Genomic DNA, 72,089 nt, shown 5'->3' on the forward strand with positions numbered 1-72,089 from the left:
CACACACATACACCTGTGCACACACAGACACACATACACTTGCACACATGCACACATACACACACACACAAACAGAAACAAGTGGCCTGACACACAGACACACACACATGCGCGCCCACACCCTTTGATGTGTTGGGGTCAAGCCATGGTCAAGACAACAAAAAATATAAGGAAAAATCAATCAGGTCTTTTCTCACAGATTTCGGGGCATTTTACATTTTACTCTGAGAGAGACAGGCAGCAAAATGAGGAGGCAGAAGTGGTATACGGCACAGGAGGTTCATGAGCTAATTTTTAATGAAGTTGTGAAGACAAATGATCGGGAGGAAAATGCTGAGGAGGAGGATTCAGGCTCAGAAGAAGAGGAAAATAATGATGAGGTGATGGATCCAACATACAGACCACATGCTTATTCTTCCTCTAAAGAAGCCCCCACATCGCCCACTGTTGAAATGGAAGAAAATTATGGACAAGATGATGAGGTAGGATCTGAAGCTGAAATGGAAGAAGTGTCAGTAGAGGACTGCACTGATTATGAGGAAGATGAAGAATCAAAAGATGAAGAGGAAGAATCTGAGGAAGAGGACCCAGCTGAGACTAAAGAAAATTGAGCTGCCCCTCATCCAGCTCCCCCTCACCCAGCTGCCCCTTACCCAGCTCCTGGCCCATCACCCAAAAGGGGTAGGTGCACATTCTGCCCTCGTCGGGGTGATGTCAAAACTCGTAAGATGTGTCAAAAATGCAATGCATACATCTGCATAAACCACACTGTTACTACCTGCCCCGCATGCATCTGAGGGCACATTCAGACTGTTTCTGAATGAACAATGATTCTGAAAAGTTAGTTCTGAAAGACTGAATGTATGTTGTTAAATGTTTTAGAAATGAATGTTGATATGTTTTATCTGTCAGGTAATGAATAAGAATAAAGTTAAATAAAAAGATGAAACAAAAATGTGTGATAATGTTATGTTTTGTGCTTTTTGACATCAATCCAGTTGGGGTCCAAATTGACCCCAGAGGACAATGAATGTTACTCTGTCGGGAGGACAAACACACACACACCTGTGTGTTTTTAAGATTGCAACAGTTACAGGGTGAGCATCACCCTCACAGAGACGCCCTGGGAGTGCTGTGTTTTACTGCGGTGGTTGTGACATTATTTTTCCTGACATTACTGTTCATTCTATAAATGTCTTTTCTGCTCATCAGAACAGAGACACTGACAGTGATCTGGGGCCAGACAGCAGCGATCCTGATCCTGAACTCAATCTGGGCTGAATTCATCAGAATATTTTTTAAACTAAGGTTTAGGCCTTGTCCACTCTCAGGCATCTGAGAAACCTCATATATTTTTCATACGCGTAGTCCTGTCACCCACTCTAAACCACAGCCTTACGTCACTAAAAACAATGTTTTCTGAAAACTTCAGCCAAAGTGAAGATTTTGAAAAAACCCCGGTTTCATGGTTTTGTGTAGTTACAGGGAAACAGAGTTTTTGGTTCTCAGCATCACAGCTGAATGACAGAGGTTCATTCTGATTGGCTGGCACAGGTTTTATGTCTGAATAAGACTACCAAATATGGGTTTGGCATGATTCAGGCCACACTTATCAGCATACAAAAGTATTTTCCAAAAGCAAATGAGGGGGAGATATTAGTTTGTGAAAATACCCGGCTACGTGTTTATTGCCATAAAGTTCCACTGGGTGAGATTCCTGCTCTGGGGACTTTTCCAGGGCTTGGGCTAAGGCGCTGGGGACCTCACAAGACCTGAATTCAATTAAAAAAGACTTCACTTGGACTCAGATTTTTTCTTTGGTGACAGACTCGACCCAAACTCGAATACTGAGAACTTGAGACTCATCAGGCTTTAGCGAGACAGCAGACCTCCTTATGTACCAGGACGGAGCTCCTGAAACAAAGTCCATCTCCTCTTCTTTAGAGAAAGCTCATCATGTGGTGCAGATCTACTGACAGGTCTGCTCAGGTCTCTGCACCGGTGATGGTCCTGGTCTTATCTCAGAAAGTCTGCAGACCGTTTTTCCTCTGATTGCTTCCACGTGTTCCACATGAATGTGTGACACAGAGGCATGTACACACCATCAGCATGCCTCCCATCATCCTCCACTCCCCCTCCGAGCTCCACACTCATGAGCAGGAAGAAAAACTTCAGCAGACATTTTTAACAATGAAGCTGCTCTCCTAAAATAGTTCCTCCACACCCCACACACACACCCCACACACCCCCTCCTCCTGCTTCAAAGAGCCAGACGGCATAATGAGGGTACCAAAACCCAGTCCTGAGAGAGAGACGGTTCTACATGATGAAACAAATCCTCCCAAATCAGACAGACAGCAGACCTAAAGGGAAGACTCCAACCATAGTCATCTGTTTTACGGCTGGTGTGTTCGGGTGGGGGTCTTTGTGGTGGGAGTTAATCAGCTCCTGGTTCTCAAGTGTAAAAGTGGAGATTTTCACAGAGTGAAAATAAAAGAAGAACTGAGATGTGCAGCTGAAAGACTGAGCTTTGAATTGGTGAAAAAGTTTATAAAGAAGAGAAAATCTGAGCGAGTTTGTGTCTGATAACCAGCGCACACATGGAGTCCTCTGATTGGCTCATTGAGGCTCCATTACACCTTCTGTTAAAACAATCAAAGAGAGAACAAGCCCTGCTCATCAGGCTCCAGGAGATGAGCTCTGAGTGCATTTCACCCTGTGCAGACAGACCTTTAAAGAGGGATTAGATTAATGAACCGTAACTGGGATTACAGAGAAAAAGTCAAAGTGATCCCAGAATATGGACCAATCAGGGCCACATTTCTGGTCCTGGGTTAGACCCCCTTTTTTTCCTTCAGATCCATCTTAATCCTTGGTGTCTTAGATCCCCCAAGCTGCTGAAACCTTCCTCAGAGGTGTTTTACTCCACACCGCCCTGACAGCTTCGCACAGCTGCTGCAGATTTGTGGATGAACATCCACGGTGAGACGGTGCAGATGTCATGGACTCAGGAACCATCAGAACCATCAGAACCATTAGGTCTGAGTTCTCAGCTGCAGACAGTGAAGTTCTGCCGCTGATTGGTGTCATCTCTCTGCTGTGTTTAATTACAGGCTTCATGCTCAGTGATTCACAGCTTCATGGCACTGCAGGGGAAAACACGTGAGAAACATCAGATCCCAACAGTACAGCAGTGATGAGAGGGTAAGTATGATGTTTCAATCTGTGGCTGTGTTGGTCTCTCAGAGCTGTCAGTCAGAGGAGGGGAGGACACTGATCAGAGGAAGAAACAGGCCGTGGCTCAGAGCCGGAAACACACTCATAAACCACATCACACTGATTATATACACATATATAACTCTAGATCTACAGCTAGGCACTGTTGGAAATGAGGTGAGGTGTACGACATACATCTAAGTGTCAATTCTACTGTTTTCCCACACTTCAATATCTGTTAGAAGGAACAGGGTACAATGCAACTGTAAACTCAGCTACTTTTCCCACACTGCTATCCTGACAGGGTTCTCTTCACTGTAGGTTCAGCCATTTTTCCCACGCTGCTACCTTGCAAACCATGAAGGTTACCTCACAGATATAGTTTTTCACTCAAAATGATGTCTTAGTTCTGAATTTCCCAATTACTTAAATTAGTTCTTGTTTGAAATATGATGCCATCTATCTGACCAAAATACCTTCAAATTATTAATCTGACTCCATTCTCCTCTCACCACTTTCCGCACAGTTCGTTGATGGGGAAGGATCAGGAAGCGTCCTGGTTCTCAGTTAAACACAAATTTATTAACAATAGGTCTTCCTTCCTTCCTTCCTTCCTTTATTTACCTCCGTTGTTTCGACTGAAACACCTCAACTCTAAAAAAGTAATTATTGGCTTGCATTATTAGTGTCATAGTCACTCCTTTTTATTATTGGGTACATTACTTCACTTGTGGTCATTCTCTACTCTGGGTGCTCCATAAAATCCCAGGAGCCCCCAGCCCCCTCAAGTGTCCTGTAATTCAGACCACCACAATGAGCACATGTGTACAACCAAGTTAGTAAAAGCACATCTGTATAGTATTGTTAATAAAAAATGTGTCTACATATGCTATATATTCTTTCAGCATTGCCCTGTGTTTTTCTCTTTATCTGTTTAAATCTTTATCCCCCCCATCCAACTCTAGAGTCAACCTCAGATTTTAAATCATGAAGAACATGAAGCAGCTCATTTTGAACTGGAGTCATAGCTTAAAGTGATAATCCGGGATGGAACAAGTTGGGTCCTCTCACGAGATTCAGGGCAGAAATGACCCCTACAGCAGTGTTTTTGTGCAGCAGAAGCCCAGAGCGCTCACACCAAACACCCCCTCCCTGCTCCTCTGCAGGTTTCCTCTGCACTCAGACGGAGCCATTTTTTACTTGACCAAAAAGACAAATAAACTGACTCCCACCGAAAAAATCTGATATCGGTCTGCATTCAGGCTTTATGTAGAGAATTTTCAGCGCATTGTTTTCACACAAAATCACTGCTAAATAATGCTCTAGTTCTCATCGTGTGGTAAAACGGCGCTACCTCCGCTGCAGAGCCACAGCTGGCTACGAGGCGCTCGTCGCTTAGTGTATCAGTCCGCGCTCACAGCGTGCCAGATATAAACAAACGACCGTAGTCTGCCAGGACGGAGAGAAAGTGAAAAGAAAGTGTAAAAAGCTCCATAAGAAAATAGATGCTGACAGCTTGTCCATCATTGTCCAGTTCAGCCAGCCTCCACCTCCACCTTTATGCTCCATCTCTGTCTGCTGGATCCTGTCTGCTCACAGCAGGTGAAGCTCTTCCAATGTGATGACCCACTCCAAATACAAAGATGACAAAAAAGACACAAAAAAAATAAAATTAAAAAAAAAATCATCAAAAGAAACAGACAAAGAAGACAAAGCTGCTGCAACAGGCAGCCACAGCCAACAGGGCGGCGCCTAGCAAAGTGAGCCTGAGAGTTAGCCTGTCTGATGGGGACAGACCGGAGTCTAAAGAAATGGATTGAGGAATTTGTGCAGTTCAGTCAGGAACACTCTCGTCATAGATTAACCATTTATTGCCAAATGGATACAGTTAGAATTGGCGTTAAAGCTCTACTTTTCAGAGCACTCCCTGGGTTAGCCGAGCAGCTTGCTCGAGCTTTCCAGGGAGTGCATAGCAAACCCCCGTATACATACAGATCAAATGGATGCATACAGATCAATAAGATACACACATGAGGCTAAATAGGAGAAGGCTGGGGTGGGGGTGGGATGATTGTGACAGCAGCAGCTGAGCAACAATGAGGTAGCAGGAATAACTGAGAATGAAGACGTGATTTAAATACACCGCCTTGTTGTTAGACACACGCTGTGATTGGTTGAGAGGGGTAGGTTAGAACATCAGTCTGTCAGCTGTCATTTAAGTCAGGAACACTCTCGTCATAGATTAACCATTTATTGCCAAAAGGATACAGTTAGAATTGGCGTTAAAGCTCTACTTTTCAGAGTACTCCCTGGGTTAGCCGAGCAGCTTGCTCGAGCTTTCCAGGGAGTGCATAGCAAACCCCCAAAACAACAGAGCCAAACACCAATTCGGGTGATATACTGCTATGAATAAACTAATAACCTGAAAGGAAGCATGCTGATTGAGAGATATTAAACTTATTACAGTCAGTGTACTGAAAACCCCCCAAACCCTATGATGCAGCATGCATCCTAAATGGGTCATACTAAAGTTACCTGAAATAAGACTAAAATTATGTGTTTACAGCAAGCATACTGTAGACCTCTGGAAGACCTGAGATGCCAAAGAAAGTTAATGATGCAAGCTTGCATCCTAAAGAGGTCATACTAAAATAATCTGATATGTAAATGTTCTAAATTTATACAGCAACAATGTGTAAATCAAGAAATAAATAACAGTGATTTAAAATAAACTATGTGAAACAGCAAAGCAAGCTGATGACCTGAAGAGGAAAATGATGCACCATGCATCCTTGTCAGGTCATACTAAATTTAAGTGATATGTGTATAAACTCTTATGTGAAACAGCAGCATGCTGTTGACCCAGGGAATCAAATGATGCAAGCATGCATCCTAACCAGTTATAACTGATGTTAAATTGAATGAGAATAAAAGGGTCTCTTGAGTAAGGAAAATTAAAATAGCTTCTGTTACATAGCCTGAGCAGGTGTAATGTAGACCCTTAATGTGATACACAAACATCCTGTGACTTGTTAAACTACTAAGCAACCCCAGCCACCTCTTCTGATTAAAGATTTTATTTAACATGCATCATGGCTTACATGTACTTTTACTCATGGCTTTTTGGGCTGACATGATCTCCTTCACCCTCGGGCGAACGTAACGTTCATAAACTGATGATGACCAGCGTCCCATGATTTTCAAAGTAGAAGCTGGAACCAGTTCAGCTGCAGTGGTAGCTGCTCCAATGCGGAAAGAGTGTGGGGTGTAAAGTTGAGGAGGGAGACCACATCTTTGGCAGAGGAGACGGAGTCGTGAGGTGAACCAAGATCTTGTCATGACTTTTCCTTTGTGGGTTAGGAAAAGGGGCTCATCTGGTTTTGCGGAGGGACGGCTTTGCAGGTACCGGGTCATAGATAATAAAGGACAAAATAGAGTGTTAGTTTCTGAGATGACAATAGTTGAGCCTTTAAGATCTCTATCTGATTTGGAATGTTTAAGGTAGACTGAGTAAGAATGAAGATCTAAAGAAATATCTGACACAGTGAGGTCATGCAATGGGGAAAAACATTCAGAGCTAGATGTGAATTCGCCACACCTGAGAAACCCATTAAAAGCAGTGAGGAAAACTGATTCAAGCAAAAGATCCACATATGCCCCAAAACACCCCTGTCTTAAGTGAGACACCAGCTTGTGAACTACAGACTAAGTAAATGGAAGGCACTTATCTTTGCTTTCCGGATGCTCCTTTTTAAGACCATTGAACAGCAGTCGAATAGAAGGATTCCCAAACAAGCTACTCACTGCTGGATCTAAACATCTTAAATGGAATTGAATACCTGCTAAACATGCTTTAATGGACGATGGCTGCATTTTTCTGATTTCGAAACAGTGAACCATAAAGGCACAAATCATGGGAATTTTAATTGGATTTACAGCAACCGAGAATGAAGAACAGAAAGAAGAAAAGTGAAACCATGCAGAATCATACATTTTTAAAGTTGGTATTGCCAGTCCTTGACGCATGTCATGCGTTGCAGAGTTCAAATAAGACTGCAGGGGGCCCTCTAATCTAGAACAGTTTGGCTGAACGGTGGGCACTGCAAGCCTTCGGGTGCTGCGCAGGGGCAGAGGTCCCTGAACTCCTGCTAGTATTTGATTCCTCAGGTGAGGGGAGACAGCTGCTGTTGGAGGGAAGAAAGGCACTCCAGTCGAAACTGCCGGGACTGCGGTTCCCAGGGACCTTTGCGGCGTTAAGATGATTGGTTGCGACAAGGTTGCCATGGTGTCTGGGGACGCCAAAGACGGGCCGGGTGCAGGATCCTGGGAGAGGCCGGCGGAGCGATTTTCCAGAGTCTGAAGGCGTGCGTCCATCTCAGCAAGGGAAGACTGGATGTTGACCAGAGCAGACAAAACGGGATCTTGATCCTGGAGAGCAGCGTTGGACTGCAGCCTAGCTCTCTTCGCGGGCACGCTAAAGCTAGCGTCGCTGGGGACAGGGAATGAGCAGTTTTTCTTCTTACTCAAACTTTTCCTCGGGCCTGAAGAAGGGGCAGAAGAGGGAGTAGAGGCCTCTTTCTTGAAGACATTGGACAGGAAGAACTGGAAGAACTCTTCGAGACTGGCTCCCGGAGGAGCTGCGATATTCCGAACAAACAGAGCTTCTAGAATCGATGATGGCACCGGCCATCCTTTGATCGATGGCTGATTTTTACTTGCCAGTCTAGAGCTACAGCAAACACTGCCGCTTGCTTCGGGCCTTTCTCCTTCCTCGACTGAAGAATCAGTAACACACCCATCTTCAAACTGAAGCTCCAGATGAGACATCGCCGCAGAAGAGAAGGTAGGCAAGCAGACGAGCAAACACGAAACAAACGTTTTCATACCTTTAGAAGCACGACAGCAGCAGCTGAGCAACAATGAGGTAGCAGGAATAACTGAGAATGAAGACGTGATTTAAATACACCGCCTTGTTGTTAGACACACGCTGTGATTGGTTGAGAGGGGTAGGTTAGAACATCAGTCTGTCAGCTGATCACAGCTGGGTGTATGACTTCCGTGTCCTGCATGAACTTACGTTAACTCCATTTAGTGAGAAAAGACATCATTCAAACCAGCAGGGTTTCAGGAGTAACATTAAGCGGCGTGATACAAAGTGTCATTTCAGAGGGCGAATGCACCTCTTACTGTTGTGTGTGTCCAGAGGATGATGGGAATTTTGATTTAAAGAATCAAACTCTACAGACAGTTTTGTAAATCGTGTTTAATGCAAGAAATATTATCCATCATTCATGCTGATCATTACATGTGTAGTAAGCAAGTCATAACGTATGGAAGACCGTGTTCTGAGTTTCTGTTGCCATGGTTACAGACACCCTGCAGCCAATCAGAATCAAGTATTCACCCAGGCCATGGTATACAGTGTATGAATGCAGTGCTAACCTCAGCCGACTAGCTTCAAGGTCCCTGGATCTGCAGGGAATCTGACAGAAATCGCAACACAGATTGGAGCAAACTCAGAGAAGGATGGAAAGAAGCTCATCACAGGTCGTCCAATGGGACGCAAGAATCTGGGACATCATCACAATCCCTGAATACAGCTGAAAGAGTCCACGAAGCAGACCTTCAGGGGGTGAATGAGGGTTTGTGGGAACAGAGGGTGTCTCTAAAATACAGCCCATGATATTCAGAGATTGTTCAGGGATCTGCAGAGCCACAAACAATGGTGTTACACTAACAAGGATCCTCAGAGGGACCTCAGAGCCCAGACCCAGAGAAAGGTCAGCCTGGTTTCAGAGAAGAGCTGCTGATTGGTGGGTTCACAGGAAGCTGCACAGACCAAAGATCTGCATGATGTGGTCTCAGAGATCCCAGAGCTCCAGGCTGTTGACAGCACATCCTCCTGGTCCATTTAAAACCTGGACTCCTCTCTCTGTTTATCACACACGCTCAGCCCTGTGGGACGCTGGGGGCTGCCTCTGTCCCCCACTTCCTGGAGACAATAGCAGGGCCATTATATTATGTAAATCCAGGTCCGTCTGTGGGACGGATGATTAATCACCACCTCAGCACGGGCTCAGAGATGCTCAGAGATGCTCAGAGATGCTCAGAGATGCTCAGAGATGCTCAGAGATGCTCAGAGATTCTCAGAGATGCTCAGAGATGCTCAGAGATGCTCAGAGGGACGAGGGGACAGGGAGCCTCTACGTCTCTTTGTTGTCCTGGCTGAGGAGGATGGAGTGACAAAGACAGGATAAACACCTCTCCAGGAAAAATAAATCAAAAACCTGATCTGAAATGGTTCAGGTGCTCAGACCTGTGAGAATTAAAAAGTCAAGCTTTGATAGGCCCATCTGCCAGGGAAAACCTTCCCATGCTTATCTGTGATTGGACACCCATAGGCTCTTTCTACCTCATCATTGTGAGTTTGTCCCAAATTAAAACTCACAGATAGAAAAAGTTAAGGGGCAGTATCGTGACCACTTCTAAGCATAGACTGTATATAGAATGGACATAATGGACATAATGGACTAATCCAAAAAAAAAAAAAAAGTGCAGAATGTCAGCTGTCAATTCCCGTTAAACGTGAAGTCAAACCCTGTTTTTAACATCTAATAACTTATTATAATAATTAAAAAAAAAAAAAAAGAAAACTTCTCTAAAAAAAGAGGACTGGAACACAACACAGCTCAATAATATCTTCATATCCCCACAGGAAACAAATGAGAGAAACATTTCCACCAGGTGTTTTTATTTGTTAAAGTTTGACCACAGTTCATGATCTGAGGATGATCTGGGAAGACGTTTTTGACCTATACTGTAGCCAGCCACCAGGGGAAGCAGTTTTTGCGTCAACATCACTTTAGAGTCAGTGTCCTCATGAAAATGTGTGCACACTCAGACGAGTTATCCTTCCCCAAACTTAAGATGCATAAAAGGTCTGGTTAGTAGTCAGAATTGAAACTCCACTGTGGAATCTGACAGGACCAAGACTGTGACAGAGCAACCGGTGTTCTGGGCATAAGAGTGCCCGTGCTGACTGATAACCATATGCCAGAGTGTGAGCTGTGAAAACATGAAGATTCATCAGTAAAGCAGCCTGCTTCATTTTTTTCTTTGTTCTGAAGTAAAATTGTTGCACATCCCACAGGCCACCATGTTCTACACCTTCACTAAAAGGAATCATGTTTTTAAATGTTTATCAGATTATATTGAGTATAAGACACTGGTAGTTTGGGGAGTTCTGCTGTCTGTTGTGTGACGCCTACCACTGAGGGTATGTGCTCTGCTGTCATATCTGCACATAGACCTGTATCATACAAGAAGTCAGAGCAGACAAAGCATGGTGGAGGTATGTTAGATCTGCAGAGGTGATGCTTCATTAGTGATCAGTCTCTGCTTTAGAGAGGAACACATCTGTTCTTCCAAAGGGATCGACAGACTTCACTTCCTGTCAATGCTGAGCTGATTGCTTTACTCAGATTATTGTTTGAGTGTGTTTCAGCTGTACTGACTACAGTTCAGAGCCAACATGCCCTGCTGTCCCCTGTCCCTCTCAGCTGTCTCCTCTGTCTCACCTGTCTCACCCATCTAACCAGTCTCACACATCTCACCTGTCTCGCCAGTCCCAGCTGTTTCACCTGTCTCAGCCATCTCAGCTGTCTCACCTGTCACAACTCTCTCATCTGTCCCAGTTGCCTTACCTGTCTCACTTGTGTCAGCTTCCATACCTGTCTCAGCTGTCTCACCTGTCCCAACTGTCTCACTTGTTTCACCTGTTTCACCAGTCTGTCCCATCCCAGCTGTCTCATCTGTCTCAGCCATCCCAGCTGTCTCATCTGTCTCAACTGTCACACAGTTCATAACCGTCTCAGTGGTCTCACCTGTCCCAGCTGTCCCAGCTGTCTCATCTCTCACCCAATGAACAGGAGCTCTAGTCCTTGACCCGCTGCTGACAGGTCTGATTCCTGAACCTGACCCTCTTTGATCCACACCACTTCTGGTCTCTGTCTAATGCTTAACTGCCCCGCTCTGAGCTGTGGGGATGCTCCTCTCTCTATGCCACTAACCATATTCATCACATCAGTCAGTGTTTCTTTCTGAGACGAGCAGACCTCATTCACAACCTGTGTACATGCTCAGTGTGGCTCAGACGAGTAGACCTGATCACAACCTGTGTACCTGCTCAGTGTGGCTCAGACGAGTAGACCTGATCACAACCTGTGTACCTGCTCAGTGTGGCTCAGACGAGTAGACCTGATCACAACCTGTGTACCTGCTCAGTGTGCCTCAGACGAGTAGACCTGATCACAACCTGTGTACCTGCTCAGTGTGACTCAGACTGGGTGACTGCAGTCATCTGATACACACCTACAGTTTTCATCCACTGAAAGTCTGTGTTTTTATTACTCTTATAGTTTATCTTCCGTAATTCTCATATTTACACAGATTGTACTTTTCATTCCAGTTTAATTACTGACTCTTGTTCTATCTTTGTCATTTTAATGAGCCGTAGAGTTCATGTGACAGGAGGAGGTTTGCCCTCACAATTCTGAGTCAAATCCAAGCCAAAACATTGTGACAGAGGACTGTTAAACTATACTGATATTTGTTTTTGAGAAAGTTCCGATATCACAACAAGAACATGCTGAATATGGCCCCAACCACTCCACTTTTTATATCTATATACCCCCCTCCTCCTCTCCCAACATGAACGCTATGAATACGACATGCAGCACTGACAGAGAGACAAACACCGTCTATAGCCTGAACAGGGCCACTTTATGCTCTGAAAACTGTGAGCCACTTTGGAAAATGTCAGGCTGCCATGGGGCTTCATTTATTACACAGTTTGTAGAAGAACCCTTTCTAAAAAATATATGTGCAGCTTTATTTCAAAAGATACGGCAACAGGCTCAGTTCATCTGTGGTAAAACCAGGAGCCATTTACTGCCTCATTCCAGACAAAAGGCCTACCTCAGTGTCATAAACCCAAACATAGGAAGTTTCATTTGACTACTTAGTTGAGCAATTGTTACCTGTAATTAGCTATGGTCAAACATGTTTTGCAAGCAGCATACTCCATGTTAACGCCATCACTCTCCACTCTCATGGAGCTCAGCAGTATTCCTGATTTCAGTTCTGTCAGCTCAGTAGATCAGTCCTTACTTCTTACTGTGGGTTGCAGATCAGTTTTTAGCACAGTGGATTCGACACCGGCTCTACCTCCCTCTGCTGTTCTTTTTTCTATTCCTGTGGAAGACAGCAGCCAGGAACACTGTTGTCTTCTGGGAAGTGTAGTTCTTTTCACTTGTGTTCCAGTGGAAATTAAGTATGAAATGGTGGAGCAAGTCACATTTATATTTGACCTTCCTGACTGGTTTCCAACATGCAGCATGGAGAGAAGATCTCTGCAAAGTGTCCTCTGCAGATGGAAAAGTTGTTTTGGCTTAAATACTTTCAGATTTAAAGTAATAAATTACCTCAGGACATCTCTCTGCAACTTATTGAACCGTAACAAGTCAACTGTTCAGATCAATGTGGCAGTGGCAGCTTTCCTGGCTCACAAAACTCTAAATAAGTTTTACAAAAATGAAGTAGCAGGCAAGACTTAAACAGCTGATCAAATCCCCCACAAACGTAGGCTATGAGGTAATTTAATTCACCAGTGCAAACGTAGCCTCCTCTCAGGTGCAGCAGCGTACTGTAACGTCACACACAACAAACAGTGTTATCCATGGAACTGAAACAAGCTCCAATATCAAGCAAGGCTCATGAAAAATCAATTTCATCTCAGTTTGGAAACAGGCACATTACAAATCTGAAAATTTACTGAGCTCCCCCTGAATGTGTCAGCTAACACTGCTCCCCCATAATTCAAACCCTGACTAAAGTCATTTCTATTCTCCTTTAAACTTTGCTCAGCACCTGTCCAAGGTTTTAAAAACACAATCAAAAGAAAAAAAAAACCCACACAAAAATACCCAAAGGCCAGCAGTTTGATGATACATCAACCTTAAATATCAAAAAGTATGGGTATCAGTTTCGGTATCGGTGAAACTGGCCCTGCATTTACTTGGTATCAGCCTCTACAGCAAACTCCACCTCTGCCACGCCCAAGATCAACCATAAACAGTCAATGCAAAGCTGCTCATCAATGGAAATGAAGCACGATCTCATCAGAGTCAGCACAATGAGACACAGAGAGCACTGCTACAACTGTAGAGACTTTTGGACTTATATTAAGTCATTTTCTACCGACACAGCCCTCTAACAGCCCTCTAACACCCCCGCTTTGTTTAAAATGATTGTCGAGAGATGGGCTTGCAGTGATTATACGTAATGGATCGCACGCGCTGTCTGCGTGCTTGTGCTCGTGCATGAAGTAAACCATGCAGAAGCCCAGCTCTTCGGAGCACGGAAGGGAATCGTGCTTGAGCACGGCACAGTTGTGGTCACACTGGCCTTTCCAAACGTGCTTTACGGCTGAAGCGTGCTTAGGCACAGCACGATTGGCCAGTGTGACCGCGTCCAAAGACGAGGAAAGGAAACCCTCTGACCCAGAAGCAGAGCACTTAGTAAATGAAGTGAGGGATCAAATGGACTTAAAGTGATACTCTGGGATGGAACAAGTTGGGTTCTATCACAAGGTTTAGGGCAGAAATGACCCCTACAGCAGTGATTTTGTGCAGCAGAAGCCCAGAGTGCTCGCACCAAACACCCCCTCCCTGCTCCTCTGCCGGTTTCCTCTGCACTCAGACGGGGCCATATTTTACTTGACCAAAAAGACAAATAAACGAACTCCCACCAAAAAACTCTGATATCTGTCTGCATTCAGGCTTTATTTAGAGAATTTTCAGCGCGTTACTTTCACACAAAAACATCGCTAAATAAGGCTCTAGTTCTCATCGTGTCGTAAAACAGCGCTACCTCCGCTGCAGAGCCACAGCTGGCTATGTGGTGCTCGCCGCTTAGTGTATCAGTCCACGTGCGCAGCGTGCCAGATATAAACAAACGCAGGTAGTCTGCCAGGACAAGAGACACGATGAGAACTAGAGCCTTATTCAGCGGTGTTTTTGTGTGTAAGTAACGCGCTGAAAATTCTCTAAATAAAGCGTGAATGCAGACCGATATCAGATTTTTTTTGGTGGGAGTCCGTTTATTTGTGTTTTTGGTCAAGTAAAAAATGGCCGCGGTGTTTTGTAGTGAATCAGAAGCTCAGACTCTGTCTTCATTTCCTCCAGTTTAAGCCAGAGTGAATGACTCTGACTCAACACCCAGGTGAATACATTGGTGTTCAGTCAGAGTTTCAACACACTGGATGAGAACACTGCAGTCTCCACACTGTACACACTCCTGGGTCAAAGTTGGCCTACAGTGTGCACATTTAGCGTCTGCTTTGAATTAGAGATCAGTCACTTTGTGTGGAAAAAGGCGTACGCCACTTTCAGGCCCTGTTTTGTGAGAATACAGCGATAATGATAATAAATGGGGCCCCGGGACTTTTCCAGACCCCTCCTGGGGTGTGTGTGAAAAATGCTCCAAAAGTCTGAGAGACGTGTTGATTGACAGGCGGTGAGTTACTGAAGCAGTGAATCCACAGACGCTCATCAGACCACAGAAACTATGACTGAGTGGGTGAGTGGGTGTAGGTCTGCAGGAACAATGACAATCATGACTCCCCATCAAGGATTACTACCAATAATCCTGCATCATGGTCTCTTCCATATATGGTCGTAGTCTCTATGACAACACTAAGTCAGGATGAGGTAAAGTCCTGTCTTTATCCTCCTCACTGACTGCTACAGGATCCTCACCTGTCAGTCAGTAAGCCACGCCCCTTATTAGGCCATTCATCAGATTAATGACTTGATAAATGAGTGGTTATAGTAACTGGTGCCGTGTTCGGTCCCTCCCCTCTGTGGTACCCTCTCCTCCTGGCGCTCAGTCCTCCCTGAACAGGCAGCTCCTGAAACAAGCTAATGACTCTAATTATTCCACACCATTTGCACTAACATTGCTCAAAGCACCAATCATAATGTGATCTTTGATTCTGTGCTGGCTGTTTATTTCCCCACCATGACAGAAGAGGAAGACGACCATGCCTCTGCTGTGGCTGAGCGCTGTGGGCTGCAGATGGTGGATGAAGGCAGAAGTGTTCGCTGCAGAAATGGGAAAATAATTCATGAGTGGAGGAATCACAGCCACACGCTGAGCATGATGTCACCCAGAGCTCTCTGATTGGCTGTTCCCTCTCAGAATGACTCTAACTGATTTCACTCAGATTCTGGTGCCATCGTGTTAAGGCTGCCACTGCTCCATCAGCGGACCCAGGGCGAAGATACTAAGAGGGAAGCTGTGTGTGTGTGTGTGTGTGTGTGTGTGTGTGTGTGTGTGTGTGTGTGTGTGTGTGTGTGTGTGTGTGTGTGTGTGTGTGTGTGTGTGTGTGTGTGTGTGTACTGATGTATACCGGCAGGAGGCCAGGAATGATGAGGGAGCTGTCAGCGTGCAGGATGCTTTGGGTTTATTGGATGTGGTCTCTGTGGAGCCGGTCTGAATGGATGTCTGAGGTCTGAGTCTGTGAATCATCCTCTTCAGCTTTATGGTCCTGTAATGAAAACTGGAGACGTGTTCTCCAGGCCCCAAGCCAAAACCTGGATCCTGTGTGGGCTCCTGTGTCTGCATCAGTGAGAGAAGACTAAAGATGGTGGTGTTTGATGCCACCGTTAGCTGCTGCGTCCGTCAGGAATAAACTCCTCCTGTGACAGTCGAGCCAACGGTGTTAGAAGGTGAAACACACACTCTGATGGAGCTCCACCAATCAGGGACAGCCAATGCTGCAGACAGTTGCTGCACTTCTAAAAACCTCAAGGACAGGCCATCCCAGGTGTTGGGTCAATTTCCCCAAAAACTAAAGGTAGAGTCCGTTCCTCCAGTTGAGGAGCCCCTTTATCCCGTGTGATCGTCAAACTGTCCCAGTCCTTCTTCAGACGAGGACAACAGAGGAATAGAAGTTTCTGGGCAGCCATCAGGGGATGAACCCCTGTCAGCTGGAAGCCTGTGAACACCAAGTCTGACTACAAACAGCCACAGCTGCTGGTAACACTGAAAACCTGATCAGAGGAGCAGGTCTGGTCTTCTCTGAGTGGACAGAGGAAGATGTAACCCAGGTGATTAAACTGTATCTGTGCCTTCTGTATGGAGCCCCTGTCTGAAATCTCGCGTTGTTTCCCGGTGTTCTCGCGGGCGCGGCCAATCGGGTCTTAATAGTAGGTGACGCACACCCGTTGAACAGAATCAGGGCAGGGGAGAGCATCTACAAACGGAGCTACAGGTCGGTTTATAAACTCATTTCTTCCGTATTATCATTTAACTTAGACATGACACTAAACCCATTGTATTGACTGACTTATAGGAGCCTTCTACCTTGGCCTATTTTGGAGAAATCGAGTCGCGGTAGCGTTTATGGACGACTGGTGAGTCGAATTGTTTGTTGGTGGTAGTGTTAGCTTAGCCGCCTCCATTCATTTTAAAGGGACGCGCTTAAACTCCACGTGTGTGATTACTATGCCTGCTGCTCTAAAATAACTGACTTACATAACATATATGAAGTGTCTTAATAGACTGAACGTCCTTTGATTAATTGTTTGCATCGAAACATTAATCATTATTGATGTTATTTGTATATTTAAAGCTGCCTTAATGAAAAAAGTGTATTTATGCTGTCAATGTATTTATGCCTCCAAAGCTAATTTATTAAGTCTTCTTTGTGTACTTTAACATTGAATTGAATTTATTCATTATATTTATTATTATTTATTATATATATTCTATGCCTTTTGTATGATGGATTGTGTAACCATGTTTATTTGGGTATGACTATGAAGTGTATTTATGTTTCTTATTATAAGATATATATATATATATATATATATGTATATATATATATATATATATATATATATATATATATATATATATATATATATATATATATATATAGATAGATAGATAGATATATATATATATATAGATAGATATATATATAGATACATAGATGTGAATTTATAATGCCGCTGGTGTTATTTATGAATTTATGTGCACCCTTGGATATAGATATAGATATAAATTAATGTACATTAAGGATCTTGAACTCTGGTGCTGTTTTTTAGGCCAGAGTTTTGTCTCCACTGATGGCGAGCTGAAAGGAGCCTGTTGAACCCGAAGGATAAAAGACTGACCGGTGGAGAGCTGCTCCTCCTCCTGCCAGGCTGGTAGGGGGCTCTTTTGTAGCCCAAGGAAAAAAACTCATTCCCCATTCACGGCCCCTGTAACACACATTTCCTCTTTATCCAGCATCATCATTACTTGCCCTCAACTCAATTAAAACCCAGACGTGGGTTTCAGTTACATTCTCTCTGGACTGTGGGAGGGCTGTGGGGTTTTGGGAGAATTTTGGGAGACTTTGATGACTTAAGTCAATCTGTTTGTGTTTTTTGTTATTCTTTTTCTTTGCCTGAATTGAGATTAAGGATTTGTGGGTTGTCTAAATAGAATGGCCATTCATTGCTTTTCACTGGAAATAATATGCACCGTTCACTGTATATAAACTTTGTCAATACATGGTACCATTAATGCAAACCTCTCAGTCTCTTGTCTACTCCCTCCATGAGCAATTCCTACATCTTCTGATTTAGCTCAGTTAACATACCTATGTTGTGTTTTACATAAACATACCTCATAGAGTAAATTAACACTTGGTAGTTAAACTTATTATTTTGACCCAGGTGCTACAAAGAGCTCAGCTTTAAAACTCCAAACCAGGTGGAAACAGGTGTAATGTTTGAGAAACAGCTGCCACAGGCTGATCCTGGTCATGTAACCATGATCCTGCCTCAGAAATGGTGCGTCACACGTGCTGCTGCGTCGTAATAACGTGGAGCTTTGGGTTGCTGCATTGATCACCTTCATGTCCCCTCCATAGAATTTCAATGAGCCTGCTCCCTGCTGGGGCTGGACTGGAATCGATGCTGTGAGTGAACAAACACAAACTATTCCCTCTTAATTAATGGACTCAGCATCAGAGAACAAAGGTTAGCGAGCTGCACGCAGCAGCAACAGAATATCCACAGGGGGGGATCTGTTGAAAACATTAATACATTAATGTGATTCACCTTCAGAGCAGAATGTAAGAGGAGGAAGCTCTGCTCGCAGCAGCTCCAGGTTATAATCCTCCTCTTTAACCCTGAAGTTTGCCTCTCAGGCCACAAAGGGTGGACAGCCTCTCAGTTTGGGTGGTGGGGGGATCTCAGGATGTCAACCAAACCATGCAAATGGCAGTAGTCTTCATCTTCTACAAGTGGTACATCTGTTCATCCGGACAGGGTCTCCAACACTTTCCCCTTTGAGGTAAAAACGCTGTCACTTGGTGTGAGACCAGGGGCAGGGTGCAAAGTCTTACCAGAGAGGCACCCACCGAGCACAGAGTGTGAAAAAAAAAAAATACACAAGAACGGCAGCAGTCAATTATCATTAAACCTCATTTTTAACCTCTTGGGCTCTGATTTCATGGCTCAGCACAGGAGGCTCAAGCCTGGCGCACCCTGCGCAGTGTTAATTCTGTGCGGTGCACTGCTGTGCGCTGCCAATTTGACAATTTGGTAGGCTGTTTGCACAGAGATGGGTGTGGCGGAGCGCCAGGGGGAGTTGACGGTGCACCAGGGGGAGGTGTCAGCAGATTCATGTTGGCGCAGTGACAATTTCGTGCCAAAAGCAGCACAGAAAGTGCGCTGAAATCTCGCCAGCTCCAACCTGGTCTATTCTTGGTGCAAAGCAGAGCGCACCCTCCACAGCTGTAATTTGGTGACAGGCGCACATGTGCGCACATGTCATCAAAGCCTCAGAGGCAGGTTTCCAGAGTGTCAGGCACATTTTAATGCAATAAACAATCACAGCAATCACTATTTAATATAACCGTCTGAACCAGCATATACATTTATATCTATATTAACTGTCCCGTCACATCTGATGTCAGATTAAAGCCGTTTGTCATAATGGAAAGTTAACCTGACGGCAGCTGGAAGTTTGATGCACATCTTACAATTAAACAATAAACAGCCTTAACATCTGATACTGAGTATATATCTGGTTCTCTCATTTCATTTAATTCAAAGAAAAGAGGGAGAGAAAAGACGAAGAAAAAAGAGACAAAATAAATGTATGTCACTCAGGATTTACCCGTGATTTCCCATATTTCTCTGTTTAAGTCTTTATTTTTAACATGATCTAAAAAGATGGAGTACATTATTGTAAGGAGGATGAGGTGGAGACACTGGGAGAGTATACAGTATATCACCAAAGGTTCTGCTATTTGGCGATGACAAACCAGGAGTGCAGGTGGATCAAAAGTATTCTGAATGGATAAGCCAGCTGTGTAACTGTCTCTTCATTTTGTTCTCCTATTAATGACAAAGGAACAGATTAAATCTGTCCCGGGAGCTGGCCCACACGGTGACACGCTTCGTGTCCTCAGATGTGCCCCGCTGTCCATTCTCCTGCTGCAGGGACAGCGGCTCTGACCGTCTCAGCTACTGGCTCTTTCCAGACACTGTTTCAACAGTGCTGTGGATCAGTCAGACCAATCAGACGCTGTGCCTCGTATTTAAAGGCGAGGAGAGGCGCTCATTTGATTGGTGAAAACAGCGCTCAGCTGTGTCAAACCCACTCACGGCTTTTCTCCTCCCTCTCTGCCTTTTGCACGGAGGGAGGCGTGGACAGGATCCTCTGCACCTTGACTGTGCCTCTCTTGGCACTGCAGGAAACTTGCCAAGTGCGCCGGTCACGCCCAGTCTGCGCGGCGAAGGCCGATGCAGGGCAGGTGTGCCTGCGCTTGCGCCTGGTCTACGAAATTAGAGCCCCTTATATGTAATGAAAATGAAACCCTCCAGAAAAAGAGGACTTAAATACAGCAGAGAGACTAAACAATGTGGTGAAGTGGTCCAGCTCAGTCCTGGACCCTGTGGAGGTAGAGGCTGGCTGACTGGCCTATGATGTATGAGCATTTATCTCTGATGGATGTTTTTGCCCTGTACACTTTTTTTGCAGCTGTGACTTAATTTTTTTCATTGCTGGAGTTAGAACACTCCTAGCCCAGAGAGCACATCAGAGTCTGACCTGGGCTAAGGAGAAAAAAAAAACAAAAAAACTGGACTATAGTTCAGTGGTCCAGAGGTCAGGGGGTCATGTCCTCTGCTGCTGGGGGTCCTCTTGGTTTCTGCAGTCAGAGTCAAAGCAGACCTCGACCAGGACGTGTCAGAGCTCTTCATGCTTCATCCACTAGCCAGCTTCATGGAGACACTGGTTTCATCATTCAGCTAGACTTGGCTCCTGCCCACAGCGCCAAAAGAACCAAAACCTGGTTATAGGACTCTGATGTTACTGAGCTTATTGGTCTGATGTTGTATTCTCATTTATAAAGCAGTGATTTATTGTTTTTACTGACTGTAAGCCTTCATCCTCAGAGTGTAACAAAATGCATGTTGAAATATATCACTGGGCTTACATGAAGAAGTACTCCTCATACTTCCTCTTTGCCTTTGTGATCACCTTTAGCCTCTGAAAAATGAGACTAATCTGGGACCAGAAGCATGAATACTTCCTCCATTCTCAACAGGTCAGAGCTCAGCTTCAACAGCAAACAGGAAACTCAGAAACAGAGGTCTCAGGGGAGGAGGGATGGACCTGCGTACTTCCTTTCTGGAGGAACCAATTACTTGACTTCTCTGAGCGAAGACTCCGCTGTGAGAGTCATCACATGCAGCTGACCTTCAGAGCGTGCCTTCAATCTGCTTCTCAAAGTTTACCACATTCCCAGGGGCAGGGTTTACATCGATACATTGACTCATATGAGCCTCAGGAAGTCCCCGGGCTGAGCAGCAGAGCGAGGAGCCGACAAATGGCGTGTTAGCATCAGTCAGTCACATTAGAAACCTGACTGGAGGTGAAGAGAGAAGAACTTGAGCCATCAGTGTCCAGTGGGTGTTTTTTTTCCCCCTTTTTCTTTTTTACTAAAATCTGGAGATCAGTGACATTTGAGCTTATCAATACCACTACTATCAAGTCACACGCCCCATGTAACACACCGCTGTGCTTGAAGTAAACTCCTGTCATTTCAAACAAACAAAAAGCACACTAGGGTTTGTTCAATAAAGTTTTTCAAAGAAATCTAAATTGCAGGAAAACTGGTGTTAAACAGCGTAAAGGAAACACTCAGCAGCTGTCACAAATGAGTTTGGAGAAAACTGAGAAACTGGATGCTCAACTCCATCCCAACCTTCTTGAAGAAAAACAGCGCTCACGCAATATCGCTCACGTACACAGATGGCTTAAAGGGCTTATCAAGGGTTGCATTCACCAAGAAATTACTGCTCAAACGCTGGCTGGCAGACAATAAGTCTGGTGGTAAATGCACCTGTAGACATGGAGAATAACACTGCACCTGGTAACTGCTGTGAGAATTGTTGTTAGGACATCAGGTGAGTCGGTGGTAGCAACCCTGGACCTTAACGATGTTCCATTCACACCAAATGCATATAAAAACTTTCCCCTGCGAGTGTTACACATGAAAAACCAAAGCAAAGGAGCAACGAGACACCAGTTCTTGTTGAGCAGCGCAGTCTGAGCCAACAGTACAGGAGGAAGTGGCGGTGGTGGAGTACTTTGAGTATCTTCTCAATTCCACAAACATGCATCCTGTGGAGGACGCACAGCTAGAGGACTTGGGGTTGGGCCTGCCCATCACTGTGGCTGAAGTCCCTGAGGCAGTCAAACAACTCCACAGTAGCAAGGCCCTGGGAATGGACGAGATCCGTCCTGAGTTCCTCAAGGGTCTGGATGTTGTAGGACTGTCCTGGCTGACATGTCTGCAACATTGCATGGACATGGGGTTCGGTGCCTCTGGACTGACAGACCAGGGTGGTGGTTCCCCTTTTAAAAAGGAGGTCCAGAGGATCACACTCCTCAGCCTCCCTGGAAAGTTCTACCCCAGGGTACTGGATTAAACAATAGACCAGGGCTCTTGCAAGTATACGCCTCAAGGAGCCACTGTTGGTGTATAGAGTTCCAGGGCGTTTACTGTCCACTTCCTGTCTGAAGTAAGAGCTGTGTGATAGAAACATTTGTATCACAACTAGAGAAAGATGCACAAAGTCAGTTCACTTGGTAAAAGTTTTTACTTCTTGCAAGAATGGGACACACACACCCACGCACATACACCATTGTGGAGACGGAGAAGTGGTCCCCTGAAGGGACTCACAGAAGCGCACGCCCATGTAGAGCTGTTCAGCCTTCTTATCCTCCTCACTCGGTGTTAAACCTATCTGTCCCCTTCATTGGCTCTCAGGACTGTGGCAGGACTTGGTCTTTGCACTCCTATCCTCTGCTCCTTTCTGGATAATGAAACTTATGGAGTGTGTCTGTCTCCACTCTCTGCTTAACCTTCCTTCAGTTCTTTTACCTGGAATGCAACTTTATGTCAAACAAACTTAATTTACCTTTTTTTCAACACTGTCTGCATATTTGGCACCAAGTCAGACATGTTTCCAGTGCATGTTGGCCTCCACAAGGGTTACCCCTTGTCTTTGATTCTGATTCCAGTCTTCACAGGCAATATATATCAAAGCACAGCTGGTGGAGGTGACCTTCCTTTTGTGGAGTCTTGGAAGTCCACCTGTGCTCTTTTTGCAGATGATGTGGTTCTGTTGGCTTCTTCAGGGTGAGACCTCCTGTAGGCATCAGGGTGGCTTACAGCTGAGTTCAGTGCAGCTGGGGTGAGGGTTAACACCTCTCAGTCTGCAGCCATGGTTATCTGCTTAAAAACAGCTGATCCTCATTCAGGGTGGGAGTGCACATTTTGCTCCCAGCAGAAGGACTTCCAAGTCGCTCAGGATCTGATTTCTAGGTGAGGGGAAACCTGATCCAGGGTTCAACAGTTTGTTGGTGTTGTATCTGCAGGAATAGGTTTGTTGACTGTCACGGTGATGAGGGAGCTGAGCTCGAGGCCAAGCTTTGGATCTGCCACTTGATCTACCTATTGACCCCCACCTGTGGTCCTGAGGTTTGGGAAGAGTTATGACAGACACCATCAGTGGCTTAGTGAGGGAAGAAAGAAAACATGTTCACACCTCTGACCTCACCAACAATGAGTCAGTACTCTGGAATCAAACACACCCATTTGTTACAGGTGCAGCAACAGCATTTGATGGGCAAAGCTTTAAAGAGCTCCACCTTTCTCCTGAATCTCTGACTCACCTCAAGAAACCCCACAAACACTTCATTATCTCTCTAACTGTAGAGAAACACAGACGGACAGAAAGAGCATCAGCTTCACCTCCAGACCAAAATACTTTCTCTGAGTTCAGCTCCAGGAGAGAGAAACCACAACACTGCTGCTTCACCCTGCTGAGAGTCCACAAAGTGAAGGTGGGTTCAACCAAAACCTGAACTCAGAGTCTGCTTTAAAGAGCTTTCTCTCAGAGGGAGAGGAGCCCTGACTGACTGCACTTTGTGTCCTCTGCTTTCGGTTTCACTTACAGACTAAATGGCTTCTCGCTCAGAGGAGGATCTCTGCTGTCCGGTCTGTCAGGAGGTCTTTAGAGACCCTGTTGTTCTGTCATGTAGCCACAGCTTCTGTAAAGTCTGTCTGCAGACCTGGTGGAGAGGGAGCTCAACACAGGTTTGTCCAGTTTGTCGTTTGCCGAGGAGATCTCAGAGATTAAGTTTTAATAAAGAAAGAAAAAAAATTATTAAAAAGAATGACTGAACATTGCTGAGGTTAGAGTAAAAACACAGCCCACTTTATTCTGGAGTAACAACCGAAAAATACTAACTTTGCTAAAAAAATTCCTTTTACAGAAATTCTTTTCACACGTGTGTGTGTGTGTGTGTGTGTGTGTGTGTGTGTGTGTGTGTGTGTGTGTGTGTGTGTGTGTGTGTGTGTGTGTTTGTGTGTGTGTGTGTGTGTGTGTGTGTGTGTGTGTGTGTGTGTGTGTGTGTGTGTGTTTGTGTGTGTGTGTGTGTGTGTGTGTGTGTGTGTGTGTGTGTACAATGATTAGTGTATTCATCCTGTGTTAAATTATAAATCTGAATCTGACAAATTAATCAGTCTTTATTTTTATTAACCCAAATCATAACAGACGTTATCTCAAGACACTTTCCAAAAACAGATGGTGTGCAAGACAAGATAAGGAGTCTGATCTCATCTCAACCCACCACGAGTACAGGACTTTGCAGCATTTAGCAAATTACAATTGCAAGAAAAAACTTCCTTTAACAGGCAGGAACCTGGTCGGGAAAGGGGGCTAACTTACAAACAAACCGAAGCTTTTCTATGAATTCAGTGGAGAAAGATTTGACCCATTCAGTCGTTAATGATAAAAAAGTAAACTAGAGCTAGCTTGTTGAGCTAATATACCATGTAAGAAAGTAAACTAGAGCTAGCTTGTTGAGCTAATATACCATGTAAGAAAGTAAACTAGAGCTAGCTTGTTGAGCTAATATACCATGTAAGAAAGTAAACTAGAGCTAGCTTGTTGAGCTAATACACCATGTAAGAAAGTAAACTAGAGCTAGCTTGTTGAGCTAATACACCATGTAAGAAAGCAAACTGGAGCTAGCTTGTTGAGCTAATATACCATGTAAGAAAGTAAACTAGAGCTAGCTTGTTGAGCTAATACACCATGTAAGAAAGCAAACTGGAGCTAGCTTGTTGAGCTAATATGCCACATAATAATCTAATGATAATCTGTAATAATCTGTTTCATGTGGCACAGTGCTCTGTGGGTCAGGTGTTGTATCACCTGTAGTGTTAGTGTGTTCCTATCGCAGTGTGTCTGGCATGGTGACTGCTTCCTCTGCCTGTACGTGATCAAACTTTATCAGTAAACTCACGATACAGATTGTTATTCTCTGGTGTTTTTTTCTTTGGTGACAGAGAAAAGCAATTACAGAGGCCTAAAATAAAAGTCAGGACACACGACAGGGAGTGCACGCTGATACTCACTACCACAGTAAAAGTCTCATACACTGAGCAGACTTCATGTGGCAGATCAAAGTTCTGACTGTAGCCTACATTAAAATGCCAAACACATGCAAAACTCCACTAGTGTTAGAGGATTCAGATAAAAACATTAAAAACAGCAGTCTGCTCCACTTTCTGTCTGACACCCACCAAAACTATAACAATTCTAAAATTGACAGAAATCTGTCAAATCAACAGAGCTTTAATCCCTGAGATCTTCAAGGACAGATCCTCCAGTTAGTCTGGTCTTGAAGAACCTGTGTGAGTCCTTCTTACTGGAGAGAGGTCAGAGACCTTCAGAGGATCTCTGCAGTCTGCACTCTGAGAAACTCAAACTCTTCTGTCTGGACCATCAGCAGCCAGTGTGTGTGGTCTGCAGAGATTCAGAGAAACACAGCCAGCACAGATTCAGACCCATTGATGAAGCTGCTGGACAACACAAGAAGAAGCTTCTGGAAAGTCTGGAGCCCTTAAAGGAGAAGTTAAAGGTTTTTAAACAAGCTCAAGTGAAGTTTGATAAGACTCAAAAACACATTCAGGCCCAGGCCCGACACACAGAGGGGCAGATTAAGGAGCAGTTTAAGAAGCTTCATCAGTTTCTAGAAGAGGAAGAGGAGGCCAGGCTGTCTGCACTGAGGGAGGAAGAGGAGCAGAAGAGTCAGAGGATGAAGGAGCAGATGGGGGCTCTGAGCAGAGAGATAGCAGCTCTTTCAGACACAGTCAGAGACACAGAGGAGCAGCTGAGAGCTGGAGACGTCTCATTCCTGAAGAACTACAAGGCTGCAGTGGAAAGAGTCCAGCAGCGCCCCCTGCTGGAGGATCCACAGCTGCCCTCAGGAGCTCTGATAGAGCAGGCCAAACACCTGGGCAACCTGAGCTACAACATCTGGATCAGGATGAAGGACATGGTCTCCTACAGGCCTGTGATCCTGGACCCAAACACTGCTGGATCTAAACTCATCCTGTCTGAGGATCTGACCTCTGGGAGACCAGGAGAGGAGCAGCAGCTCCCTGATAATCCAGAGAGGGTCAATTATTCCCGCTCTGTCCTGGGCTCTGAGGGCTTTAACTCAGGGACTCACAGCTGGGATGTTGAGGTTGGAGACGGTACAGTCTGGTTACTGGGGGTGTCACCAGAGTCTGCTCAGGGGAAGGGACACAGAACATCTGGATTATGGGGAATACAGTTCTATGAAGGTAGATACTCAGCAGGCTCACCACCAGATCCATACACTCCTCTCTCAGGTCTGAACCGTCTCCAGAGGATCAGAGTGAAACTGGACTGGGACAGAGGAGAGCTGTCCTTCTCTGATCCTGATACCAACACACGCATACACACCTTCACACACACTTTCACTGGGAGGATGTTTCCATTCCTGAATACTGTTTATGATCTGAAGGTCTTATCAAAGAGGGTGTGTATGTGTGTGTGTGTGTGTGTGTGTGTGTGTGTGTGTGTGTGTGTGTGTGTGTGTGTGTGTGTGTGTGTGTGTGTGTGTGTGTGTGTGTGTGTGTGTGTATGTGTGTGTGTGTGTGTGTGTGTGTGTGTGTGTGTGTGTGTGTGTGTGTGTGTGTGTGTGTGTGTGTTTATAAAGGCCGCCTGCAGTTACATCTTAATTACAGATGTAACTGAATACAGTCACAAAATGAACTGTCCTCAGTAAAAAAGATCATCCTCTCATTTAGACTTTACTCATTTAACTTTGTTCAGTTTTAAACTAATTGAGTTGGTATTGGTGTGAGGGTTTCATTGCATCAGCTAGTTCATGTTTGGGGGCTCAGTAATGGTTCAATAAATCACTTTTTAATTTTAACTTTTGTCGAGATAATAAAGAATTTAGAAACTTTCAGCGTTTATTACATTTAGTAAATATTTGTTGCATTTAAACACCTGTGGATCCCTAATCCAAAATAAATGCAATGACATCCAGCCCAGTTGACTGTGTTTTTCTTTGAAGTCTGCAGTTCCTCTTTCTGCCAGAGGGGGAGTATGACTTGTTTCATATAATGTGAGTTAAATATGCTTTAACTTGTTGGTGCTTAGTGTAATCTGAGCTTGAAGACAGTGGATCCAGGACCTTGGTCTATCTGTGCTGGTCAATGAGATTTTGAGAAGGGGGCCCATACTGAGAAATGTGAAGTGTATTAAGAAGTGTGTAACCCAGGTCACTATTTTAGATACTTTTGTAAAGGTGAATGTGCATTCTTAAAATTCTGCCAGTTCTATAGTTTTACTTTGTTCTTCAACTCTATATTAATTTTCGTGTTACATTTGATCTCGCATTATTTGTAGATCTCGCGGTAAGTGAATTGTCCTATCACGTTCCTGGATTCAGCGTGAATCAGGAAGTGTAGGTATAAGACGGCGCAGCTGATAGTGGATGCTTCTCAAAGCTCCAAAGTTCCACCCTCGCCTCCTCCACTCGCCTCCTCCACTTGCGTCTTAGTCCCGCCCACCAGAGATGCATGCCAGAGACGCGAGGAAACGAAGAGAGGAGAGAGGAGACGAGGAGGTTCATTTTATGAGCATTGAGATGTCCTCTCCTCCGGAGCGTCACATGACGTCAGTCTTGTAGTGATGGCGGCGTCACAGCTGGATAAACCGGTCTGAACGCACGAGACAAACTAAACTAAGGAAAATAACGTAAACAACAGGGCGCTCAACCACGGAAAATTCATATTCACTTTTAGATCAGTTTAACATGAATATGTTCATGAATGAAAAAGAAAAATGTCACGTTTTCCCAGGCCCAGATTGATAGTTTTTAAGTCTTATATTGGGGCCACTTTGTGTTTATAAATAATGTGTTTATTCTGCTATAAGCACTGCTTAGCGCACTGGTGGGACAGGAGGAGAGAGAAGTGGAGCTGTCTGCAGCGGTGCCTTTCATCCATTACGCGCACGCAGAGGGACAGAGGTGAAACTGTTGCTGTATCAGCCAATAATGTCATGATCTCACATCAATCGCTGATAAAACAACAGTTTGCTACTGTATGAAAATGGCGTGGTTATGTGTTATTTTTAAAGGCATTATTGAACTGGCTGGAGTGAGCCAGTGGAGCGCGCAGTCAGCTGACCCGGAGCCTTTCAGTTTCACTTTCAGCCTGCGTGTGTTGTCTGTTGTCTGGTCTCTGGGGCTCTTTATAATTGTTTGTTGTCATCCTCAGTGAGAATGAATGTTGTAATAATCCAGATAAATATCAAACATGTTTGAAAATTATCGGGGCGGCTCCGACGAGTCTGTGAGAAGATCGTGGGGCAAAAGATTCATCTGTCAACCGCTCACACTAGAAGATAATCTTTACCGAACGTCGGGGCTGATTTTAGTCTCCGACCAGATTTCTTCCCTGATTGTGGGGAGGACCGAATCTGGGTTAAATCGGGCGAGAATCCTGTAGTGTGAGCCAGGCTTTACACTTAGACAGCTTATCTTGCTCCATGGAGCTCACGTTTCACACATGTGGACAGCTGACGCTTTATAGCCAGCTCTGATACGTCACAAGGGGGCGTGTCTGTCAGTGAAAAGACTTCCGCGAAGCCTGCACTTGTGTTTCCTCGATTATGCCTCCTCCAGCTCAGTCTCCTCTCTCCTCTCTCCTCTCTCCTCTCTCCTCTCTCCTCCGAGCACATTTGGCGCTTTGGAATGTCCTCCAACATGGCTGCTCACAAAGTACTTCCGGTGTCGCGGAGGAGAGAGGAGATAGGAGACTGCATTTTGGCACATTGGGAAGCACCCAGTGTGAGACACTCGACTTGACTCCAGATTGAATCATCTGAGGTCTGATCTATAGTAAAGCTTATTGAATAGTACGCGGAGTAACCGAACTTATGCACTAAACATAAACGTGCTAACTGAACTTATATTTTGAACTTAAACTGAACTTAGAAGACGAAGAAGTGGAAAAACTGAACTTATACGTTGCCGAGTGGTGCTGGACGAGACGAGCCGATGTATTCAAAATATATTTTGATTGGACTTGGTAAGTTAATTATAGTGACTGGCATGAATCTAATACAGTGTACACTCATCTGTTGGTATGTGTGTTGTTGTATGAATGAGTATGAGTAGGTAACGGATCGATGGGTTAAAGCTAATGCTAACAAAAGTTTGGCTACCATGTGCGAGTGTGAGAATGAATGAGCAACTAGCTGCGTGATACGCAGTGTGGGGCTATAGAGATCAAAGGAAAAAAAGATAGACGAGTAAATTTATCAGTGTTTTATTTAACTGTTATTTATTTGATCATTTGTTAACTTATGTAATTTACTTGTTAACTTATTATGCTTATGAGTGTTAAAGTTTGGCCTTATTTTTATACAGTTTCCTTTTCCTTCTGGTGTGGATGGATGGCGAGCTGAAGCCGACAAACGAGGACATTGGAATCTGTCTGTGAAACAAGGACCACATCAGATAAGATTTTCAGTTGAAAGAGACTATTTTCTAGCTTTTGGACGATCGTATCTTTGAAGAAGAAAACATTTTTTTTTGTTATAATGAACTTTGAATCCGGTGGACAATCATAACTACTGATGACATGAAGTGTGCCTTATTTGAATTTTTGTGAATTGACAAAGTGAAGTGAACTTACTAAACAGAAAGAACTGAAGAACTTGAAAAATTTTCTTTCCTCTTTTGTTTTTATTTTATTTTCATTTTATATTGAAAATACAAGAACACTTTTTGAAACCCTCATTTACTGTCTGTGTGCCTTATTAAGTATTGCCACCTTATTTATTTCCCTCTTTTTGAGTTTAGATCTTCTGATTTCATTAGCCTTTTCTCCTTATGTTATCCTTAAGTTTATGGTAAAGTAAACCTTAGCGGTGAACATAGGTTACAAGTGGTTCAGGGTCGGTTCATATTTTTAGGGTTGGGGCCTGACCTCAACGTTAAACTGACATAAAAGGATAAAGCTAACATTTTAACATTGGCTGGGTGGTAAATCATTTGGAACTTTTAAGATTCACTTAAAACTTTGAATTTCCTTTCAAAGCTTCACTGGGATCTTCAGGTTTCTCAGGTCTTATTGCATGATCTCACCCAGGGGATCTGGGCAGGGGTGATCAGGCCCTGAGGAAGTGTTCCTCTCCACTCCTCAGGACCAACAGAAAGCCTTATTAGCAGCTGTTCAGATCCTCTTGATGGCCCTCTGTTGCCCACAGATCTGTAAGCGTTCCAGGACCCTGTGCAAGGATTGCCCTGCAAAGCCCCTGCTGCCATGTTCAGTTGGCTCACATCTGGCCCTTCACCATCTTTGGCACGCTACCATCACATGGCTTTCCCGAGCCTCCTCCATCCGGTCTTCCCAGGGGACTGTTAGCTCCAGCATTACCACTTGCTGGATTATCTCAGCAATCAGGACCTTATCAGGCCTGACAGAGGAGGCTGCAATGATGTCCAGGGACTTCCCCCGCCTCCCTAGGTCCACCAGAATCCTCCTTCTCTCACCATTGATGGCAGCCCACTGTGGGCTTTCAGATGGGGCTGGGGGCTTTTCTCCAGAAGAGATAGTCTTTAGTTCTTGGTGGGCTGTTGCTGCTTGCTGCAGCTGATGGTGGTCAGGATAGTTGCTGTGCTACCCACAGGACCTGGTCATGGACCCACCTTTACCAACTTCCCCCAGGGCCTTTGCCTGCAGCTGAGTGTGCTCTGGCTTCCCCTCTTCTGAAAGAGTGTGCAGGCAGGGGAGTCTGCCCGGTGAGTCTGCCCGGTGAGTCTGCCAGGTAAGCAGTGTTGCCACAGTTACTTTGAAAAAATAACCTGCTTAATGATTACTGATTACCCATTAAAAAGTAACTTAGTTACTTTACTGACTACTTGATTTTAAAAGTAACAAAGTTAGATTACAAGTTACTTTGTAAGTTACTTTCAGCAGCTACCAAAAACACATGCAGCTGCATAATTTGTTAAAATTGTGCAATGCAATTAAATGAATTTTAATATGAGTCTAGACGTTTTGTTTTAAAGTAACATTCAGACATTGGTAGTCATACAACGTGGACTTTACAACTGAAAACAACAATATTCATTTTACACATTTTGAGTTTCAAAATACCACTACAGACAGTTTTTGCAGTAATATTTTTGGTACACTACAGCAATATTCACTTAAATTTTAGGTTTAAACTATTTTCTTTTTAAATTCTTTGTTTTACTCTAGTTTGGTTTTTATCAGTTTAATTTTTGTTAAAGCTGTAGTCTATTGATCCTGCATTTGTAATACAAAAACGAAAATAATTGTTGCTGCAGTGTGGGCTCACATAATCCTCAGTACCCTGCTCAGGGCACCCCAGTCTAAAAAGTCTGGGCATGCGCCTGCTTCCCACCGGGTGCCTCGTTGTAGCCTATTGCCTGTTATACTAGAGCCTGTTATGTTGCTCTGTTCCTCAACAGATGGATTTGAGCTGAACGGAGTGTTCAGCTCATGGAATACAGGGAGTTACAGTGACAGACGGGACTCACCTTTCCCCAGGTAGAAATCAAACAACTTCTCAAGCATTAATCTCCGCAGTGGGCTGATCTCCCTCTCACTGATTCCTAAATGTTTTAGTCAAAGATCTTAAGCAAACTGCCAGCACAGAGTGAACAACAAACTGTAATACTGTCATCTTTAGCTGACAAACTCAAAACAGTGACTGTTTCCAGCTAGAAAATGTGCATCTCTCCTCTCCCTCCTCTGTTTACCTTTGCGTGCTGGCTGCTAACACATGTGAGTTGTTCACATGCTGAAAACGTGATAAACACGTGACTCACTCCCCCAGCCCCCAGTCATTCCCTGAGATGCAAGAAAAGGACATTTAGATTTTTCTTTTACAAGAAAAATGAAATGAAAAGTAACTGACATTTACTAAGTTAAGTAACTTTAATCTGATTACTGTTTTTGAAACGGTAGATTACTCGTTACTGAAAAAAGTGGTCAAATCAAAGTAAGGCATTACTTTGTAGTGTGTTACCGGCATCACTGCAGGTAAGCAGGTTGAAAGGACTTGAGAGGACGCCGGGTACTGACAAAGGACTTGAGTGTTACTGATTAGATTCATCTTGTCTTTTGAGAATCTTAACTCTTCTAGTGTTCTTTTTAAAGACAAAAAAGGTATTTTTTTACCTTGACATGTTTCGACGTGCAACCTGCCGTCTTCTTCAGAAGCTGTCATCCAGACACCACACAGCTGTCTGGATGACAGCTTCTGAAGAAGACGGCAGGTTGCACGTCGAAACATGTCAAAGTAAAAAAAATACCTTTTTTGTCTTTAAAAAGAACACTAGCAGAGTTAAGAATTTGAATGGCTCTATAGTCTCAGATGATCTTTAGACCAGCAGCATGGTCCCACTTGGTATGCACTCTGCTGGTCGATGTCATCCATCCTGAGCTTCTTAGCCAGACTGTGTAGAGGAAGCTGCAGCTTGCACCCATAAAAGGCTGGACCCAGCCAGAGGAAGAGAAGTGCTCTGTCTCTTTCAAAGGTCTCTATTGTGTTACTGTAACCTCATAAATCAGCAGTGACCAGAAGGGTCAGGCCACTGGATTCACTAGCGTTACATGTTACAGACATGTCTCAGAGCACTTAAAAAGAAGATCTAACCTCCATTCACTTCCAAAACAAACACACACCTTGTTTAGAGTCATAGTTTTACCAAAGTGTGCATGATACTCTGGGCCAAAAGCTGCAGACTCCCTCGAATGGATAGTCCTCACGGCCTCTTTAAACCAAGACACATTGAAAAGTGAAGTTTCACATTATAACAGTATAAATATTGTTTTAAAAAGAAAAGTATCACCTCAATATGTCAGGATGTTGTTGGTTGTGTCACTGTGAAAAAGAAGACTCCTGGTGTGGCAGCTACACACTTCTGTAGTGTTTGGACAGACGGAGTCAGAAGGTGTAGAGTGGGCTCTTTGTTAACCACGCCCTTTCCTTTGTCCAGGTGCTTTATTCTGTCCACTCGTGCTGCATCTGCTCGGCTCAGACAGATCTGGGGACCACATTCTGACAGCAGAGGAAGTGAACTGCGATGTTCTGTTTAAGAGACTCTCCTTCCTCTCTGTCTCAGTCCCCCCCCCCCCCCCCCCCCCCCCCCCCCCCCCGCCGCAGGGTTGGCGTGAGCCTTGTTAGATCCAGATCCTTTACCCTGCTCTGAAAACCCACGACACAGAGACACAGAGACACAGATTCCCAGCTGGAGGAGTCATTGCAGCTCATCGAGGCCTGAAATTAATTTCATATGTCTTTACAGGAGAATCCAGCGGGGCACCGAGGGGGAGAGCCAAGCCTAGAGAGACTGCAGGCAAAGAAGTCACGACGCACGCATGGATGAGCATGCATATTCAGAATCATGATAATAACAGAGCTCGGCTCTGGATGCTGGAACAATATCATCTCAAAATTAAAAAAAAAAAAAAAAAAAACAGACTCCAACTTTAGCCTTCACTGTGCTCAGCACTGAGCTTATTTAGCTGCTTCAAGCAAAGTGCACAGAAGCAGGAGCTTCCGGAGGTGTTAACCCTCTGCTGTCGTCTGTCTCCTCTGTCAGGGTCCTACTGCCTCCACCCTGTCCAGAGGAAACACAGCTGACTGACTGAGGGATAGGACCATGGAGGTTAGTTTACGGTCAGAGTGAAGTAAAGTATCAGCTGATTGAAGCCAAACAGCAACAGGAGTTATCACAGGTCATCTCTAACTCTGAATCAAACAAAGCTGCAGCATCGTCCCCTCAGAGAGAAACCTCTCCAGAAACAGAGCTGATGGTGACAGAGAGAGGACACTGGATCAGCCGCTCAGCGCTGAGTTACTCATTGTTCCTCCATATCAGTCTTTAATAGATGCTGAAATTTCCTTCTTTGTTCGACACGTTATAACACAGACTTTCCCTCTAAACATCAGGTGTCCGATGGACGTGGAGACCACGTCTATATCCCGTCTGTCGGTCCAGGACCAGTTCTGGACATCTGCACAACGTTCAAACTAGGTCCACTGCTTGGACATCTAACAATTCTATGGAGGTACTGGACGTCTGCACATTCAGGAGACCAAAGTTAGAGGTCCATAGATGATGCTGGAAGGACGTCCTCTGAACGTCTCGTTGCTCAGTGGGAGGTTGTGATTTGGTAAACTTGTCTTAATTTTTTCACTGTAAATAAAGTTTAAAGTGTATTGATAATATACAGTCAGAGATTGATCCTTTAATCAACCAAGACTGATCTTTGTTTTAAGAGTTTATAATGTGCAGCACTTGGCTCAGTGTAGGGTGCAGTGTCATGGTACCCTAGACTCTCAGACTTGGGTGCCCTGACCCCGAGCACTGGAGGTTATACTCCAGGGTACTGAGGACTGGACCTGAACACAAATTCAGGTGAAGAGGACTAGGCTTGGACTAGACTCAGATTTTTCTTAACTGACTTTGACTCAACTCTTTTTTTGTTCATTTTCTTTTGGTGCCTCCAGACTCGACCTGGACGACAACGCTGGGTGAGTGTTTGGTTAAGGCCATAAAGATAAAAAGCCTCTGATACAATGCTTGTGTTTTGCATTAACAGTTCAATGCACACAATTGTTCACATCATTTTACTGATGAACTGATGTAGAAAACAAAAATCTGAGGAGCTGGCTCTCTGTGAAGACCTGGAGAACCCCGCACCAGTTGGTACAAGGACAACAAAACAGCTCAGAAGTTCAGTAAATCTGAATGAGCCAAAAAAAAAAAAAGAAAGAAAAAGAAAATCACCAGATGAACAATATCACATCACAGTTTGTTTCATCATCAACAGTTTGGTCACATGACTTATTTTATCTACATAATATACTTAATACATCTGTAAACACTTTTCTCTCCTTCGACTGGATTTCCTCTCAGGAACTCTTTACTTTGCTCTTAAAGGCCCTAGGGACTCAATGCATTAACAAAAACAGACATGAGAGACAAGACAGTCAGACCTGCTGTTAAATCACACACACACACACACACACACACACACACACACACACACACACACACACACACACACACACACACACACACACACACACACACACACACACACACACACACACACTACCTCAGGTTCACGTCAATTGAGCACAGACCGATGGTTCACATCTACCGAGCACAGACAGCAGGTTGATGCCTGTCAAGTATCATCTGAATGCACAGTAGGGGCTTTTTTGCACTGCGTTCCCCCTCATTCATGGTTTCAATGAGCCATCACAACAAAAATTACTATATTAGTTTTGTACCAATTATACAAACAAAAGTTTACAAAGTTGTGTTTACATGCACCCCTGACAACAGCCAGTGGATTGTTTCCTAGCTCATTGAGAACATGCACCCTTCGAAATGATGCCCACATTGTCCAGGTCATCCTCTGGCTCAGCTCTCTGATGAATAGACAATATTGCTCATTACTGCCACCTCCTGGCCTGGAGGGGTATTGCAGATAAGATTCCTACCCAAACCAAGCAGCAACCTGCCTTATAAGAATATGAGACAATGCTGAAGTGGTAAAATCTGCTGTTTCTCTAGTGTTTACCTGAGGCTGGCTCTGGAAGTACAGGAAGTCACAAACACACCAAGCCAAAAGAAAAAAAAATGCTTTCAAAGCAGAAATTAACCTATTTACAGCCTGGTTCAAAATACATCTCCTGTTTGAGTGGCTAATTTTACGACCGGCATCCACTGTACGGGGGATGAATTTTCTCTAACTCGGCCGGTCAGAGAATATTAAGATCACGAGCTCCCCCTATAAGAGGCACAGCTCAGGGTCTCGTGACTGACAGGGGCCCTATAGCTGTACATGAAGTTCTTGCCTCTACCAATATGGCCGCTATACCCAATGTGCTTCACTTTCAGTTTCGGAAACCGACGGGTGATTTCAGGGAGACTTCATCCATATTTTATACAGTCAATGACCTGAACCAGTGAGGTTGAGTTTACATAAAGCAATCTTGTAATTTGAATGATTTTGCACATCACAGTGAAACAACGTGAGATAATCATGTTTAACCAATGAACATGAAATAATACAGTAGAAGCTACATGTTTTAATTTTGCTGATTGAACAAACACCCATGTTCATTTTTTTTGAAAGCATGGATCAGACCAGGACCAGCCAGTGTTGGGAGTATGGCAGGAGTAAACATGCACATGTGTACATGCCCTAGACTGTCGGCTATAACACGGACAGTTCCTGGAGGTTTTTACATCAGATGTGCTTTTCTGAAGAGATGAATATGGAGGTTAATGTCTGTCATATAAAGCTGGGAGTCAGACCTGCTCCTGTTTTTCACGTCACAGAGCAGCTCGCCTCTGTTTGCACGCTGCAGCATCATCCTGGATACCACGTAAAGATTCAGAAATTTAATAACATTAACCTGACATAGACATCTGTGAGTGTGTATGTGTGTGTGTGTGTGCGCCCACGCTCAGACACATCCATAGGCTTGTCTTAAACTGCTGAGGGTCATATGGCACTCTGAGGAACACAGGATTTAAGTCATTAACCTGATTACATCAAAACATCTACATAATGTCCACACACACAAACACGTGCTTGTGCAGAAATGCGCTCATGAGAAAACATATCACATCTACACCGGTCCTTATGCATGACTCACCAATACTGTGTGTGTGTGTGTGTGTGTGTGTGTGTGTGTGTGTGTGTGTGTGTGTGTGTGTGTGTGTGTGTGTGTGTGTGTTTGCATGATGCATGCCATCTCTCTTTGTTTTCTCTGGGACCTTATACAGAGTGACAGGCACCTCTACATCTCTCCTCTCCTGCTAAAGCCCCGTTTCCACCAAGTGGTTCAGTTCAGTTTGTCTCAGTACAGCTCACATTTTGTGGAGTTTCCTTTAAATAAAAACAGGACAGGCCCCTAAATTACTGACCCATACCGTCCTACTATTTGGTTTCCTTCTGTTGGGGTGTCAGACACACTGATCTGACCCCAGAAGGTGGAGCTAGAGACACTGCAGTCTGTGATTGGTGCAAAGAATGGTCACTTCCTGTGTGACAGCGGCTGCTGTATTTCTCCTGGCTGCATGCAGACTTCTCTGAAACAAAACGTGATTGTTTTTTGTTACAAAGATCCACATGACAATCACAGAGAAAATGAATTGCTGGAGTCTTCATTGTTGCTCTTTGTTTTCTGTGTGGTCGTTTTCTTCTTCGTTGGATTTGTTAGTGGGGTAAACTGTTTTGCATTGCTATGGCGTCTCACTATTATGTGGCTGATGTGGCTATCAGCATCTGGTTTACATGCCACCTACCGAGAAGAGCACGGTTGGCTGAGTAAACACAATCAGGCTTTACTGATCCACCTCGTGCCAAACTGTACTGATCCAAACTGGACCACTTGGTGGAAATGGGACTGATGTACCCCTGATTTCTCTGCCTCTCTCTGAAGGGACAGAACAGTGGGTCAAGCAGGAAACAGGAAAGAGCCAACACATGTTGGGATCAAGCATGTAAATAGCAAAATGGCTGCAGGATCACCTGACTCTGAAAAGAAAGAGGAGCAGACTCTCCGATTGGTTTAATTCATGTTAGACCCAGATCACACCTTCAGATAATCTGAGCTTAATCCAGACTCATCAGATCTTCACCAGACCCTCCAGATGGAGGGGCAGGCCTCAAACAACAAGATTTACCCATAGATCTGCCCTCTACAGGCCTCTAAAGAGCTGTCCAATCAGAGTGAAGGGGGTTTATAGAGCAGGGGGCCTAAAAGAGACAGCAGCTAGAAGAAAATTTCAGACAGAAACTGAAAGGTAATAAAACACTAAAGTTAAACATTACAGACATGTCTTAGTGCACCGGCCTGCCACCTGTGCTAAATATAAACAGCTACTAAACCACTTAGGAACTGACAGTGGTTACTTGTTGTCATGTTAGCTTACAGATACATTGGAGCACCGGGCTGATGATGTCGATAACACACAGCCCACTTGATGTCACGTTTCAAATCGTAGCAATACGTAACTGTTCTGATAAATACCTTACCTCTGCCTGTTGTATTCAGTAAAAAGTTGTCTTAAACAAAGAGAGAATGAACATATCCATTTAATTCCAAAACAAACACACACCTCACTAACAGTAATCTACGACAGTGAGCGAAGACTCCAGACCAGAAGATGGCGAGTGAGTGCAATTAAACAGATCCTCCTCACAGCATATTTAAGCAGCCTAAAGCAGCAGCAACACAGGCAGACCCTCAAACAAGTTTCTGAAGTTAGAGTATAAACACATCAGGCATTAGTCTGGAGGAACAAATGAAAAATAGCTACTTTGTAAAAAAGTACCTTTTCCAGAATATTACTTTTATATATATATATTTAAAACGCATGAATGTGTTCCTCATTTTATTGTGATTGCTTCAGCTGAGGCTAATCCTTTTACTGAGCTGTAGATGGATATCTTGTGAATTCCCAGTTAATATATATTAAAAATATTATAACAAATACTGTGGCCTATTCATTCTATTTTACCTTATAAATCTGAGTCTAAGAAATAAACTAGCAAACAAACTGAAGGTTTTCTATAAATTCAGTGGACTAAGAGCTATATTTTTATTAGGTACAAGAAGGGTTTTTATCAAAGTTTGGACATAACCTACGCAGAGCTGTGTTTTATAACTCTGACCCACTCAGTCGTTAACAGTAACAAAATAAACTAATGCTACTAATGCTTGTTGAGCTAATATACCATGTAAGAATAATGTTGTCAAATGGTTCAGTTTAAAGCTGTTTCATGTTGCACGGTGCTCTGTGTGGAAAATGTGTTGTATCACCTGTTGTCTGAATGTGTATTCCTCATGGAGTGTGTCTGGCTTGACGACTGTCTCCTCTGCCTGCTCGTGGTATAACTGAAACGCTCGGTTATGTTACAGATTGTTATTCCCTGGTACTACTTTCTTAGGTCAGGTAAACAAATTGCACACCAGAGCCCAGTTAAAAGACTGGACATGACAGGAAGTGCATGTTGATGCTCGCTACAACAATAAAAGCCCCCAACACAGAACGGACTTCACGAAGCAGATACAAGTTTAGATTGCAGCCTACATAGAAAAAAACTAGGTAGATGTTAGTAACATTCACTAGTCCTGCCCCGAAAAATATAAGAGCTCTGAGTAATGTATTCCATACCAGCATACAACATTTTTAATGAATTTAAGACATTTTAAGGCCTTGATTTTAGAGACATGAATTTAAGACTTAAAGACTTTTCAAGGATGTGCTCACACCTTGGAGATTTATCTGAGCTGTGGGATAGACAAACCACCCCTCTTTAACTATTAATGGGTCTTTAAAGGAGTCTTGGGTTTTTCTCTTAATGCTTGTCACATGATTTTATAGACACACATGTGAAATGTCAGGTCACAGAGCTGTAAAGCTACCTGTTCTGATTTCTAAATGCTGGGCTGTGTCAGTTCAGAGTCTGATCTCTCAGATCAGCTGGTTCTGAAGACCTGGTTCAGGGCCCCTGCTGGGCGGATCCAGGCTCAGGTTGATAGTATTATTCAGACTATCAGAGTAAGAGCTCAGGTGTCACATGGACGCTGATCTGGGGTCATCTGTATAATCCCTCTGACATGTCAGGATTACACCAGGGACTGAACAAAGGCTCCATCTGCCCTGACATCATTCCACCCAGCTTTATAACACAGTGCTCAGATGTGACCTCAGGTCTGTGCCTGACCCTGTTAGAGCTCTTCACCTGTTGAAGCTTGAGGGGACTGATCAGATGGTTTTAACAGAGCGCTCACCAACAGGACCAACCATGACATGAACCACCTGGCTGCTGATGGCAACAACACGAGTCCATGTACCAGGCTCCAAAGAGGGATTAAGGTTTAGTTGGTCCAAGTTCATGTGGTGAGGGATGAAGAGGATGAAAGATGAAAACGCAGAAATTAAACATGAAATGAAATCTTTAGAAGCTGGAGGGAAACAAAGACTGATGTCACAAAAACCTGCACAGTATGCAGAGGGTTCTGGTTCCTGTTTGTAGACTGAGGGGTATCCACCAATCAGATGTGAGCAGGAGGAAGAGTCAATGGCAGTGATTCCTAACGTGATCCAGCTCCACTTTTCAGTCTCTAAAATTTCCATGGCTAACCTCCAAACCCATAAATACAGAGGTGGTAAAATGTGTCCTCAGGACGCTGTTTCACTGAGGAATGATCATGAAGGAGTGAATACAGGAGAAACAGCTCCACAGCCACTAACGCAGCATCAGTAACCACCTCCCTAAGCCTCACCCACAGGCTGGGAATCACTGCTCTTTGGTGTGGACAGCAACAACCTAAAGTTGGGATTACACTCAGCGTGTCCATGAGGTCCACGCAGCTCCATGAGGACCAATGACATCATTTTAGCTGCCTTGCCTTCACGTGGTCCTCTTTCAAGCAGAAAATTTCCACATCCCACAGAGATCACCATGGTAACTGTGTGATGAGGAGTCCCCGGCGTGAAATGAGGCCAAACTCAACAGAAAGGAAATGTTATAACGTGTTAACTACTTCTTCACCTTCAGCCTAGTAATATGGTTTGGTGTTGTGCAAGTCACGAATGAATCAATCAGTAAAAAATCTTGACCTAAGTTACTCCAGGTGACCCCAGAAGACAAAAGCTAGTCACAACTCCTTTTTGTAAGTGAGCTCTGGTTTGGAATGAATCTTCAGACCACAAAATGAGCCCAGAACACCCCCCCCCCCCGATAAATGATGACTGTGTCTGTTTTTTTTGTCTACAGTAAATTGGATTCAGCTCCTGATTTCACTCTAACAAAGAAAATTACAGGTTTCACTAACTTCCTGCTTCCACTTCACACCGAAGGAAACTACTCTCACTATCTGTCCCTGGCCGGGTTTCCAATTAGACCAACGTCTGGCTGCTGCTAAGTGATTAATTACACAGTCTGAGCTAAAGTCCTTCATTAAAGTTAGAAGAGAGTGTTTGGAGTCAGAAACAATCCAAGACAAGCAGCAATATGCATGGACCAATACCAGCGGACTAAACAGAGACAGTCTACATCAGAGACAGTCTTCATCACAGACAGTCATTATCAGATGCAGTCTTCATCACAGACAGTCTTCATCAGAGACAGTCTACATCAGAGACAGTCTTCATCACAGACAGTCTTTATCACAGACAGTCTTTATCACAGACAGTCTTTATCACAGACAGTCTTCATCACAGACAGTCTTGATCACACACAGTCTTATCCGAGACAGTCTTTATCACAGACAGTCTTTATCACACACAGTCTTTATCACAGACAGTCTTTATCACAGACAGTCTTTATCACAGACAATCTTTATCACAGACAGTGTCCATCACAGGTGGTCTACATCACACACAGTCTTCCTCAGAGATGGTCTTCATTACAGATGCTCTTCATCATCGCTTCATGTGTTTCGGGCTGAGATCAGAACGTCCTCTGACTTAAACTCTGGTTTCATTTCTGCAGGAGCAGCTGAAACACCTGTTCTGAGTCTTACTGAAGCAACAGGCAGATCACTGAGGACAGAGACCAGCACGCAGGACTCATTACCCCCCTGTAGACTTACTGATGTCTGAGCAGAGCTGGATCAGGACTGCAGGTTTTTATTGACACCTCTCTATCTCAGGGTTTGACTATCATCCAGGTGACAGCTGCTGCAGCTCTCTGCACACTTTCATACTGATGTGGTAGTTTTTATATGTGACCTGTGAATGTTGAACATGCACTTTTTCTGAGTGGGTTCAGTTTTCAAGTGTCAAACCAAAACTTTATGTTCAACAACAAAATTTGACCTGGGAATTTAGAAAATGTGTTTTTCCACCTTTCACCTGCTTTTTTCACTCATTTTCACCCGTGTATAGAGGTATGTTTGGCACGGTCTTCTCCACCAGGAGTCCTAGACTCAAACAATGACTAATGATTATTCTGAACATGTTAAGGTTCACAATTTAAATGGCAAAGGAAAACTTAATGAGCACTTTTTTTTTTTTTTTTTTTTTTTTTTTTTTTCAAAAAATCCATGAAAAAAAACACATTTCATTGTACATTTCCTCCCTTAAAGTGCTGACATTCCCTCTGTGCAATAATCATTAACCAGATGTTGAAAAGTCAAGTTCAAGTACCAGAGGACCAGAGCTCTCAGGCTCGGGGCACTTCCTGTCCACATTACAGCCATCACAACGAACACAGCACTGAAAAAAACAGAGAGAATGAAAGTGACCTACTGTAGTTAGCATGGAGCTATGGAGTTTGAATCACAACCACCAAAAGAAACGCAGCACTCCCAGGGCATCTCTGTGGGGACAGCAGCACTCGCTACCTGAACATGTGTGTGGTGTATCTGAGGTCCTGTTTGGCGTGTTTTTCTGGGTCCATGTGGGTAGCAGTGTGAACATTTCCCTGAGCCCTTTCTGTCTGTGAGTGTGAGCTGAAGGACCTGATCAAAAAGGGATGACCACTCGTTATAAACTGTCTGTCCTCCTGCGGTGACCTGCATGGGTCTGCTCAGAAGTGTGAGTCAGCCTTTGTTAGCTTCCCGAAGCTAACATCCAGCCCTTACTCACACCCTGTGTGTGGTGTTACGGTGGTGTTAGTGTGTTGTTAGCATGGTGTTAGCATGGTGTTAGCATGGTGTTAGCATGGTGTTAGCGTGGTGTTGCCATGGTGCTGGGCTGTAGGATGGAGCAATCCACCCAGTGTTGGAGGAAGTCTGCCTGGAGGCTCCTCAGGATTCTCTTATGCGTCATTCAGAAAGCTCAGCCCTCCTCCTCCTCCTCCTCCACCTCCTCCTCCTCCTCCTCCTCCTCCTCCCATTATCTGGTCTGATGTCTTCCTCTCCCAGCTCAGCTCTCCATCCCGACCACTCTCCTTCTTTCCGCTCTATCTCACCATCTCTGTCTCCTCCCCTCCTGCCCTCCTTTCTTTCTGTCATTCATCTCTTTCCAAACCTGATTCAGCCTCCTCACACCCCTGGCGCTCCTGCTGCTCAGCTTCCTCCTTTCCAGGAGGAGAAGAATCACACCTTCCATCAGTCAAACATCCGCTCCATTTCCATCCTCTCTGCTTCCACCTCTCCACCTTTCCTCAGCCCTCCTCCTCCTCCTCCTCCTCCTTCCTCCTCCACCTCCTCACTCCCTTTCTGAGCCTCTGCCTCCGGCCCCCTCTCATCACGGCTCACACCTCGCTGAGGGTGGGAAGGGACCGTCACACAGCCCGGGGCAAAGTAACAAGCTGCTGCAGCACAGATTTCTTCAGAGGATAGAGAGGGGCATCATGGGAAAGACCTCTCCTCCTCCTTCCTTCCTCTCTTTTTGCTCCTGCTTCCTCCTCTCCTCTAGTTTCTTCCCCTTCCTCTCAGCTTTAACCTGCTCTCTCTGTAGGAGTCTTTAGCAGCAGCTTGTGCTGCTATCTCAGCATGCTGCCTTCCCACACGCGCAAACTTCTCCTCTAATAAAGTCGTGATGTTCTCCTTCCCTGACGCTGCCTGGAGACAAACAACTGTTGTTTTTCCTCTTTTGATTTACTGCTCAGCCACTGTTATCAAACATGCATGGGCATATTTCACGACTTCTCATCCGTCGTTTTCAGTCATACAGCAGGTTCCTGGACTGAGGTTATCCGAGGATACTTTCCATGAGGGGCGGGACTAGATCCTCAGAGACAAACACAGACCACAACAGATCAGAGTTTAACCATCAAACATGACTCAGGACAAACATTAGAAAAAACTGGAGCAGTCAAACCCGTTACAGTAGAAATGTATTCATACTGGCTCCGGCCTTGGCTGGGACAGTCAGAGCCTGAACCACCTTGCCTGGTATCCAGTCAGGAGAAATGGAACATGGACCGATTTTGTTCCCTGAGGACTGTTTCGTTAACCAGACTATCTGTCCTGACCATACCCATTGGAATGTTTGGGGGAATTCCTGGCTCAAATATCCATGACCTGAAATCATTCATGTTGTTTTTGAGTTAGAACGAAAGACTCAAACCAGCCATACAAACCTGTTTATTAATGGAAGAGAGGGATTTATGTTATCAGGGGATTAAAGTGACTCCAAAACTTCCCCTGACCCTTTAACTACCTCTCCTTGTAACCCTTTGACTTTCAACTCTGAAATGCAAGTGATACAAAGTCTATTTCATTTGTAACCCTCCAGCATTAAATACAAGAAAAAATAAATTATTATTATTATTATTATTATTATTATTATTATTATTATTATTATTATTATTATTATTATTATTATTAGCAGTGGTAGGGGTAGGGGTATTTAAATTGATTTTTTATCTGATTTTTTTTCTTTTTAATAGAATTGAATTTATTTTATGTTTTTATAACACTAAGATCAGAAAAAATAACATTTAGAAAAATTATATTAAGCTGTACACAGTGATTTCAAAAGGGCTCTATCAAATGTTTGAGCTGAAAGTCACAGGGTTAAAGGACTGTGTTTGTATTCTACAAACCAAAAAAAAAAAAAAAAAAAGGAAGAAGAAGAAGAAGAAGAAGAAGAAGAAGATTTTTGATTTTTAACAAAACACTTTATTCACAATAAAATTGAACAAACAGCTACTTTATGTTTATCATCTACTCAGCACAGACAATTTTTCAGATTTAGTTTTCCATCCTGTACTTCACACAAAATGTTTTTAAAGCCCCACAACAGTAAAAATTCATCCACTTTTCCCATGGCCTTGTGGAATTGAAACTCAAGCCTCAGCCTGGCTTTAATGTTGCACTTCCACAAGGCCACAGGATCTAGCCCAGATCCACCTTGCAGCCTGTCTCTCCGAGTGAGGTAGATAGCCATTTTGGCTTCACCAATTAAAAAGTTTAAAATTTGGCACTTAAATTTATTCTTCCTGTTGTACTCAATGCAACAGACAAAAACAGGGCCAGAGAATACGACATCAAAAAGATTAAAAACTCCAGTTAAAAAGGTAAAAAAAGGATGAAGTCTCCTGCACTCAGTAAAAACATGAAAAACATTCTCAGACAGACCACAAAAAGGACACTTATTTAAAACAGTGGGGTTTATGACTGATAAAAAACTGTTGGTGGCGATCGCACCATGCAAAATCCTCCACTGGAGGTCACCAGTTCTTTTTTTTAATGGAGGCTTATACAAAACTCTCCAGTGAGGTGTGTGTCCTGCCAGTCTGTCTGTCCACACACACAAGGGTCTGTCATTCAGGTTTTTCTTATGGATAACTTTAACACAGTTCATGTACAGCACCTTTTTGTCTGTACTGTGGAGAGTCATCTTTTTCACTCCACTGACAGCCAGGAGGGGACCACTGAGGTCAGAGAGGTCGAGGCAGAAGGTAAGATCAGGGAAAGGGTCTGTGGGCTCAGGCTGGACCCGCCCCTCTCCGTACAGCTGGAGGAGGTGTCTCTCTTTTTTCGACAGTTTCTGTATCCAGAGCTCCAGGCTCCTCTTAATCAGTCTGGCGGAGTGCATCCTTATCATAGTACCAACAGCCTCCACGTCCAAAAGATCTGGTCCTGCAGCATCCACCAGCTGTTTCAAAGTTACCGTCTGGGAGCCGGTCAGTGCCCCCATCAGTCCTGGAAGAGAGCTGCAACACACATCCAGTCTGGCACCATGAATTAAAGGCTCCATCAACAACCAGTGCAGAGAGTCACATTTCTCATTTCTTTTAAACTTGAACAGGGTGCATGATTTAAAAACACCCTGATAAAATTTTGGTAACCCATTTAACTTTAAAAAATTAAGATCAGTTAAAAACAGCACAGCATCCAGCCCCAGGTTACTCACACGCCTGAAGATGCAGCTGGCCACATCCCTCCACACTAAGTCTGGAGGTCCTGTGAGGTACCTCTGGACGAACTGTATTCTAAAAGTGGCTGTTCGACTGGCCAGGTGGACAAGGCCCTGGCCCCCCTCCTCTCTGGATAAAAACAGCACAGATTGTGGCACCCAATGAAACCCATCCCAAAAGAAATTCACAATTTTACTCTGGATTTGAGCTAAAAGGCCTGATGGTGGGTCCAAACAGGCCAGCCTGTGCCAGAGCAGTGAGGCCACCAGGTTATTTAAAACCAGCACCCTCCCCCTGTAAGACATCTGTGGGTGAAGCCATTTCCACTTGTTGAGCTTGTTCTCTATTTTTTCAATGATATTGTCCCAGTTTTTTCTCATTATGTTTTCTTGTCCTAAAAAAACACCCAAGTATCTGAAACCATCCCTTTTCCAACGTAAGTGTTGGGGGAGAAGTGGCAGACCTCTGTGCCATTCACCCACTGCAACAGCTTCACATTTTTCCCACTTTACTTTGGCAGCAGAGACTGCAGCAAAGCTCACTGTGACATGAGCTAAAGTGTCAACGTCCTGCTGGTCTTTAATTAAAACAACTACATCATCAGCATAGGCAGACAAAGTAATGTTACTATTAAAACCAGGTAAAAACAGACCTTGAACACTCGAGCGTATTTTCTGGAGAAGGGGTTCCAGGGAGAGTGCATAGAGCATACCCGACAGCGCACAGCCCTGCCGAACACCTCTATGCACCCTAAAAGGGGCACACAAGCTGCCATTTACCTTCAGCACACTCTCAATGTCTTTGTACAGCACCTGGATCTTAGCAATGAGACCAGTGCTGAACCCAAACCTCCTCATTGTCTCCCAAAGGAAGCAGTGCTCAACACGGTCAAATGCCTTTTCTTGATCTAATGCGATCAAGCCAATATTTAAACCCAATGAACTGGAGACTTCCAAAACATCCCGAATTAGGTAGATATTATCTACCATGGACCTGCCGGGTACACAGTACGTCTGATCCCGATGGATGACCTGCTCCATAGCCTCTTTTAGTCGATTGGCAATAGCTTTGGAGAGGATCTTATAATCAGTGCAGAGGAGGGACACTGGGCGCCAGTTTTTTATCTCCTGTAGATTTCCCTTTTTTGGCAGGAGGGTAATGATGGCTCTCCTGCATGAGAGAGGCAGAGAACCAGCAGCCATACATTCATTAAAAACATCCAATAAGTCATTGGCAAAGATGTCCCAGTAGGCTTTATAAAACTCTACAGTCAGGCCATCGATGCCTGGGGCTTTGCAGCTCTGCATGCTCTGCAGGGCCACGTGCAGTTCCTGCACAGACAGAGGGCTCTCCAGCTTTGAGCTGGTCTCCTCAGAGACCTGAGGCAGTCCATTGCAGAACTCCTCCATGAGCTCCTCGTTCTCCTTGTACTCACTGGTATACAGAGCAGAGTAAAAACCCAGCGCTCTCTGCCTGATCTGGCCTGGCTCGCTCAGTTCCTGCCCTGTGTCCGACCGCAGTGAGTGGATCGCCTTCCTCTGACTGGTCTTCCTCTCCAAGCTGAAAAAAAAGCTAGAGGGAGCATCCATCTCCGTGATGGTCTGGACTCGGGACCTGACAAGTGCACCTTGTACTCTGGTGTCCAGCAGGTTGGCTAAAGCCATCTTTTTAGACTTGAGAATTTCAACATATCCTCGATTTCCTGTGGACTCACTCAACTGCTCTAGTTCCACTACATCAGTCTCCAGATCTCTGATCGATCTGGTGATGTCCTGTGTAACATTGAGAGTGTGCTGTTGACATAATAATTTAATCTGGATTTTTCCGTGGTCCCACCACTGTCTTAGACAGGTAAAATCATTTTTCTTCTGCCTAAAGTCAGTCCAAAAATAACTAAGTGCCCCTCTAAAACTATGATCCATAGTTAAAACTGAATTAAAATGCCAGTAGGCACTTTTAGGTAAAATGTTTTGAATAAAAACACTACATAAAAGCAAAGAGTGATCAGTAAAACCCATTGGTAAAATCTTACATGTTTTAAAAATATTAAAATGATGCTTCAAACAATAGAAACGGTCAATGCGTGCTAATGAAACCCTGTTTCCACTAATGTGGGACCACGTGAACTGCCTGGAGCTTGCGTGCATCCTTCTCCATACATCCACCAGGCCATGGGATGAGACCAGCCGTCTTAACGCCTGCTGAGATGCTGGATGAGGCTCTGTGTGATTGCGATCTAAAAGCTCATTTTCTGTACAATTAAAATCCCCGCCTAGAAAAACGTAATCAGCTGACCCACAATCCTTTAATTTCTCTGAGACACTTTCAAAGAAATGTTTCCTCTCTGCACCGTTGTTTGGAGAATAAATATTAATAAAAACTACATTAAAATGCTCAAAAACAGCTCGCACTAAAAGGCACCTTCCCTGGATGATATGTTGCACCTCTGTAGACTTTGGGGTAAAAGCTCTGGAGAACAGAAAGCCCACCCCCGCACTTTGTGTGGTGTGGTGACTTAAAAACACGTCTCCTCTCCACTCTCTGCGCCAGTCCACCTCATTGCTGTCATCACTGTGTGTTTCTTGCACAAATAAAACATCCACTTTTTTCTGATTGACTGTCTCGTAAACAAATGCTCTCTTTCTTTCCTCTCTGGCCCCGTTCAGGTTTAAAGACCCGATTTTAAAAGTGTTCATAGTGGGTGAGAGGTTAAAAACTATACTGATAACAGCCAATACAAAAAGCATCAAATTTAAATTTGTCATTAAAAAAAAATGTTTAACAAATTTCTTTTCTGACTTTGAACATTATTTTCTTCAGTCTAAATACTTCTTGGTCAGTGAAACCAGATTCAACTTTTGTCTTAATGTGGTGTCTGGCTGAATGATAAAAAACATTTTTGTCTGGGAAATAATGCTCTAGATTTACACCCTTCATACATTTTGTCTGTTGCAGGAAGGTTTTAAACATCTTGGCTGAGTACACCTGCTCCTGACTGGATAACTGTGTGTGTGTTGGTGGAATGTCACTGCAATCAGAGATCCAGCCCTCGCTGTCACTGATGTCAGACTGCACCTCCAAACCAGTCATCTGTTTACTGGCCTGTTTGCTGGCTTTAGCCGCTGCCACCACATTCTTCCTCTTACTGCGCCTTTTTTGAGGGGCAGCAGAGACCTCACCCTCCATCGGCTCTGTAGCCTCACCTGTCTCGCCTGTTACACTAACCTCACCCTTACCTGAAACTCTTGCCTGACTGCAGCTCACCACCTTACCAATTTCACCCAACTGTTCTTTAGTCACCTCATTTTCCTCTCCTCCCTTTGCTCCACACACCTCCCTCACCTCACCTGCCTCACACACCTTGCCTGTCTCACTTGCCTCTCTCACCTCACTTGCCTCACATGCTTGACCTGTCTCACCTGCTTCTTTCGCCTCACCTGTCTCACCAAACTTACCTGTATCACCTACTTCTCTCACTTTACCTGTCTCACCCACCTTGTTTAACTCACACTCTGTCTCACCTTCCCTCACTACGCACAGCTCTCTTCTCTGTGCTCCACTCCCTTCACCTGTCTCTCCTATGACACTCTCCCCCTCTCCACTCACATCATCTCCTGCCTGTTTGTCACTGCCTGGTTCAGAGGCTGCTGCAGCAGGACTGCTGACAGCTGCCTCCTGCAGCTCTGCAGCAGGACGCTGCCCCCCGGCGCCGGCCTTCCCGGCTGAAGCGGACCGGGTCCCTGCGCGCTCAGGCTGGGCAGCGGAGCGCAGCTCCGCTGCGCCAGGGGGAGTCAGGCCGGCTCGCTGAGGGCATGCTTTGATCGCATGTCCTTCCTCACCACAACCAAAACATTTCATGTTGGACGATGTAGCAAAAAGCACATAATCAAAATCATCCATTCTCACACGAAACCGAATATTGAACTCCTCATTCCTGTTGTTCAAAATCATAAACAGTTGTCTCCGGTGGGAGACAACATGTTTTAGGAGAGGAGACTTACAGCCTGACAGCACCTTTTTTATGGGGGAAACCACTTTCCCATGCCGTGATAATTCTCTGCACAAGAAGTCATCACTGATGAACGGGGGTACGTTTGAGAGTGTGATCTTCGTCGCTGGCAGAGTCAGTGGGAGCAACTGGACGAGCAGTCCATTCACAGAAATGCCAGCCTCGACCAGCGAACGAGCCTGCTCAACCTTCTCCACAAACAAAACCACTGCACCGTTCATCCGAGCAGCAGATTTAACTGCCCCATGCCCGATCACCTCACCAACGGCCAGAGCCACTTCCTCCACGGTGCACGGAGAGCCCGCAGCGACTTTAACGCCGTGCTCCCGTGTCAGCTGAGAGAAGCCTCCGCCGCTCACCACCATGACCACGCCGACCTGCCAGTCAACACCTGGCCAGGTAAAAGCACACAAATCCCCCAAAAAGTGAAATAAACCCGACAAATAAAGACTCAAAAGACAAACACAACTACATGACTGAACACACAGAAAAAAAAAAACAGAAAAAGATAGAAAAAACAAAGCTCAAACTTTCCTCGCTCTTCCGCTCTCCTTTCACACTCCTCCCACACGAAGAAGAAGAAGAAGAAGAAAAAGAAGGTTTAGGGTACATGGACATAGTGAAGATACTCCTCTTATCTCTCCACATGTTTTAAGGGCAGGACGAGCAGATGGAGGTTTGAAGATCTGGGCAGGTAGAGGTGTACAGAAGGTGGCAGACCTTTATAAGAATGGAGACATTTTGACATTTGATCATTTCTGTCAAACATGCCACATTACAAAGGAAGATTTCTTTAAAAATCTACCAATAAAACATACTGATATTGTTTCTCAACTGCCATTTTTCTTATTTTAAAGGGGAGAGGGCAGATGTCTTTATCTTACACAGCTCTGTTAGCACATGATAAGGAAAACGCAGCTGATGTGCTGAATTGGTAGAGATCCGACCTCCTTGGCAGACTGACGCAGCATGTTTGAAAGCTCAGACACAGTGAACACAAGGATGAAACTCCTACAAAGAGTGGTTGATGGGGACAAATAGCATCATTGGTCCCCAAAATCCCAGATACCAGGAGGAAAGGTTGGCAAGGTGTGTGTGTGTATGTGTGTGTGTGTGTGTGTGTGTGTGTGTGTGTGTGTGTGTGTGTGTGTGTGTATGTGTGTGTGTGTGTGTGTGTGTGTATGTGTGTGTGTGTGTGTGTGTGTGTGTGTGTGTGTGTGTGTGTGTGTGTGTGTGTGTGTGTGTGTGTGTGTGTGTGTGTGTGTGTGTGTGTTTGTGTGTGTGATGCTGAAACAGCATGTAGCGTGGTTCCTGAACAGGGGAAGGGTGTTTTCTCTGTGATCCCCATAACAGCTCTGCAGGCTGAAGCCACATTAATGACGTGGTGAAGTCAGCTCTGTTTATCGCTCTGCTGTCCCTGAACTGGACACCAGGTGTAGATCATCTACAGCAGTGAGAGCGCTCACTCTGAAGCTACTTTTGAAACCCAAACAAAAACAAATACAGCGCGCTCACTCTGTCACTTCTTCTGAAACCCTGAAAAAAGTATCGCATTGGAACAACTTACTTAAACTGTCAGGGGAAAGGGGAGGGATTTCAGGAAATATGGTCACGTTTGAGTGAGTTTCTGGGACGCCATAAAGCCAGTTGAGTGAGAGAATGGTGCTGAGAGGTTGTTGAGTTTGTAGCTGTGTATTAACTTATTTTATTACTCCATTCATCGTTTCATCTATTTGGGGGCATTGTGTTGTTAGTTTAGTGGGTATACAGTGGCCCACATCAGTCTGAGCTTCCTGTAACCTGAAGTGGACTGTGAGCTCACTCAGCTCTACAGACTGTAAGAGCAGCTGAAGCTGTGCTTCCTCCTGAACCTGTAGTCAGGTTATGATTGAAGGAACTGTGAGTGACTGAGACAGCAGTGAAATAAATGAAGTGCTGACCTGACCAGCATCTGCTCCTCTCCATGCTTGGTACGGTCTCCTGATGAGCCCCTCTGCAGGTTTTTTATCCTCTCTGTTTAATTTAATCTCTCAGCTCTCCTACGCTCCGCGGCCTCCTGACGAGCTCAGAGATCAGTTTGCTGAAAGGTTAAAGTTTGGTGTGATAAATCTTCCTGTCCTTGACTCAGACCGAACACCTCCTGCTGCAGACTGTCGGCTAAATGTCATGAAGGAGGTGTTCACACCTATCAGCTCAGCACCGCTCCACCTTGAAGGTGTCTGAACACCTGACAGAGCTTGGTGAGCGCTGTAAAGGTCAGCTCCTGGAACAATCCGTGGACCAGAAGAGAGAATATACCCCCTGTTAACATGGTGGAGTGATTCACCTCATCCACGCGCTGCAGCTTTAAGACCACAGACTCAGGTTCAGCTGGAATAAAGACGCAACTCCCAACAGCAAAGATCACACACATGGTTCCAAATCAGTCTGCACAGAGGATCCTGACACACTCCTCCTCTGTCTGTTCACTGTGGTGGAAACACCAGTTAGGAGGCTGACGAGGATCAGTAGCAGGATGCTTCAGGATGAGACCATGTAGAGGGTAGATAATACATTCGGCTGTTAGCAGTGTCCCCTGAGCTGAATGAACCAAGAAGTTTGCATGGAGATGTTTTGTGCTTATTCTGTGCTTCTCTTGCAAAAATCTCTTCTATGGCTGCATTACATCCTGCTTCTCCTGCAGAGATCTCCTCTGTGACAGCGTTATTTTCTGCTTCTCCTGCACAGATCTCTCATGAAACAACAGTATTATCAGCTTCTCTTGGAAATAGCTCCTCTGAAACTGATATTAGTTTTAGTTCCTTTGGTCAAATGATCGCTGAAAGCTTCTCCTGTAATAATAATAATAAAAAAAAAACATTTTAGCTGCTTTTTCTTTAAACTGCATTGTTTTGTGCTTCTCTGGCAAAAAAATATCTTAAATCGAACAAATATCAGCTTTTCCTGCCATGATCTCATTTCAACCTGCAGAGTTTTAGCTCGTCCAGTGAAGCTCGCCTTTGAACAGCATTAACTTGTCCTTCTTCTCAAAGTGTCTTCATTCTGTAACTGCATCATATAAAGCTTCTCCAGTGTGATATTTTGTGCTTCCCCTGCAAATATCCCCTCTAAGGCTGCTTCTCCTCTCCAAAAACCCTCCATTAGTAGCAGCCCACTGGCCCTCATTTATCAATCTTGCGTGGGAATTTGCAGATCTGGGTGTAAAAACCAGTGTACGGCAACGTTCGCGTGTGATTTATGAAACGTGCATACCAGGGTCAATCACGTCGTACGCCTGATCAGGTGTTGATAAATGTGGCAGATGAGAACAATCGTAATTTACACAACACGCCCCTAAATATTCAAGGTTCAGCTGGCCGAACCCACAGAATTCATGACATGGAGGGACACATCACGGGAGAAAGGGAACTTCTCCATGCTGGTAATCAACAACACCACAGCAACAGGTAGAGAGGAAATGACACAGCGTTGTTCGGCAGTCGGAAAATAGAGCGAATCAGAAAAAACTCACTTGCAAGGGAATTACTGCAGTGATTCAGCAGCGTGGATGTGACAAAGTAAAATACAACAGAGTTTTAAACATTTAATTTACACAGCCCTCGTTTACACCTTGATTAATTAATCCGTGTTGTCTGACTGTTAGAAGCCACAATATTACTGATTGTTTCCATTCAGGTGCAGAAATGTAGAAAGTTGGCTTTTAAAGATGTGTTTGAGCTCTGAAAGAAGCTGCAGACTCCTGAACCTGTCACAGACTGAGGAGGGAGTGGAGCTGAAGTGTGTCCATCGTGCGCAATTACGTACAGGTAGACCAGAGTTTTATGATTATTCGTACCACGATCCGAGCACATAGGTTGTGATCTCGTGTAAATGAACGTCCTTAGTTATGAAATTGAATTTTTTTGCACACAGTTCAAGTTTATATGATAATACTGTAAGGATCAATATATTGATCTTTACAATATTATCATATAAATCATCTTCACAGTAAATCCTGTAATCAATACCGCTTCCTTAAAATAAAAATCTGTTCTAATAGTTTGATCCAGCGTGGTCTGAATGTTCTCTGCAGAGATATTATCATGGACATCGGAGTGCATTAAAAACTTGTAACAGCCTCTCTGTTTACACATTTTTTAGGTAAACCGATTGAGGAAACATTTCTTTAAATGTAGAAACCAGCTGACAGCTCCTGCTGCTCTTTCAAAGCAAAGTATTTTATAGATTGGCGGAATAACAGTGAACAGTTAAAAGCATTCTTGGTGTCATATCTAATTCAAGGATCTAAATATTAATCTAAGAACGTCACTTTTTAATTCTGAAAATGTTTTGTGCTCATATGATCTAATTATTCTCCTCCACAGACGGATTTCTCTCGTTGCACCCTGCTCCCCACTGACATGAAACTTGCGTACACGAACTCAGACCTGGCGTGGGATTTGAGCGTATCCGACGCCCACGTTCAGATTGATAAATGACGATCTGTACGTGGAAAGGAGCGTACACCCATTTTTCAGGCGTACATACGTTTGATAAATGAGGGCCAGTGTGCCTGTCCTGCAGGGATCTCCTTTCAAACATTATTTTCAGCTTACTCCTATAAGATTTCTCAATCAGTATTAATTTGTTTACCTCCCGCGATGTCTCCTTTCTCAAACTGCATCATAGCTTCTCCTGCCATCGTGTCCTTTCAAACTTTGTTTCCAGCTCCTCCTGCACAGAGCTTCTCCTAAACCAGGTCTTTGAAGGAACCTGAGTGAGTCCATCTCTCAGTCTGTGTCTCCAGCCTTAGAGCAGCAGAACATGCCTCATGTCATGTTCCTTCTCCTGCGTGTCACATCAGACCCCTGAGAACACAAAGGCTCCTGGATGATAATGTGAGGGGTCTCCCTATCACGGTGGCTCTGCTCCCGTCCTCAGATCACCACTAATGCATGTTGACCCTGGAGCTGTGTTTCATGCACCGTTTCCTCGTCTGGCTCTAATTTAGCACCTATCTGCTCTCAGCACTCTCCTGACATCTGCTAGCTGCCTGCTAGCTCTGCTCAGGCTAACAGCTGAGGGCCAGATAAGAGGCACCGCACCCCGGGGAGTGGCCTGATCAGCATGGCTGGCCTTTTGTTGGCTGCTCGTGTGTGTGTGTGTGTGTGTGTGTGTGTGTGTGTGTGTGTCAGCACACTGCGGGGTCTGTGACTGAGGGTCAGAGCACCGGCTGATGTCACCAGTTCCTCTGGGTTTGTGTCACTAACAGACACACAGTGTGGACAGTTGTCAGTAGCATTGATTTATTACCCACAGTGCACTGCCTGGCCGCCTCGCCGCAGCCTTTAAAGGGGGTATCACTTTATTGTTTCTCCTCTCTATTGGATTTCATGGCATTTTGTTTCCACAACACGGGATGGATCCACACAGAGGAAATCAATGAGAGACCAGAGCCACACACACACACACACACACACACACACACACACACACACACACACACACACACACACACACACACACACACACACAGCCGTGAGGCAGAGGACACACCTCCTGGAAACACTCTGCCCCGCCAACACATGTGTTTAATGATGACTGATACACAAGTCAGTAACAGCCCCCTGATAAGATAAGATAAGATAAGTCATACTTTATTAATCCCCGGAGGGAAATTCAAGTTGTTTGGGCACTCTTCCAAGCAGAGAATTGTACACTCTGATGGCTGCAGGGAGGAATGATCTTCGGAACCTCTCGGTCCTGCAGCGCACAGAGGTAAGGCGTCCCCTGCTGCTGATCCTCTGGACTATGATGTTGTGAAGTGGGTGATCAGTGTGACGGATGATGGCCTCCACTTTCTTCTGTGTATACCTTTCCACCACAGCCTCCAGTGAGTCCAAACTGGATCCAACCACAGAGCTAGCTCTCTTCACCAGTTTTTCCAGTTGCCTCTTGTCCTTCTGCTTTAAACTATTTCCCCAGCAGACTGCACCATAAAACAAAGCACTGGCTACCACAGACTGATAAAACATCTGCAGCAGCTTTCCACAGACATCAATTGATCTGAGCTTCCTTAAGAAAAAGAGACGGCTCTGCCCCTTCTTAAAGAGTGCATCTGTATTAAGGGACCAGTCCAACTTGTTGTCCAGATGTACACCAAGATATTTGTAGGTTGACACCACCTCCACGTCCACCCCATGGATGTTAACTGGCTGATGGCAGAGCCCAGACCTTCGGAAATCCACAATCATTTCCTTTGTTTTTGAGGTGTTCAGTAGGAGACAATTTCTATGACTCCAGTCACAGAAAGCTTTTATCAGATCCCTGTATTCAGATTCCTGTCCATTTTGGATACACGCCACAATAGCAGTGTCATCGGAGTATTTTTGGATGTGGCAGGACTCAGAGTTGTATTTGATGATTCACACTGAAGAGGGACTGATCTGCTCCTCTGGGCTTTGCGCCCTGCAGAGGTGGACACGTTGGTTAAAGCTGGTCTCAGACCACAAACCACGTTCCCTGAGTGTGGAGGGATCACCTCAGAGCAGGAACAGGTGTGAGTCTCTGCTTGGCTCTGCTTGGCTCTGACTGAGTCCAGGTGTGGGGATGTTTCAGATACACCTAGGGTGCCTCTCAAAGCCATAACCTGTAGTCTCCTCTCTCCTCTCTCCTCCACGGCACAGGAAGTACTTTCTGAGTGGTCATTTTGAAAACTGTCCCAAAGCGATAATTGCGCTCAGAAGAGAGAGGATGGAGGAGACTGACTGGAGGAGCTATGATGAAGGAAACACGAGAGCCGGCATTGTAGAAGTCTTTTCACTGACAGACACGCCCCCACATGGAAGATCACTCTCTGATTGGATGCTGCAGCGGCTCAGACTTCTCTACATGAAACTTCACAAACACAACAGAGTTTAATGAGAGAAAAGACGAGCTGAGGACAGGCACAGAGGATGTTTCAGAAACTGATCATTAATCCGGTAACAAAGTGTTTGTTGTGAGTTTAGAGCACAAAACACTGAACACCACCATCATCAAAACAATACAACAGAGGATTAATACAGAAAACTCAAAAAGAAACCTCATAAATAATATCTTACTGAAACACAATAAACTGGGTATATTAATGAGTTTCAGAGTTCACGATCAGATGAGCTCTGGATTAGGGCTAAATAATTCATAAATAATCAAAAAATTATGTATTTTACTGGTGAAGTGATCCTCGAGCTTCTAAACAGCTCACAGAATAAACAGAGAGCAAGTTTTCTTCATGGTAACATGTGTGTTTAACTGGTTAAAGGAACAGAAAAATCTCTGTTACTGTTTCTGTTAGATCAGAGTTATTACATCGCACATGTGCAGACACACAAACAGCTGTTAGAGCTGACTGACAGATGATCCAGAGGTGATCATCTGATGCCGTCACCAATAAAACACATTGCTTCATGTGACGCTCTGAAGGAGAGGATGTCCCATTGCTCTAAAAACTAATCTCCTCCATCCTCTCTCCTCTCTTCATTTTCTCTCGTCTCTCCATCATCTCTGGTGGGAGGGACTAAGACCCAAGTGGAGGAAGGATGGGAGGATGGAACTTTGGAGCTTTGAGACACACCCAGGACTCCAGTGCTCTGAGCTGACTCTACGTTCCCCCCTTCAGAGACCGTCTGACATCACAGCGGTGCATCCAAGGTTGTCTCATTTCAAGGACAGATTCAGTGGACCCTCTTAGCCTCACATATCCCGAGATCCATTGCAGGTGAATGCCGAAGATGATGGACAGGGCCGAGGACTCCTGTTGTATCCATCTGTAAAGGGATTTCTGGCAACGTCTGTGATTCCTTTTCTGAAAACACTGATAAAGATTTTGTTTTATTATGAAAAATAAAATAAAAGTTTCAGCATTTTGTGACTGATGTACAGAGGAATAACACTTCTTTCTATTATACATCTACACATTATGTAGCAAAACTATAAAAACAGTACAACTATTGTTACGGCAAAACTACAGAATCACAATAAAAATCAGAAAAACCTTTATTTGCAAAGTATCTTCAAGAATTTTCAAGAAAAAAAAACAACTTTTTTATTATATTATTTCATTCATTTATTCTTTTGCAGGGAATGAAAATAAAATGTTCAATATAGTCATCACTCTGTAAAGCGCTTGTTTAAATGTTGAAAATATACATTTGCTTAATTGTATATATTTTTTTTCTTCATCTTTATCAATTGGAATAGAAAAAAAGCTTCCTGTTTTAAATGTGTTTGAATTACATGTGTGAAGAAAGCTAGCTGTACAGAATAAAGTTAGGGTGAGGACAGTGATAAACAAATTATAGTGTGTGAGTTTGTGTGTGTGTGTGTGTGTGTGTGTGTGTGTGTGTGTGTGTGTGTGTGTGTGTGTGAGTTTGTGTGTGTGTGTGTGTGTGTGTGTGTGTGTGTGTGTGTGTGTGTGTGTGTGTGTGTGTGTGTGTGTGTGTGAGTTTGTGTGTGTGTGTGTGTGTGTGTGTGTGTGTGTTCGCTTCATTATTCAGGTGGAAACTATAGCCTTTTTCTGCTGGTTTCTGGATTTGTCTGGATTTGTCTGGATTTGTCTGGATTGTGGCAGCAGGACTCTCTGGCTCCCGTCCTGGTGCCAGTCTGAGTTCTATCTGTGGATGGTTGGATTAAGGCAGGGGTGTCAACTCGTTTCACATCGTGGGCCACATACGGCCTTGGGAGATGTCAAGTGGGCCGGACCATTAAAACTATACCATACTCTGCTATAAATAACCAAAATATCATGTATTTCCTTTCTTTTGGTGTAAAGAAGCACAAGAGCATTAGGAAAATATTGAAATTTAATGAACTATCCTTTTACAAAACATTTCATGAATCACCCCATATTTCCTTAGACAAATGTGCTATTTACTTTTATCATTCACATATATGCATTGCAACTGATCCCACTGATTGTACAAAGGCACAAAACTTTAATTGGTACTGAAAAATATAGTAATGCACCTTAAGATTAAATGAGACTTTTAAAGAAAGGAATTTTTAAACCACTTACACATATGCATATAAAATCTAAATTTAAGCCCTGCGTACACCTTACAAACTAAGGAGAGTGATTTTAGATGTGTAAAAAAGAAAGTGTTCACCTGCCCTGTAAATCTGTAAACTTCATACATGAAACATACATAAACATACAATACATATTGAAAATGTATGGAGTTGTATGAACAGTAGAATTCCATCACACTCTTTTGTTGTGAAGCTGCTGACTAACATTTAAGTGCACATTTTTTTAATCACCACAGTAAGGATTCATCTTCACAGAGCTGTATTCTTTCAATGCAAACAGTATCCAAGGCAGCATTTTAAAGGTGTTAGTCTAGTTTGGACTTGTTTTTGTTCCTGAAACTTGGCATCTTTTGGCCTGTACAAGTGCATCAACACCAGGTGTCATGTCCTGACTAGCTGTCACTTTCAGAATTTCATTTAAGTGCTTGTTTGTGAGCCTTGAACGCATTTTTGTTTTATTGATATTCATCACTGAGAAAATTTGTTCACAAAGGTAGGTTGTCCCAAACACGCACAAAATTTTAGCAGCCAGGGCTGTTAATTTGGGGTACCCTGGTCGTAGATACTGATAAAATTTGTCCAGACCTACGGAGGCAAATTTGCCCTTCAAATCTGCATCACACTGCAAATCAATTATTTCTAGCTGAATTTCGACGGGCAGATCAGAAGCTTTAACTGTGAAAGGTGAGCGAAAAACTGAAAATTCTGTCTCAAGTTCACCAAATACCTGAAAACGTTTCTCAAACTCCCGCAGTAGTCCTGCAATTTTGTCTTTGTACCGTTTCACGTCCGCATCAGGTCTGGTCACACACACATCTCTCAGACAGGGGAAATGAGCAGGGTTGCCATTTGCCAGTTGCGTCTCCCACAAAGTCAGCTTCAACTTAAATGCATGTATGTTGTCAGAAAACTGTGTAACAACTTTTTTGCAGCCTTGCAGCATTTTGTTCAGATTGTTCAAGTGTTCAATAATATCAACCAAAAATGCAAGGTCCTGTAGCCATTCCTGAGATTGTAATTCCAACACCGGCTTTCCTTTTTTCTCCATGTACTGTCCGATTTCCTCTCGTAGATCAAAGAAATGCCTCAGCACAGCACCTCGGCTTAACCATCTCACTTCAGTGTGGTATGGCAGGCTGCGGGTAATGTTGCTGTCGCTGAGAAGTTTGTCAAACTGACGATGGTTCAGACCTCTGGACCGGATGAAATTTACAGTGCGAACAACCACCTCCATGACGTGGTCCATTTTCAGCGACTTGCAACACAATGCCTCCTGGTGCAAAATACAGTGAAATGTCCAGAAACGTTCTCCTCCATTAAGGGCTTGTACTTTGTCTTTGAACTTTGTCGTGACACCTGCTTTCCTTCCGACCATGGATGGCGCGCCGTCTGTAGCCAGGCTGACAGCGCGGGACCAGTCCACTCCAACTCTGTCCAGTGCAGCAACGACAGAGCTGAAAATGTCCTCGGCTGTTGTGGTGTCCATCATTGGCACCAACTCAAGAAACTCTTCAGTAACAGTCAATGTCTCATCAACTCCTGGAATAAATATGGCCAGTTGGGCCACGTCTGTGATGTCGGTGCTCTCGTCAATTGCAACGGAAAATGCAATAAATGACTTGACTCTCTGTTTCAATTGACAGTCTAAATCTGCCGATAGTTCCGAAATCCTCTCTGCTATAGTATTCCTTGTCAGGCTAATATTGGCAAAAGCGTGTCGCTTCTCGGGACACACAAGTTCAGCCGCCTTCATCATGCATCGTTTAACAAAGTCACCGTCGGAATACGGCTTCGATGCTAATGCCATTTCGCTGGCAATGAGGTAGCTGGCTTTTACCGCTGCTTCACTGACTTCTCGGCTCTGGATGAAAGTTGTCTGCTGTTTCCTCAGACCCGCCAGCAATTCGTTGATCTTATCTCTTCTCAGTTGTCCTTGCAAGCCGTCATATTTTTCGCTATAATATTATATTCCTTCAATACCGAAACTTGCTGCAAACACACCAAGCACAAAGGTTTTCCGTGCATCTCTGTAAATAAATACGATGTGGTCCATTTTTCTTTGAAAATTCTACACTCCTTATCCACTTTTCTTCGTTTAGAGAATGACATTTTGGCTAATGAGGGTGTAGCAGAGAGGTAGAGACGGAGGTAGTAACAACGTTGTAACAAGCAGCAGATGGCGCATTGATACCGTCTGCTGTTCAGTCTGTCTCAGTGATGCGGCTTGTCTTCTACTCTGATGGAAACATTGCGCCCCTGAGCGGATAATCCACGAATTGCAGCGAATTAAAAGTATTAATTCTGTGTCTTTTATGCATTTTTTTTCCACTTTCAAATTATCCTGCGGGCCTGATCCAACCTCCTTGGGGGCCGGTTCCGGCCCGCGGGCCGTATGTTTGACACCCCTGGATTAAGGTTTCAGAACAGGCGCTTCAGAAAGGAACCTCGGCCTGTTCCAGCTGGGCCGGCATTGTGATGTGATCATTAATTTGTATTAGAGAGACTTTCAAACACAGATGACTCCTCCGGTATTGTTTTTTGACAGTGAGCTGGGAGGTGATCATAAATCATACTTTTCCTTCACGACGTGCTACAAGATGTCCGTCCAGAAGCAATTCATCATATTAATAAAAGTGTCAGCGCTGTGCTTTCTGATGTTTTCACTTCTTCTTCTCCCCTCGGAGAGCACAGACGCAGATTTAAAGTGCCCGATTAAAGCCAGAAGCAGTGAAAATGTCACTTTCATTCTGACTTTGTTGTAAAAAGTTGAGGAGCTGAGCTGATGGATGGTTCATGGTGCCGAGGTTTCCTCCACACAGACCCTGCTTCCTGTTTGAGTCAAATCATAGCATCAAAATCCTCTGTGTTTGATCAGACAGTTTACATTTCCTTCAGTTTCAGTCTGTATGTTTGAGATAAACAACTCAACAAACAACTCTTCATGAACCATGTCACCAAAATGCTTTTTAAAGTTTCTCAGATCACAGTCACAGAAGTGTTTCTTCTGTCAGCTTTCCTTCTGCTCTCTGACATCAGAAAGTGTCAGCGCTTCAACACAGATCCATCAGATCCATCAGCTGAGACAGACTGCAGTCATGAGTGGGCTCAAAAACAGCTCCCGTCTCTTTGTGTCTGTGGATCAGCCCCACAGGGAGAGCATCATCATGACCAGGGGTCTGCAACCTTCACCCTCACAGGGGCCCTTTCACCTCAGCTCAGCTGGATTAAAGTCACTCAGGAGCCACCAGACCTGCTCAAGTATCCAGCCCAGGGCGGGACGGGGGTCTGGGTTGGTGAGTGGACCAGTACTTGTATTTCTCTTTCCTCGTCTGTCTGCCCACTCAAAGCTTTCAGACTGCTGCTCTCACCCACACCACACCACTGACCAACAGAGAGAGCAATATGGAGTCTAATGTGTTGCTCAAGGATAATTTAGCATGGGACTGCAGGAATAGGAATCAAACCATCAACCTTCTGAGTGAGGGACAACAACTACCTCTGAGCCACACCAGCTCGGTCAGAGTCTGGCCTCCAGCCTCTTCCCCACATCAGTCCCCACTCCCACCCTGTTTCCTGCTCTATCACCTGTCCTGTCCTGTCCTGTCCTGTCCTGTCCTGTCCTCTCCTATCCTGTCCTGTCCTGTCCTGTCCTGTCCTGTCCTCTCCTGTCCTGTCCTGTCCTCACCTTTCCTGTCCTGTCCTGTCCTCACCTTTCCTGTCCTGTCCTCTCCTCTCCTATCCTGCCCTGTCCTGTCCTGTCCTGTCCTTTCCTGTCCTGTCCTGTCCTGTCCTATCCTGTCCTGTCCTGTCCTGTCCTGTCCTGTCCTGTCCTGTCCTGTCCTGTCCTGTCCTGTCCTGTCCTCTCCTATCCTGTCCTGTCCTGTCCTGTCCTGTCCTGTCCTCTCCTATCCTATCCTGTCCTGTCCTGTCCTGTCCTCACCTTTCCTGTCCTGTCCTGTCCTGTCCGGTCCTGTCCTGTCCTGTCCTGTCCTGTCCTCTCCTATCCTGTCCTATCCTGTCCTGTCCTGTCCTGTCCTGTCCTGTCCTGTCCTGTCCTGTCCTGTCCTATCCTATCCTGTCCTGTCCTGTCCTGTCCTGTCCTGTCCTGTCCTCTCCTATCCTGTCCTGTCCTGTCCTGTCCTGTCCTGTCCTCTCCTATCCTGTCCTGTCCTGTCCTGTCCTGTCCTGTCCTGTCCTGTCCTCACCTTTCCTGTCCTCTCCTGTCCTGTCCTGTCCTCACCTTTCCTGTCTCGTCCTGATCTGTCCTCTCCTATCCTGTCCTGTCCTGTCCTGTCCTGTCCTGTCCTGTCCTGTCCTGTCCTGTCCTGTCCTGTCCTGTCCTCTCCTATCCTGTCCTGTCCTGTCCTGTCCTCTTCTGTCCTCTCCTATCCTGTTCTGTCCTGTCCTGTCCTGTCCTGTCCTGTCCTGTCCTGTCCTGTCCTGTCCTGTTCTATCCTGTCTTATCCTGTCCTGTCCTGTCATGTACTGTTCTATCCTGTCCTGTCCTGTCCTGTCCTGTCCTGTCCTGTCCTGTCCTGTCCTGTCCTGTCCTGTCCTATCCTGTCCTGTCCTGTCCTGTCCTGTCCTGTCCTGTACTGTACTGTTCTATCCTGTCTTATCCTGTCCTGTCCTGTCCTGTCCTGTCCTGTACTGTTCCATCCTGTCTAATCCTGTCCTGTACTGTCTTGTTCTGTCCTGTCCTGTCCTGTCCTGTCCTGTCCTGTCCTGTCCTGTCCTGTCCTGTCCTGTACTGTTCTATCCTGTCTTATCCTGTCCTGTCCTGTCCTGTCCTGTCCTGTCCTGTCCTGTCCTCTCCTATCCTGTCTTATCCTGTCCTGTCCTGTCCTGCTCTGTCCTGTACTGTTCTATCCTGTCCTATCCTGTCCTGTCCTGTCCTGTTCTGTCCTGTCCTGTCCTGTCCTGTCCTCACCTTTCCTGTCCTGTCCTGTCCTGTCCTGTCCTGTCCTGTCCCCTCCTAGCCTGTCCTGTCCTGTCCTCACCTTTCCTGTCCTGTCCTGTCCTCTCCTATCCTGTCCTGTCCTGTCCTGTCCTGTCCTGTCCTGTCCTGTCCTGTCCTGTCCTGTCCTGTCCTATCCTGTCTTATCCTGTCCTGTCCTGCTCTATCCTGTCTTATCCTGTCCTGTCCTGTCCTGTACTGTTCTATCCTGTCCTGTCCTGTCCTGTCCTGTCCTGTCCTGTCCCCTCCTATCCTGTCCTGTCCTGTCCTGTCCTGTCCTCACCTTTCCTGTCCTGTCCTGTCCTGTCCTGTCCTGTCCTGTCCTCTCCTATCCTGTCCTGTCCTGTCCTGTCCTGTCCTCACCTTTCCTCACCTTTCCTGTCCTGTCCTGTCCTGTCCTCTCCTATCCTGTCCTGTCCTGTCCTGTCCTGTCCTGTCCTGTCCTGTCCTGTACTGTTCTATCCTGTCCTGTCCTGTCTTGTTCTGACCTGTCCTGTCCAGCCCTGTCCTGCCCTGTCCTGTCCTGTCCTGTCCCCTCCTATCCTGTCCTGTCCTGTCCTGTCCTCACCTTTCCTGTCCTGTCCTGTCCTGTCCTGTCCTGTCCTGTCCTGTACTGTTCTATCCTGTCTCATACTGTCCTATCCTGTCCTGTCCTGTCCTGTACTGTTCTATCCTGTCCAATCCTGTCCTGTCCTGTCTTGTTCTGTCCTCTCCTGTCCTGTCCTGTCTTGTTCTGTCCTCTCCTGTCCTGTCCTGTCCTGTCCTCTCCTGTCCCCTCCTATCCTGTCCTGTCCTGTCCTGTCCTGTCCTCACCTTTCCTGTCCTGTCCTGTCCTGTACTGTTCTATCCTGTCCTGTCATGTCCTGTCCTGTCCTGTCCTGTCCTGTCCTGTCCTGTCCTGTCCTGTCCTGTACTGTACTGTTCTATCCTGTCTTATCCTGTCCTGTCCTGTCCTGTCCTGTCCTGTACTGTTCTATCCTGTCTTATCCTGTCCTGTCCTGTCCTGTCCTGTCCAGTCCTGTCCTGTCCTGTCCTGTCCTGTCCTCTCCTATCCTGTCTTATCCTGTCCTGTCCTGTCCTGTCCTGTCCTGTCCTGTCCTTTCCTGTCCTGTCCTATCCTGTCCTGTCCTCTCCTATCCTGTCCTGTCCTGTCCTGTCCTCTCCTGTCCTCTCCTATCCTGTTCTGTCCTGTCCTGTCCTGTCCTGTCCTGTCCTGTTCTATCCTGTCTTATCCTGTCCTGTCCTGTCCTGTACTGTTTTATCCTGTCCTGTCCTATCCTGTCATGTCCTGTCCTGTCCTGTCCTGTCCTGTCCTATCCTGTCCTGTCCTGTCCTGTCCTGTCCTGTCCTGTACTGTACTGTTCTATCCTGTCTTATCCTGTCCTGTCCTGTCCTGTCCTGTCCTGTACTGTTCTATCCTGTCTTATCCTGTCCTGTCCTGTCCTGTCCTGTCCTGTCCTCTCCTATCCTGTCTTATCCTGTCCTGTCCTGTCCTGTCCTGTCCTGTCCTGTCCTGTCCTGTCCTCTCCTATCCTGTCCTGTCCTGTCCTGTCCTGTCCTGTCCTGTCCTCTCCTATCCTGTCTTATCCTGTCCTGTCCTGTCCTGTTCTGTCCTGTCCTGTCCTGTCCTGTCCTGTCCTGTTCTATCCTGTCTTATCCTGTCCTGTCCTGTCCTGTACTGTTCTATCCTGTCCTGTCCTGTCCTGTCATGTCCTGTCCTGTCCTGTCCTGTCCTGTCCTATCCTGTCCTGTCCTGTCCTGTCCTGTCCTGTCCTGTACTGTACTGTTCTATCCTGTCTTATCCTGTCCTGTCCTGTCCTGTCCTGTCCTGTACTGTTCTATCCTGTCTTATCCTGTCCTGTCCTGTCCTGTCCTGTCCTGTCCTCTCCTATCCTGTCCTGTCCTGTCCTGTCCTGTCCTGTCCTGTCCTGTCCTGTCCTGTCCTGTCCTCTCCTATCCTGTCCTGTCGTGTCCTGTCCTCTCCTGTCCTCTCCTATCCTGTTCTGTCCTGTCCTGTCCTGTCCTGTCCTGTCCTGTTCTATCCTGTCTTATCCTGTCCTGTCCTGTCCTGTACTGTTCTATCCTGTCCTGTCCTGTCCTGTCATGTCCTGTCCTGTCCTGTCCTGTCCTGTCCTGTCCTGTCCTGTCCTGTCCTGTCCTGTCCTGTCCTTTCCTGTACTGTACTGTTCTATCCTGTCTTATCCTGTCCTGTCCTGTCCTGTCCTGTACTGTTCTATCCTGTCTTATCCTGTCCTGTCCTGTCCTGTCCTGTCCTGTCCTCTCCTATCCTGTCCTGTCCTGTCCTGTCCTGTCCTGTCCTGTCCTGTCCTGTCCTGTCCTGTCCTGTCCTCTCCTATCCTGTCCTGTCCTGTCCTGTCCTCTCCTGTCCTCTCCTATCCTGTTCTGTCCTGTCCTGTCCTGTCCTGTCCTGTCCTGTTCTATCCTGTCTTATCCTGTCCTGTCCTGTCCTGTACTGTTCTATCCTGTCCTGTCCTGTCCTGTCATGTCCTGTCCTGTCCTGTCCTGTCCTGTCCTGTCTAATCCTGTCCTGTACCGTCTTGTTCTGTCCTGTCCTGTCCTGTCCTGTCCTGTCCTGTCCTGTACTGTTCTATCCTGTCTTATCCTGTCCTGTCCTGTCCTGTGTTGTCCTGTCCTCTCCTATCCTGTCTTATCCTGTCCTGTCCTGTCCTGCTCTGTCCTGTACTGTTCTATCCTGTCCTATCCTGTCCTGTCCTGTCTTGTTCTGTCCTGTCCTGTCCTGTCCTCACCTTTCCTGTCCTTTCCTGTACTGTCCTGTCCTGTCCCCTCCTAGCCTGTCCTGTCCTGTCCTCACCTTTCCTGTCCTGTCCTGTCCTCTCCTATCCTGTCCTGTCCTGTCCTGTCCTGTCCTGTCCTGTCCTGTCCTATCCTGTCTTATCCTGTCCTGTCCTGCTCTATCCTGTCTTATCCTGTCCTGTCCTGTCCTGTCCTGTCCTGTCCTGTCCTGTCCTGTCCTGTACTGTTATATCCTGTCCTGTCCTATCCTGTCCTGTCCTGTCCTGTCCTGTCCTGTCCTGTCCCCTCCTATCCTGTCCTGTCCTGTCCTGTCCTCACCTTTCCTGTCCTGTCCTGTCCTGTCCTGTCCTGTCCTGTCCTGTCCTGTCCTGTCCTGTCCTCACCTTTCCTGTCCTGTCCTGTCCTGTCCTGTCCTGTCCTCTCCTATCCTGTCCTGTCCTGTCCTGTCCTGTCCTGTCCTGTACTGTTCTATCCTGTCCTATCCTGTCCTGTCCTGTCTTGTTCTGACCTGTCCTGTCCAGCCCTGTCCTGCCCTGTCCTGTCCTGTCCTGTCCCCTCCTATCCTGTCCTGTCCTGTCCTGTCCTCACCTTTCCTGTCCTGTCCTGTCCTGTCCTGTCCTGTCCTGTACTGTTCTATCCTGTCTCATACTGTCCTGTCCTGTCCTGTACTGTTCTATCCTGTCCAATCCTGTCCTGTCCTGTCTTGTTCTGTCCTCTCCTGTCCTGTCCTGTCCTGTCTGTCCTGTCCCCTCCTATCCTGTCCTATCCTTTCCTGTCCTGTCCTCACCTTTCCTGTCCTGTCCTGTCCTGTCCTCAGCTTTCCTGTCCTGTCCTGTCCTATCCTGTCCTGTCCTGTCCTCTCCTATCCTGTCCTGTCCTGTCCTGTCCTGTCCTGTCCTGTCCTGTCCTGTCCTCTCCTATACTGTCCTGTCCTGTCCTGTCCTGTCCTGTCCTGTCCCTGTCCTGTCCTGTTCTGTTCTATCCTGTCTTATCCTGTCCTGTCCTGTTCTACTCTGTCCTATCCTGTCCTTTCCTGTCTTGTTCTGTCCTTTCCCGTCCTGTCTTATCCTGTCCTGTCCTGTCCTGTCCTTTCCTGTCCTGTCCTGTCCTGTCCTCTCTGGTTAAAGACAGAAAAAGCCCCCCTAACCCCCAAACTAAATCTTTCCAAATAAGTTATTTTCAGTTTGTTTTCCTCAATGAAAACTGCTTTCCAGATATTTTTTTGAAAGTAATAAACAAAAAGGACCTCAGAAAAAAAGAGGGACTTTCTGCTCTCATGGTCTGTTCACATGAATCAGCCTGAAAGGAAAAGTGACTTTTCCTCCTTCTGCTTTTCCTCTCCGTTTCCTGAACGCCACATTTCAGCTACAGCTATAATCAGCGTCGGCAGCGAGCTATTCTAACCAGATGATTATCACTCTGTGGGACTAATATTGTCCTTAAACGCTGGAGCCGGTGCCCTGCAATTAAAGGCAGGCCGTGCAGGATTATTCAGAGTAAGTGGCATGGACTGAGTGAATGGCTCTGCAGAAAAGCCTGTTTCATTTCTCCTCTCTGTGGCTCTGCAGCGTGCCACAGGCTGCTCACATTCATCAGGACTCAAGGCCGGAAAGGAGGACCAATTCACCAAATGAAAGGACAAAGTGCTGCGTTCAGGCCCTCTCTCCATCAGGAAAGATTGGGCCGAATGGGCTGTGTCCATTATTATCTCTGCAGGTCCTCTAATTAAAAATGAGGAGCCGTTTCAGAGGAAATTAGAGAAAAAGAAAGATTTGAAAAAATAGAGGATGAAGCATTGAGCTGTCAGTGTCAGCAGTGAGTTAGAGCTTCATGTCTCAGGTGTCTGTAATGGGCTGTGGGCTGTGTCAGGAGGCGGGGCTACAACGTGCTGAGGCCTGCTCAACACGTGAGGACGTCTTCCCTCTGAGCAGAGGATTTACAGCACAGTGAAAACACAATTCTTCTGTTTAGGCACATTGTTAGCTGGCTGAGCCAGTCAGAGCTGGACTTGCTGGTTTGTTTTGGATCATTGTCCTGCTGCAGAACCCCAGTTTGAGATCACCACTGATGGTCAGACATCCTCCTTCAGGATTTCCTGCTAGAGATCAGAACTCATGTTTCCATCAATCCCAGCCAGTCCTCCAGGTCCTGAAGCAGCAGATCAGCCCCAGAGCATCACTCTGACACCACCGTGTTTGACAGCTGCTGTAATGTTCTCTTTCTGAAATGCAGTGTCGGTTTTTAATGCGGGACACACACCTTCCAGAAAGTTCCGGTGTAGTCCCATCAGTCCACAGAGTATATTCCCAGAAGTCTTTGGGATCATGTCTATCTTCTATTTGCTCAGCTGTGGTTTTTGTCTTTGAACTCTCCCATGGACGCCATTTTTGCACAGCCTCCTTCTCCTGGTGAGGTCGTGTGTGTGTGTGTGTGTGTGTGGTGTGTGTGTGTGTGTGTGTGTGTGTGGGGGGGGGGGGGGGGGGGGGGGGCTAGCGCCTCAAGTGACCAAAAAACATGAAGTGTTTAGTCTCTGGTGAGGATCTGGCCTTTCTCCTCTGTTTCACCTGAGGAGCTGCAGGAGGGAAGGAACCAGCAGGACGTGAAAACCGCTTCAGTAAGTCTGATTTAAAGAGAGAGGAACATGGAGTGGTGTGTCTCATCCCTGATCTAGAAGCAGCTCAGCACTGAGCTCAGAGACCAGCTCCACCTGTAGCTCCACCTGTCACTCCATCTGTCACTTCACCTGAAGCTCCCCTTGTAGCTCCACCTGTCACTCCACCTGTAGCTCACCTGTAGCTCACCTGTAGCTCCACCTGTCACTCCACCTGTAGCTCCCCTTGTAGCTCCACCTGTCACTCCACCTGTCATTTCACCTTGTAGCTCCACCTGTCACTCCACCTGTGGCTCACCTGTAGCTCCCCTTGTAGCTCCCCTTGTCACTCCACCTGTAGCTCCACCTGTTGCTCCACCTGTAACTCCACCTGTCACCCCACCTGTAGCTCCCCTTGGAGCTCCACCTGTCACTCCACCTGTCACTTCACCTGTAGCTCCCCTTGTAGCTCCACCTGTCACTCCACCTGTAGCTCCCCTTGTAGCTCCCCTTGTCACTCCACCTGTAGCTCAACCTGTTGCTCCACCTGTTGCTCCACCTGTAGCTCCACCTGTCGCTCCACCTGTCGCTCCACCTGTCACTCCACCTGTCTCTCCACCTGTCGCTCCACCTGTCACTCCACCTGTCCTCTCCACCTGTCTCTCCACCTGTCACCCGACCTGTAGCTCCCCTTGTAGCTCCCCTTGTCACTCCACCTGTAGCTCCACCTGTTGCTCCACCTGTCACTCCACCTGTCTCTCCACCTGTCAATCCACCTGTCACCCCACCTGTAGCTCCCCTTGGAGCTCCACCTGTCACTTCCCCTGTAGCTCCACCTGTCGCTCCACCTGTCGCTCCACCTGTCACTCCACCTGTCTCTCCACCTGTCACTCCACCTGTCACCCGACCTGTAGCTCCCCTTGTAGCTCCCCTTGTCACTCCACCTGTAGCTCCACCTGTTGCTCCACCTGTCACTCCACCTGTCTCTCCACCTGTCAATCCACCTGTCACCCCACCTGTAGCTCCCCTTGGAGCTCCACCTGTCACTTCCCCTGTAGCTCCACCTGTAGCTCCCCTTGTCACTTTACTGTTGCTCCACCTGTTGCTCCACCTGTTTCTCCACCTGTCGCTCCACCTGTCGCTCCACCTGTTGCTCCACCTGTCACTCCACCTGTCTCTCCACCTTTCGCTCCACCTGTCACTCCACCTGTCACTCCACCTGTCTCTCCACCTGTCACTCCACCTGTCACCCGACCTGTAGCTCCCCTTTTAGCTCCCCTTGTCACTCCACCTGTAGCTCCACCTGTTGCTCCACCTGTCACTCCACCTGTCTCTCCACCTGTCACTCCACCTGTAGCTCCCCTTGGAGCTCCACCTGTCACTTCCCCTGTAGCTCCACCTGTAGCTCCCCTTGTCACTTTACTGTTGCTCCACCTGTTGCTCCACCTGTTTCTCCACCCGTCGCTCCACCTGTCGCTCCACCTGTTGCTCCACCTGTCACTCCACCTGTCGCTCCACCTGTCACTCCACCTGTAGCTCCACCTGTGGCTCCACCTGTCACTCCACCTGTCACTCCACCTGTAGCTCACCTATAGCTCCACCTGTCACTCCACCTGTCACTCCACCTGTCACTCCACCTGTCACTCCACCTGTCACTCCACCTGTCACTCCACCTGTAGCTCCCCTTTTCACTCCACCTGTCACTCCAACTGTCACTCCACCTGTCTCTCCACCTGTCACTCCACCTGTCACTCCACCAGTCGCTCCACCTGTCACTCCACCTGTTGCTCCACCTGTTGCTCCACCTGTGGCTTCACCACAGACGATGGAGCTGCTCCTGTGCCTGCCTCACGATCACTGACACAGCAGGTTGGGATCCTCTCAGCCAGCTGCAGGAGAACGTCACACACCTTTAGCACCAGGAGTGAAACTCACAGAGCTGTGGAGCCGTGAAACCTGTTTCCCCCCTGTAGACCCCCAACAACAAGTCTGCACAAAGACACACACACTGCAGAGAGCCTGAGCCCTATGTCTGTCTATCTGCCTCTTACAGCTGCTAACAGCTTCCCAAAGGCCACCTCACACTGAGTCTGTAATCTACAGATTCCTGAAATCCTGAAAATAAATAAATAAATAAATAAAAAATCACACAGACACCTTACACATATTCACCACACAAACTAATATACAAATCCACCAGTCTTCATTCATCATCTAAACATTACCCCAAATTACAGAAAATGTGACATATCAAGAAGCCGTCTCTGAATAGTCAATCTACCCTGAAAACAAGCTGGGCAGAAAAACTCTAAAAATAAAACCTGTCCTGAAAAAAAAATGACAGCAAAAATTGTCAGTGCGAGTGTGCAAATTTCTCTGAAACACTGACTTTTCTTCATGTTCTGCCCTTAAGCAAGGCAATAACCCTGCTGCTGGGTGTGGAGCTGCAGTTTAGAAGCCATAACACCCCCTGTCACAGGCAGCGCCATTGTGCAGCCAGAGCATGCTCAGAGAAGAGTATGAGGGACTCTGAGTGGAGCCGGGGAAATAGAATTATTCATTGATTTTTATTGATTTTTGTTTTTTATTGTTTTGGAGACTCTAATTTCTTCTTGGCTCTCCCTCCCAACGTATT

General features: G+C 45.5%; 1 pseudogene; it reads left to right on the forward strand.

Moving 5' to 3' along the window:
- The first annotated feature begins 23,812 nt into the window (after window positions 1-23,812).
- Window positions 23,813-36,210, forward strand: LOC141791272 (nuclear factor 7, brain-like; annotated as a pseudogene).
- The last annotated feature ends 35,879 nt before the right edge of the window (window positions 36,211-72,089 follow it).

Source organism: Halichoeres trimaculatus, unplaced genomic scaffold (assembly GCF_033239565.1).
Source record: "Halichoeres trimaculatus isolate MK-OKI-2021-1 unplaced genomic scaffold, fHalTri1.1 fHalTri1_scaffold_1, whole genome shotgun sequence".
Taxonomy (NCBI): domain Eukaryota; kingdom Metazoa; phylum Chordata; class Actinopteri; order Labriformes; family Labridae; genus Halichoeres; species Halichoeres trimaculatus.